The following is a 72,089-nucleotide window of genomic DNA, read 5'->3' as shown; positions in this document are numbered from 1 at the left end:
AATCATTTCTTTTTTATCTCTTGTTTCCAACAATACTGGACAACAGGGTATACACAAATATGAGTTTTTAACATAAGTTATAGCTCTTGAATCAATTATATATTAATTGATCTTCTCTTTGTTTTGATCACAATCCAAACATATACACCTAAGTGCTCACAGTAATATGAATGAAACTTTAATGAATATGTATGAAAGTTCATGCAGAAAATTTCATATTTGAAAGTGTAGAAACTTGTTGGATTATGAGGTGTGAAAGTTGTATATCAAAGAATCTCTTTTGAAATATAAGAGTTTTGTTTCTAAGAGCTTTTTATTTTGAAAACTAAAATTACAAGGATATATATACATGCAATATACCCTTTTGAAAGAATGTATATTCATGAAACATTGTCATGTTTGATGTATGAAAGTTACAAAATGTTGGAATCAGATTTTTCATGAAAAATTGAAATTAAATGTGTAACTGGTTAACCAAAATGTGTAACCGATTACACCTGATACTTTTTCAAAAATGAAGGTATTTTTATGTTTATGTAATCGGTGCAAATTGTGGCCGTTTTAAAGTGTTGTTACGGCGGCTTCAAATGTCACAATTTACCGAAAATAGAATGTTTGAAACAATTTTCTGAAAACTATTTTTACGTTTATGTAACCGGTTAACAAATAGGTGTAACCGATTACATCTGATATCAATTTGAAAAATACTTAAAAGTTAAGTTTCAAACAAATTCTACGTGATGTTAAAATGAATGCATGTACAAGATGAAATGATTAAGATAATTCTGAGCAGTTAAAATGAATGCAGGTACAAGGTGATGACATAGGAAGGATAAATTTATATTATTGAAACTTAATAGCACAAAATTAGACATTTATCTCCTTCATAAGAATCTGATGTCAAAGTTGATATCAATGTTGATACTTCTTCAAAATATCTTTTTAATCAATGAAACTTTTATAACTACCATATCATGTGGTCTTGTGTCTTGAAGGATCAATCTTGATTTGACAATGCTAGCATATGACCTTCAAGTACCTACAAAATAATTAGTTATATCTAGGTACCCAATTTTCTTTGGGTCCTTTTGGGTTATATACCTTCCTCACCTATACATAATCACAACAAGAAATACCATAATTTCTTATATAGAAAGCATTAGTAGTATGATCTTTTGCTTTACAAGAAAAACAAGTAGATATAAAAACATGATTCCTTTTATAAGGTCTTTTATGATCATTTATAATATGTTCTATCTTTTATTCTTCATTGTTGAATTTGTTAGTAGCCTTTACAAATATGGGTTGACTTGTACTAGGTTTATCAAAGTTATTAAATCCAATACCATATTTATAATTTGAAAAAAAATTGACTACTTAACACATTTTCTAAATCAATTTGACTTTTTTCAAATTTCATAATTTCTTGGTTTAATTCAACAATTTTAGACTCAAGAGATGAACAATTATTGCATGCTGAATTTTTGATTAAGTCTAACTCCACTTTAGAGTTATTAGACTTTCTTTCTAGATTTAAAATAGTTTTCTCTTGACTTGAACATTTTCTATAAAGTTTCAAAAGTTCATCACTTTGACTTGAATGTCATACACTTTGTAATTCATCATAAGATGAAATATCATTAGTTTCAGAATCATTAACATCATGTTCTTCATCACTTGAATGATGTGAGGCTATCCATGCCTTGTTTGCATGATCTTCATCTGAATATGAATTTATTTAATTATCATCCCATGCTACATATGCTCTCTTTTTCCTTTTGTGATTCTTGCTTTTGAATTTATATTTCTTTTCAAGTGTAGGACATTCACTCTTGACATGTCTCATTTTTCCATATTCAAAACATGTAACTTTCCCTGTTGGTGTTTCTTTCTGAATGATCTCCTTTTTCCTTTCTTTTCTCAAGAAATTTGCAAACTTTTTGATAATATCATCATTGTCATAAATGGACTCCTCCTCTTAATTTCTAGCATTAAATTTTACTCTTGTCTTTAAGATAATATATTTTGAATCTTTTACTTTTATTTCATGCTTCTCCAATCTTTCAAGTTCCATTTCATGCTATTGAAGTTTTCCAAACAAGGAAGTAGGCGTCATGGTAGAAAGACTCTTCTTTTCTGATATCATCGTCACCTTTGGTTGTCATTCCCTGGTTTAAGACCTAAGCACTTTAAGATTTAATTCATTGTTAGTAAAAGTTTTACCGATAGCAATCAGGTGATTAGTTAAATGATCAAATCTATTTTGTAGAGCAAGGATTGGGTGAAGGATGAGAAAAGAATCAATGAACTTGTATTCAACGTACAAAGACCTCATATGGTAAGGTTTGAGCCAAATATTTCCATTGTTCAATTTTCTTTCTTTATGAGTGTATTCGTGCATTATTCTTTTATCTGGTTTAATTTATTTCTGATTAAGTTATCAAGTTTGATCAACACACATTGAGGAAAAAAAACTTGTTAATAACTTTGAGCCTTTGTAGACCACCCTGTAGTAATAGGAATATCCTTTTGCTAAACACTTTGAGCCTAAGCATTTTGTTTGGTGATATAACCTTAAATTCTTAGTCATTTACTTGAAAGATCTTTTCTTTCCACCCTCTCTTTGGAGTTAGGTAGAAAGTTTGTTCGTAAGTACATGAAAAAGATTAACTTTGGGGTTACTCTTTGAAGTGAGCAATGTTTTAAGTTTGGGGTTGGGGTACTAGAGGATATGAGTCATAATTTCAATTTTTTTGTGTGAAAAAGAAGCGGAAAAAGACGCTTCTTAAAAAAATGAATGAATGATAAAATAAAAATAATGACATTTTTAGAAGGATTACAAATCTCTAGTACTAACAAAAAAGGTATGATGAATGGAGGATAACTAGGAACTTAACTCCAAAGTTTTAACCCTACTTTCTTAAATATATGGTACCCTAACATAAGCCAAGTTATAACCTGGAAAGCCCTCTAATGTGTGTGTTGTGATTTATTTGATGAACTTTATTAGAACATGATCAAGCTAAGTTTAATTGATTTTGCATGTTGAATGAGTGATCACAGTATCTAGTGAATGAGTTATAGTGAGTTGAGAGACAGTTTGAGTACTCGTCAATGTTGAGGATGTTTTCCGAATTCGTCGGATAGAAGTTGGAAGCTAGAACATGGTCAGGTAAAAGAAAATTTTAATTTGGTGATGTTCGATTGTTATTATGCAACTTGTTGTCTATTGAAATATGCAGTTATATACGAGTTACTTGAGGGCAATCAACGGTTCAAGTTCGGGGTTGTGATGACAATCCATCATTGCATGTATTTAGTTAAAGAATTAAATCAAAACAAGTGAAAGTCGAGCAAATATGAAAAGGAATGACCAAAGAATTAAGGAAAAATAGCTAAGTGGGCAAATTGCGGACTTAGTGAAATTTTGAGTGAAAAATGAGCAAAAGGAGTGAAGCTTCGAAAATAACCGCATCCACCATTGTGCAGCATTTCCCACACGATATGGCAATAAAAGCTTCATCGTGCGCGTGATTCAGGGTATCATGTGTGCGATAGTCACTTTTCTGGGCATTTTTTTGACGCATTCTGGTCCATTCTGACACCTTTAAAAGGGAGAATTCTTCACCCTTTCATAAGGGTTACGAAATTTGGCACTGGGAACACGATTTTAAAACATCAAAGGGTTATTTTGAAATCATTGGAATCCATTGAAGGCCAATCCTTCAAGATAATTCATATGATATTCTTCTTTATTCAATTGACATTGTAATTTTAACTATGAGTAGCTAAGCTTCTCTAGGTTAGGTTGTGTGATGTTGAATCTTATTCAATCTTGTTGGTATTATATGTTGATTTGAATTTGTATGAATCCTTTGAATTATAATTTTATTCAGTTGTTGCTTAATCTTAATTTTTTAAAATTGCGATACTCTATTAATCTGATTTTGGACGCGTATGGATTACTGATCCTTAGCCTATGTGTTGGACCTATGTAAACTATTGTACTTACGCTGGTTGAATAGGGATAGGATACCCTGAGTAGTGACATATGGAATTAAATTTATGTACATCGCCTAACCCTGCTTACGCTGACAAACTAGGGATAGAAAACTTCGAGTAGTGGTTAGTGAGTTATTTCGTGAGAGATCGACTATAACGGTTTTGTTAGTTCAACGCGAGATTATAAGGATAAGACCATTCATACAAGGAATCATACATCAATAAGAGAGGATAAGGGGATTCTAATACACAACCTAACCGTCTTAGTTACTTCTGTTATAAACTCGTAATTTGTTTTTCGTCTAAAAACCTGACCCCCCCCCCCCCCCCAATTTACTGTTTTTCCTTTACATTGCACAATTGTTGGCTTATTCGAACACCGTCCCTGTGGATTCGATCTTTTATTACTACGACACTATTGGTACACTTGTCAAGAAGTCATCACTCTCCTTTTCAATTGTCTTAGGATTAGAGATTAGTTTTCTTGTTTATGATGGGTTAAAGTATCCCTTGTTCTCTTTTGGTATATATGAAATCCTTGCTTATAAAAAAAACTTTTGTTATTTTTTTTTAGACGATCAAACTTGTTTATAAGTTATCCATGTTGCTGGATCATCAAACTCCATTGAATGAAAGACATTATATTTATTTTAAAATGAGTGTAATTTACTTTTCTTGTATACATATTAAAGAGTATAATAAAATTATATTTATAAAAGATATATATTATATTTTGAAAGTAGTGTGAAAGACTATATAATTTTTTAAGCAAATTGCAAGATCTGTCGGTTACAGTGTGATGAGAATATTTCAAGCTAACTACTTCTTTGTGTTTAGTGATTATTAGAGTTTGATCGTAATTCGTTTTGCATAACTAATTTAGCTAGGTATAGTTAATTTAATGTTTTGTGTTTGTTACGTAAACAATTGTTTGTTGTGCAAGTGACAAGTAACTATACATATATAAAGTTCTATTTGAATCAATAGTAATCACTTCTTTCTTCATTCATATAATTGTTATCCCTTAAATTAACCTCTCTCTCTCTCTCTCTCTCTCTCTCTCTCTCTCTCTCTCTCTCTCTCTCTCTCTCTCTCATAACTAGTTATCCTCAACAAAATGGTATCTTTAGCAACTCTCTCTCATAACTAGTTATCCGCAACAAAGTGGTATCTTTAGCAAGAACGATCCAAGGTATTCAAGTGATTTCAAGTGAATTCAATCATTGTGGCTCGTGTGAATATCTCAGTATATTTACCAATCTTGATGGAAAAAATTGAGATAAATAGGCGACTTATATGACAATCATCTTAGGTACACAAGATGTTTGTGATATGGTAGAAATTGGTTTAGAAGCATGGCTTGAAGATGCAAGTAAAGCATAAAGGAAAGCTTTCAAAGAAAACAATAATAGAGAATGCAATGGCTTTGTTCCTTATCCAGCAATTTGTGGATTCAAAAGTTTTTAAAAAGATCTTTGGTGAAACTAGTTCCAAGGCCGCATGGGATAACATGGAAAAATACTATGACGGTGATGACAAAGTCAAGACGGTGAATTTGAAATCTTTGAGAAGGTAACTTGAGTTGTTACAGATAAAGGATAATGAGAAAGTAGATGATTACATATCAATATTATAAACTCTTACACACCAAATGAAGCAGTATGGTAAATCTCTCAGTGAATTGAAGATCATTGAAAAATTCTTGAGAACCTTTCCTCCCTCGTTTAATAATATAATGGTGACCATATAAGAGACAAAGGATTTGGATAACATGAAGGTTGAGGACTTTTAGAGTATTCTTGAAGCTCATGAAATGATGGTAGCAGAAAGGGAAAGTAAGAAACAAGATTAGCAAGCACTATTGAAAAAATTCAAGAAACATGAAGCTAGTAAATAAAAGTGAAATAAAAACAATGACAATAATCTTCATAAAGAAAGGCACAAGGTTAAGACAATCCCGTATCATTAAGAAAGAGTGGAGGAAGGGTTATCAAGTATCAAAGAAAGCAAACTAACTTTGATAAAAAGAGGCGCAAAGATACAATTGTTATAAGATGGGACATTATGCTGATGAATGTTGGCTATGCAAAGGAAAAAAGTCTTAGAATGGTAAGATTAATCCCAAAGAGTTCAAGAATACTCAGACTCAGGCTCATGTCAAGTTATGCTCATGGCTGCATTTGATATCGAGGTCTCAAATTGTCAAATTTGGCATCTTGATACATGTTGTAGAAATCACATGACTAGAAAGAAATAATGGATAATTGATTTATGACGCAAGTAAGAAAACTAGTATTAAATTATGTGACAACAAGTACATATTAACAGAAGGCATGAGACATGTGTCCATACTAAGAAAATATGGGAAAACAACAATGATCAGAAATGTGTTGTTTGTCCCTAACATGCAATTTAACCTGATGAGTGTGGGACAATTGGTGTAAAAAGCTACTTAGTAATCATGGAGAGTGACTGTTTGAAGCTATTTGACTCCAAGAAGAGGATGATCCTAAAGTCTTGTTTACCAATAAATAGGAATTTCAAGACATGTATCCATAATGCATTTTTGAAGTGATTTGCTGCAACAACACATGAAAAAGAAGCTTGTGGAACAAGATGTATGTTCACTTAATTAACAAAAGCTCATAATATGAGTTCCTAAGATAAAGATCCATATAATTCCATGTATTTTATGCTTGGTAGGAAAATAACCTAGACTAGATTCAGTTCTAGTTTTCCTATGAGAGCCAAAGAGGGGGTTAAATGCAATTCATTCAGATATTTGTGGACCTATAGAAGTACCTAACTATAGTGATAACAAATATTTCATCACTTTTTTGGTAACAAATGTTGTGGTTATTTTTTATCAAGGCTATGACTGAAGCCTTCGAAAAATTCAATGTACTGGTATAAAATCATAGTGCAAAAATGATGAAGATTCTAAGCACCGATGGAAAAGGTGAGTACACCTCAAAGAATTTTTAATTCGTTTATGAAATCTAAGGCATCAAAATTAAATTCACAACTCCATACACTCCTCAACACAATGACCTTCCAAAGATAAGGAATAAAAGCATTCTCAACATGTCAGAAGCATGATAAAACAAAAGACATTGCCACATGAATTTTGGGAAAAAGTTGTAACAACAATATAACACATTCTAAATAGGTGTCCCATAAAGAAGTTGATGAGAAATTCTCCCGAGGAAGTTTGGTTAGGAAGAAAGCTTAGCGTTAATCATCTCAGGGTCTTTGGATCCTTATGTTACAGACATGTACATGATGTTCAGAGGAAGAAAAATTGAAGAAAAGAGTGAACCAGTGATCCATGAAGGCTACCACAATACATGTTCATATATAATAATTGATCCTAATACCAAAAAATCTTACCATCATCAATGATGTTGTTATCATGGAAGATGAATCCTAGAATTGGGAACTTAAAGGTGAAGATGCTGCAAGTGTTGGACATGTGACTCCATAAACAAAAGGGTGGAGAATTGTAGAGGTTTAAAAACCGATGATTAAAATAAAATAATTTGAGAAATCAAAGTTTAAAAACATTTTATAAAACCGTTTTCAATAAGTATGCAGTGGAAATTCAAAGTAAAGAAAAATAATTAGCGTAAAAGATATAAGAGAAGAGAAATGACATCAAACAATTATACATGTTCAGTCAAGAATACTTAATCTTGTCCCCAAGAATTAATCTAGAGAGTATCCACTAGTTTTGAGAGCTTTTAGAAGGTTATGTCCACGAACCTCCTTATACAAGAAAATGAAGTTACAGGCTAACATTTATCCAAATAATGAACACAACTTGAAGCGGTTAGTTTTCACACCAAACCGAGATTTTCAATAGGATAATCTCAAACCAATAGGGTGTTTTGAATTGAATATCCTCTAAACTGAATCATGGATTCATACTGGCTAACCATGAACCGAACCGAGATTTACATCGGGATGATCTCGAATCTACTGGGTTTTTATACTGAGTTGAACTCAAAAACCAAGTGAGGTTTTACACCAGTCTGATCTCGAACTGATAGATCTCTTAATCGGGATGAGCTGAAGAACAATTTTGGAGATTTTTACTTGATGATCATCACGAATCAAAAGAGATATTTTCTCCAATGACGGGGCTCACGAACTAAATAGAGACTAATACCAAAATCCCTAAATACAAATAAGAACTTTTTAAATGGCTCAACTCCCAACCAAAATAAAAACTTCCTAAGGAAGGATTATTTACTCAAGAGAAAAATATACTTTTGGTAAATTTACAATTATACTCTCACTCAGAGTAATACTTCTCACTAGATTCAAAAACACTCTCAAAGCACCATGGCTAAAAGTATTTGAGAAATTTAAAAATATTTAGAGAGGTGATGAGAGAAATGAAAAATGAGTTTTTTCACGTTTTTTGGATGTGAAAACTAATAGACAAACTCTATATTTATAGATCAAGACATGGTCTAAATTTGGAAATAGTCCATGGGTCAAATTAACGACATGATCGGTTAGAAAATGTAAGTAATTAATTATTATGACCCAAAATGGAAGATTTTGATACACAGTTGTCACCACTCATTAATAGATTTTCATAATAGATTATAAGCGTGATTAATGACCATCTAATCGATTAGGAAAATGATATAATCGATTAGACTATTTTGAAAAGGTTTTCTAGTTAAGAAGGCAGTTACCCAAAATAATATTCCTCATTAGACTCAAGAACACTCTGAAAGCATTACGACTAAAATATTTGAGAAATTTAGAAAGATTTAAAGATCCGATGAGAGAAATAAAAGTGAGGTTTTTCAAGTTTTTTATATGTGAAAAAGTGATAAAGAAGCTCTCTATTTATAGAAAAATATATGGTGTAAATTTGGAAACAATCCATGGGCCAACTTAATAACCTAATCGATTAGGCTAATCATTTAAGCAATGTATATAATCAATTGTCATGGTCCACAATGGGAGGTTTTGATATATAGCCATTACAACTCATCAAGAGACTCTCATAATCGATTTCATACCCGATTAGGCATCATTTAATCGATTAGAAAAATGATATAATTGATTAGGCACATTTGAAAAAGTTTTCTAATCGAGCAAACAATCCCTTAATCAACCGGCTAGACCTCAAAAAATATTTTTTGGTGATTAATTAAAAAAGAGGAAGACTTCTCAATAGTTTTAAGTATGTGTGTGATTTAGCCGTCATGTTTCCATAAATGCCCTTGTGTCTTTATAAAACACTAACCACTTAAGAAAATACGATTAGGAGACCTTTCACAGTTTATCTCTTTCACACTCTGAAGCTACAAGTCTTTGAAGCATTATCTTTGACTTTAGCATCAAACAAAAGACTTGAATATTCTTGACGAGTCTTGAGATATCTCCATGTTGATTACCATCATTTGGGAGTTTGAGAGGTTAAACCATCGATGATCATAAACCCTAAGTATTTACTTGAGAGTATTTGGACTAGTGTGTTGACTTTAAACAAAATTCTAGCTTGATTCAGGAAGATATATTAATCAACCATCTTGTGCATTTTTTATCGCTCGAGATTCTTCACCAGTTGCGTGACTTCAAGTGTCACTACTATAAAAATAATATTTTACAATGATTAGAAAAAGGATTCCATCATGGTTTGTGGCCTGTGGTAACGAAGGGTTTGGTTGTATGTGCCCACTTTACTTCCACAGGCTGGTATCCATGGTAAAAACACAGAAGCATGTAATATATCATTATGGTTGTAGAAACCAAGCATAGCAAGAGATTGAGGCCATGTGTTTGATACTCAGAGCTAACATTTTGAGATAATTTTAGAAATTTCACCATGGTTGAATGTTGCAACTCAAGTGAAAGTCTTAGTGTACAACTTTTCACCACGAGTCAACCTCCAACCGTGGTGATATGTTCACTTGATTTTATTATAAATTATTTTGAATGGTTATTTCATCAATTGCTCAATAAACATATAATCTTTTCATCTAATTTAAAAATAATAATATGAAAAAGTGAATTATATTAGAAGAACAAGTTACATTAATCAATGTTTTTTAAGCTTTCAAAAACCCATGATCCGCATATCTCTCTTTAACAGTTAGAATTTAGTTAAATGCTTATAATTCTTCAACACACAGCTCCTTCACTACTAATTCATTTTACAAAGTATTAGTAACTTTTAAAAATAAAATATTAAAAAAAGTATGTATTTATTGAAGAGTTAGAAGTATTGAACCAACTTCCAACAGTTAAAGAGCGAGATGCAGATAATGGGCTACATAAAGCTCGTAAAACATTGACCAATGTGAGCTGTTATTTTACAACATAACTTAATTTTTCAAATTATTATTTTTTAATTTAATTAAAAACATTATATATTCAATTAGGATTTTGTAAAACATTCAAACCGTATACGATATAATAAACTGATATTCTAGGACATGTTGGATGAACGAAATGAAAGTTATAATGTACAAGTAATCATTACTACAAAATAAACATTTCGTCATACTAAACTACAATGATCTGAATGTTAACATTGGTAATACCTTATTTTTTGACGTGCTTTGTTTATTTATATTTACAAAAATACATTGCACTATGGTCAAACTAATAAACCGTGATTATACATTTATGGAGTGATAGGGTTCGAATCCCAGCTCCAGCAAGTTTCTACTTTTTCGTTACAATTAATGTTGTTCTTATAATTATAATATAAAAATGAAAATGAAAATACCTATTACCATGGTTGTTAATGTGAACCATTGTGAAAGTCATTACATTTCATCACGGTTTTTGAATATAATCGTGGTGAAATTATTTACTCATATATAATACTACCTATGTTCTTTTATATAAGAGACAACTCATTTTTTAGGTTCATTGAATAATCAATGTATTTAGTCAGTTTATAGACTAGATACATTAATGATTCGTTGAATCTAAAAAGTGAATTGTCTCTTATATAAAGGAGCAAATGTAGTATAAGCGAATTAGCTCTCGTTTCTTGACAGTATCGCCGTATCTATCACAATAAAATCCTGGCACACATTTTCTCTCTTCTTCTTCTACGTCATTAGCTCTCACTTCATAGATAAATGTATTATTCTTCTTCCCTGTTCTTTCTTTTTCGTGTATGTTGTTTTATGTTTCACATGATTTTCTTCCTATTCGAGAGTTTATGAGATTTTTGTTGTATGTTGTTGTTGTTGTTTTATGTTGTTGTTTTCTTCTTACGATTTAAGATCCTTCTCTCAACATGAATAGTGGGAGCAACAAACTTATCCACAAGATTCAGGTTACAAAAGAGGTTATTAAAATGGTAGAGTTATAGTTTAATAAAGCGAAGGAAGTTGAATCTGTTAGGGATCACATTAATGTTATTGAATTGTCTGATGAAACAGGCTATAAGAATATTATTTTCAAGAATCTAACCCTGAGAAGGTGAAAATGGTAGAAGCTATTATGAATTATCTAATGAACTTAGGTGTAACTGATTCTGAATAATATGAAGAGTTTGAGAACTATGAAGACCTTGAGAACTGCATGAATTCAACTAGGCATATAAATGAATGTCTTTGTTATGTTTTACATGATTTGTTGTTGGTTGTTGTCGTTGTTACTTGTTATGTTAACAATGTACTGATGGCTGTTGTTGCTTGTTATGTTACAATGTTAATGCTAGTTATGTTGTGGTTTTTGTTGCTTGTTATGTTACAATGTACTGCTTATTTATATTACAGTCTACTACTATTCGGGTTAAAAATATAATGCTGGTTGTTGTTGCTTGTTATGTTATAATGTTATTTCTAGTTTATGTTTTCAAAATTATAAAAGTTGTTTATATTTCAAAATATGGTTCAAGAGAACCCATATGATGGGTGTGGTTCATAAATGTTTTATTTTGCTATTGAGAAACAATAAAGGAAGTATGAAGCAATTTTAGAAGCTTCGTCTACCTTGTATTTTTTCTTCATGGCAACACAAAGTAGATCAACTTCATATCATTACACGAATCTTTTCAATAAAAGGTATATTGTTGTCATTTTATTGATGTATGTTGTTGTCGAGTTTATTATAGTGTATGTATTTTGTTTGTTTCACTTACCCTTTATTGAGCATGCATTCATTTAAAGGGATTTAGAAAATAATAATTTGAAAATTAAGTTATATTTGAAATTCAACTTAGATCAAACATGTTTTTTGAATTCCATCCATCTCGTAATTCATCTATATCACTATTTAACACGTAGAACTTGGTTTATTGCTTCAGGTTCTTCAAATCAATGATTCACTATCTATTAATTTGTATTGCAAAACATCAAATTTGTTGAGAAATTGGATCATCTTCATCGTTGTCATCATAATAATCTTCATCATTGATTAAAATAATGATGATGATATCGATGATAATGATCCCGAATTAGTCAACATATTGATGCTTTCCAAAATAAAATAGGAATGAACCGTTGCTTTGAAGAATTTGGGGCATTGAATCAAATACTACGTGTTAAGAAGCAAGAGATGAATTACGATATGAATGCAATTTGAAAAATCGTGGTTCGTTTAAGTTGTTTTTCAAGAATAATTTAATTTAACAAATTATTATCTTTTACATCGATTTTAATGGTTATATATGTTTAGTGAGGTGTAAGGAAAAACAAATAATTTGCATATTTTATAATAAATTCAGGTACTTTTCACAACGATTATCTTTTGTAACCGTGGTGAAATGTTAATTATATTCCAAATAAATTATTGTTGTTGCTGAGTTTTGAACTCATGACCTACATATATATCACAATGGTTGTTTAATCTAACTGTTGTGATAGGTAGCACTCTACCTAGCTTATAACCATGGTCACATGCTCGTTGTGGAAACCACCATACATATAACCACACGCTACCTAACAACGGATGTTCAACCGTCGTTATATGTGTTTTACAACCGTCATTATATGTGTTTTCCGTAGTAGTAAATAACATTAACCACAAAATACCTATTAAAACACATAATACAATAACATAAACAACAAAATACCTATTAAAACACATAATACAATAACATAAACAACAACCATTATCAACATACCTCAACAAGAACATTATCTACATACCTCAACAAAAATATCAATATACTTTAGCAGAAACATCTAAAATAAATCAAAACAACATACATCAAAAAAATACAACAACATACAAACAACATACCTATTCAAACACATAATATAATAACACAAACAACAACATTTATAAACATACCTCAATAACAACATTATCAGCATACCATAACAAAAACATCAACATACTTCAACAAAAACATCTAAAATAAAACAAATAATATACCTCAACAAAATACACCAACATACCTCAACAAAACACAACTATATACCTTAATAAAATACAACAACATACCTTAACAAAACATAAACTTACCTTAACAAAACAACGACATACCTAAAAGAACATCTACAATAACACAAACAAAATCACCTTAACATAAACAACGACTAACTTTAACAAAATAACAATATACCTCAACAATGACTTAAACATTTTATTTATCCCAACAAAAACAACAATATAAAATCAACAAACACGTCTTAACAACAATAGACCATGTGTTGGATGAAGACAAATGTTTCACGTATATTTTGCACAAGAAAATTAAGACAAATATTTTTAAATAACAACAAAAAGAAAAACAATAAGCCCTATGTATAATTCATGAAATGTTTCATGTACATACTATTCCTTGAAAAGATTAATGGAAAATGAAGATAAAAATATGGGCTAGTTACTTGTTTCATAACACCTTTCCTTGATTCATACTAGTTGGAGATGTTATGTTGGAGTTTTGTAAAGTTATTATGGAGTTTTGAGAGAATGGGATAAGGAGAGAGAAGTTAGGGTTTTACTATAAGCGTGGTTTATTCTGAAGTGAATTAAGTTAGCTTATATAGGTAAAATATTTCACAACGGTTATTAAAAGGAATTGTGATGCATTTTCCTGATATTTCACCATCGTTGTAAATATGGACCATGGTAAAAAGTGTAATTTTAAAAAAATGAAGTTAAGGGAACATACCCTTATACCCTTTTTCTAACGAAAAAATACAAAATTATAGGTGTTGGAATTTGAAGCGTGTCACTCCTAATATACCATAATGGTTGTTTATTTTGAACACCATTATTTATGATTTAAAAATAAATAAAAATTAAAGGCGCCTAATGGACATAAATATATATATATATATATATATATATATATATATATATATATATATATATTTATTATATATATATATATATATATATATATATATATATATATATATATATATATATATTGTAGTAATATGTTATCATCATCAAAACAAACAAGCTACTGGTTGACTTGAATCCTTGCTACCCATAAGCTTTGCCATATTTGATCACTTCTTGACTATACCTACAAGCACATAGATCCACAACAAGGATATTAATGTCATTTCAAACTGATACTTGTGAAGTGGATGGGAATTACTTTAATGACATAAGAGATAATTCAGGCTCAGATGAAGAACCTACACTAGCACACGCTAGATTAAAAAAGGCAAGAAAACTTCCAAGAAGACTATTTGATTGTGTGTTAGTTCCTAACAATGAAGTAAGTGATGGTGGAGAGATTATGCATCTTGTAATTTTCATAGATGCTGAGCCAGTTGATTACCAAACAACATTGAAAGAACAAGCTTGGATTGATGCTACGATGAAAGAACTAACATTTATGGAGAAGAGTGAGACTTTGGAATAACCAAGTTACCTATTGGTAAGAAGACTATTAATGTGACACAGGTGTTCAAACTCAAGGAGAATCTTGAGGGAAAGGTAGTCAAGCACAAGGCATGATTGGTTGCTAAGGGATTATTGCATAAATAAAGGAATGATTATAATGAAGTTTTCTCATATGTTAAAAGGCATGTGACTATTAGATTAGTGATTGCTTTGATCTGCAATAGAGGATTGCATATATTCTACTTTGTTGTAAAATCAACTTTCACTAATGGTCCTCAAGAAGACGAGATGTTTATAGCATAACCTCTTGGTTTTGAATTAAATGGGTAAGAAGATAAAATGTATAGATTGAACAAGGGTTTGTATGGTTTGAAACAAGCACGAATGGCTTATAAAAAAAGAATACACGAGTTCTTCATGGAGTAAGAGCTCAAAAAGTGCAATGTTGAGCATGATGTGTATGTTAAAGGCAAAGAAGGATTGGGTTTAGTGATTATTTGTCTTTATGTACATAACTTATTAATGACAAGAAGTTGGGTAAAAGAAATTGATCAATTCTAGGCTAAGATGAAGCTTGAATTTGAAATGACTAACCTTGGCAAGTTATCGTATTTCCATGTCATTGAATTCATAATCACCTTAATGGGAATGATACGATATTTAAGCAAAGTATGCTAATGAAATTTTGACAAAATTCAAAATTTTGGAGTGCAATTATGCAATCAATCTAGCTGATACAAATATGAAAAATAAAGGACTAGGTGTAAGTGATGGGGATAAGGTAGATGCTACTACCATGTTTAGAGATCTGGAAGGATAATTGAGATACATATGTCAAATCAGTCCAAACATAAGTTTCTTAGTAGGATTAGTAAGCGGGTTTATATGTAACTCTCTTAAACATCATTTCCTTGCTGGAAAAAGGATCATGAAATATGTTAGTGGTACACTACACTATGGTATTCTATTTTAGATTGGCATGAAAAGATTAAGCTCATTGGATTCTATGATGTTGACTGGTATGGAGATAAGATTGACAGGAGAAGCACAACTGAATACTTATTCAAATTTTAGGAGCACCATTGTCATTGTGTTTAAAAAATCAACAAGTGGTAATTTTATCTAGTTGTGAGGATGAGTATGTTGTTGGTGCTGCTACAGCTTGTCCAGCAAATTGACTTTAATCATTGCTAAAAGATTTGATGATCAAGATCCAACAACCAATCAAATTGTTGATTGATAACAAATCAACCATTATTCTAGCTAAAAACTTCATTTTCCATGTGAAGAGTAAATACATAGCGACAACACTTCATTTTCAAAGAGATCAAGTCACCAAAGGTAAGTTGAAGGTTGTATACTTCCCTATAGAAAACCGAGTTGCTATTGTGTTTGCTAAAACTATAAAAAGGGTGAAACTTATGAAGTTAAGAAGGGAACTTGAAGTTATAGCCTTTGGCAACTTGAATTAAGAAGAGATGATGATAATAATTCGGGTTCACTACTCTTTTGTGTTCAATGATAATTAAATTTTATTAGTAAATAATTTTGCTTAACTAATCTAGTTAGATATATTTAGTTTTTTGTTTTATGTTTGTTATGTAAACATTTGCTCGTTGTGAAATTATCAACTAAGTATAGTTATTTAAAACTCTATTTGAATGAATAATGATTGCTTCTTACATCATTCATATAATATCCCTCTCTCTCTCTCTCACACACACACACACACAACACACACACACAACACACACAACACACACACACACACAACACACACACACACACAACACACACAGAGATATACACATACGCAAGCACACACACATACACACACATGCGCGTGCGCGCACACACACACACACACAGAGAGAGAGAGAGAGAGAGAGAGAGAGAGAGAGAGAGAGAGAGAGAGAGAGAGAGAGATTGGACCCATCCCCAATGGATATCCATAAAAATTATCCACAACAAATAGGATAAAAATCTGTAAAATGGGTACGAACATGGGCACAAATAATTATCCACTAAAATAAGCGGGTATGGGCCCGGGTATAAGTAACTTAATACCCACCACATCTCATACCCACATAATATTTATTTTTATTTTTTATTTTTATTATTATGTACATATTTTAATTTATCAATTTTATTAAATACGCGACAATTTTTAATATAAATATTTGTTTATTTATAAACTTAACTGTAATTTCTTAATATTATTAAAAACTTAAAATAATATAACTAATTATAATTAATTATTTTTTTATTAGAAATATAAGTAAACCAATATAAGTATGAGAGTATTAAATATTCGTAGATTACGAGTACGAGTATAAATATTAATATATGGTTTGACAAAATTATTATAATACTCGTTTTCATATTTTTATCGTTTGAAATAATACGGGTACGAGAATTATTTCAAACCATAAATATGAAAATGAGTATTATAATAGTTTTGTCGAAATCCCTATTCTAACATAGTGGCGATATGATTCAATCATTCATTTTTGTTTTTGAAGAAAAAAAGTTCAACCGTATATATCAATCCTATAGGCTGAATTGATATTTTTATTTAAAACATGTATTGAGAAAATTTTAGGTAATTAAACCACGTATTTGTTGTACTTTGAATCTTTTTTTAAAAATAAACATATTTTTCAATTTAAATTCTAAAATAACATATTTTTCAAAATAATTATCGAAATAATCACATTTCATTACGTATGCGCAAGTTGAACTGGGGCATCTAATTTCCAATGAACAGAGGCACCACTAGGTAGGACGCATGTATGCCTTGCAAAATTACAAATGTGCATAGGTGTCATTTTGTTAGGCGTATGCATGCCTTGAAGGCACATGTATTGGTGCATGCATACATTACATCATTGTATGCACCATTGCATGTGGCACATGCACTGCATGTTTTATTATATATTTTATATTTTATATTTTATATTTATAAATAATTAAATTAAAGAACTAAATGAAAATCAATGACCCGCACGATTGAAACGCTCATCTGTTCCACATCCAGGTGCGTTAATATCGCTTAGAGGTCTCCCACGATTTTCCTGGGATGTTTGAGGTCTCTGAGTGCTGACATGATGCAATGGTGTTGTGAAGGTCCGGTAGAAAGTCCAACGATATTTGATAAATTTGTCATCATTTCTCCCCAATAGCTGGATGGGTTGTCGCCAACGGCGCTTCCGTAATTGAGTTCGGCGTCCATGTTGTCGTAGTTGAGTCGTTTTAGTTGGATGGATTATGGACGACATGGTTTCCCGAATTTGGACATTGAATCGTTTTGGAAACAAAACAATGGTTCTTGTGGTGTACTAAAGTCAAACAATGGTTCCTGTGATTAGAATTCGAACTCTTGATCATGTTTATGTCAGTTGCAAAAGCAAAGGCAATATAGAAGTCGATCATGTATCGAAAGATAATGATTCAACTTATGAAAGTGGATTACTTAACGGTTGAGTTCAAGGCGCCACTAACAAGGCAATTTGATCTCAATTGAGAAACAATCAAAGATGCAGTGTCACATGACAAGACATAATGCTCTTGATTGAACCATTTTAACCACGCTCATAACATGTTTAGATTATGCACGCCATGAAAGTGGGTGTCGCACAAAATTATCTAAATTTCTAGAAAAATAAATTAGAGATTCTCGTAATTCAAACATAGATGATCATAAGGACGAGTCTAGATGGACGATCATAACCCCTAACACTGCTTTTAATTATTTGTTAATTTCTATTTCAGTTTGCACCAAATAAAACTCTTTTACAATCGTTTTAGATAAACAAAATTATGATAAAATTTGATAACAAAACATGTTTCTGTACGATAGATCTTTTTATTATTTGACATAACTTTGTATTTAAAATTCTCACACGTTCATGAATTAGAGCTAAGAAGATGATGCCCTCAACCTAGTATTATTATATTAACGTTGTTATTGAGTGATTATCTAATCTGATTGTATATAAATTTTTCTATATAGAAAATTCTGTTATGAGTTGGATCACAACTAATTCAATTTTGTGATCGGATTAAATTTTATTAAAAACTATATATTTTAAATAAATCGATTTGAATGGATTTTCTTAAGCGTCTAAAGGCTATGTGTTAAGTTTAATAAACTTTTAAAAAGTTTCTTTTTCCGCTTGTTTTATAAACTAATCCAACTTAAATAGACTATGTTATAAAATGTTGCAATAGAGGTTCAAGAACCTTAGGACAAGATATATAAAGATTTGGATCCCTCCATTATCCTTTTACACTTTCTATTTCATACAATTTCATTTTCTCAACTAAAAAGGTATTTTGGTTCTCAATCTGAAAATATAAATGTAGTAGAAAGGGATGGTTTTCCAGAGCAAGAAAAAGAAAAGAGAATGATAGTGTGTGAATGTGTAATTGGTAAGGTAGGGGTCCATAGAGAGATTGCACAGAGTCCAAAGAAAAAAAGTGAATGTGAGTGATAGAAGCTGAACCTAAAAAGAACAAAGGGTGGCGTGGTCTTAAAGTGAATAACTCAAACAGTGTACAATGTTGGGATTCAAGGGGACATTACCCTCTCTTAACCTTTTCATCACTTACACCAATCTATCTTCATTTTGTCTTCTCTAATTCTTACACACTCATCAATAGAATCACTAGTTTATTTTCTAGTACTAAAAACTTCACTAGTTTATTTGTCTACAGTTACATACAGTATTCATTATCTTAATTCATCATGGATTAGTTTCATAATTGGTCTACAGTAATAGAATGTTTACATTTTTCTTAGTTGAGCTTTTCAAAACACCGTCTCTACTTTTTCTGACACTTTTAACAAAATATTCTCTTCCATATTTCATTCTTATAAATAATAATTAAGTAATTATTTTTTTAATACTACTACGATACTATTTATTTAATTAAAAAGTACTATTCAATCAACTCCGTGAGAATCTCACTAGAGGAGGTCTAGTGAGAAGGTCCAGTGACCATCTATATCATTCAATTATTTTTGGGAATATATATATATATATATATATATATATATATATATATATATACTAGCTCTTAAATGCATTATGTAGCTTAACTGTATATATAACTTAAAAATTTAACCCTCTTTCAATTTGTAAATATTTGCATATTTGACCCTCTCGCATAGGTCTATAAAATATAATTTGTAATAATTTTTTCAAGTTTCAATATTTTTTAACATATATTAACCTTTAAAACATTTTGTTTTGATTCTAATATTAATTTAAATATTATCTTTTCACCAATATTTTGTATCCATTTATTTAAAACCTCTCTTTTGTTACTTTTCTTAGTCCATGTTCCATCTTGTGTGGAATCGTGTTTTTCATAACATTTAAGAACTGATCAAAATTAAAGATGATTATTATGGTTTGATTTTAATAATGTATTTTTGATAATGACAATCTGGATGACAATTTGATATCTTGTGAAAGTGTCAAGTGATAAAAAATGCATATACATGACAAATTCTATTCTAGGTTTTTCCATTGAATCATTCTCATGAATTAGGTTTTGATGATCTATATCCTCTGATGATAACTTTCGATTTGAAAATATCTCAAGTCTTATCTCCAAGAAGACTCAAACAAGTGCTTAATGATTGACTTATTTGGTAAAGGATTAAAGCTTAAAAGCGTGAAAGAGAGGAAATGTGAACATTTACTCAATCGCGTCTAAGTAGTCGGAGTTTTGTAAAAACATAAGGGCATTCTCGTAAAATAATGACTTTAAATCACACATAAGCACACGCGCACACAAACATTTTTTAAAGCCTCCATTATTAGAATAGGTTGGACAAGTTTTTTGAATTATTGAATCAATTGGGACATATTCCAAATCAATTCGATAAGTTCAAATTGTGTCCTTAATCGATTAGGAAAATGTCTTAATTATTGACAATGACTCTTTATCAAAAAAATTCAAAATGGGCATTTCTAATCGATTATTTGATTTGCACAATCGATTGACTTGATGATCCAATCGATAGGGACATTAATTTGACCCATAAATTTTTTTCTTTTTTCGTGTCGATCTCCAGCCTATAAATAAAGGTCTCTCCCTTCATATTTCAACATCTGAATTGTGAGTTCTCTATCTCACTCGTCACTCTTTCTATCTCTCTCTAAAAAATTTTTGTACTTTCTCTTACTATAATTTAGCCATTATGCTTCGAGAAAGTCTTAGTGTTTGGTGACAAATTTTGTATTATGGAAAGGGTAATGTTGTAAATTCACCTAGAAGTATTTCTCTTTTGGTTGAATAATTTTCCAATAAGGGAGTGTTTGTTTGTTTGTGTTCAAAACTAAACTCGTTAAAAGCTTTGTTTGAGAATTTAGTTTTTAAATTGTCGTTTCAGTTTGAGAGTTTAGCCTGTGTAAAAACTCCACTTGATTTGAGATTAATCTGGTGTAAAATCTCAACTCGGTTCATAAGCTCAGTTTGTGTAAAAGCTTCACATTGTTTCGAGATTAGTCTAATTTAAAATCTGAATTCGGTTCAAGGTCAGTTGGTGTAAAACTTCAATTTGGTTAAGAGGATATCCAATTAAAAGCTCCACTTTTGGTTTGAGATAAGTATGTAAACATTCTCAGTTTAGCTTGGGGATTAACTGCTTCAAGTTCGTGTTTGGAAGGAAGACTAATCGCTCTAATCCGTTGTTTACTGTTTGGTCTGAAGTGAACTTTAAACTTCATTTTCCTTTTGTAAGGGGGTTCGTAAGCTCAACCTACTAAAAGCTTATAAAGATGGTTGAATACTCTTAAGATCACGTCTTAAGGAGTGAAGTAGGTCACTACATTAGAGCGAACTTCTATAAATTCCAGCGTTTTCTCTTTTCCTTTAACTTTTTGTTTTTTGTATATTTTCTTTTTGTTAATTATTCGCTGCTATTATTCAAACAATTTCTTAAAATGTTTTTAAACTCTAATATTGAAAATATTTTTGTTTTAAACAACTATTTTTCAAACCCCCCATAATTCACTCACCCCTCTTGTGTGGAGTCACATATCTAAAATGTTATCCTGTCATTTTTGTTTCTTTTGACTGACGAAAATCTTTTTCTAAAATCTTGTGTTAGAAATATACAAAATTAGAATAAAATAAAAGCATTAAATGTAATTTTATATATTTAAGTAAGCCGTCTCATTCTTACAACTTAATACTTGACTATGGGATATTTTATATAAAATTTTGAATTCAACCTCAAATAAATATATTTTTTATTTCACGCCTATGTTTTATCAAATATGTGTTGATAAATGAATTCAATTGAAATATACTGTTAATATAAAATAATTTTACATAATCAGTTAATCATAAACGTTGGATATTAGAAATAATTTGATTTTTATTTTAACTATTTATAAAATAATGCAAACAAATAATAATAATAAATTGACAATATAAAACTTTTTATACTGATAATGCATAATAATTAATCTCTTAATAAATAGATCGATAACAAAATAAAAAATGTAGATTTAAGTAAAATAAAAAATGTAGATTTAAGTGTGTGAGTTTTGATATACGCATCAATATGTGTATGTTATTCATTAAATAATAATGTATCATTTTTAGAATAACAAGTAAAACAATATCCATTTATTCAAATTAATATAATATATTGATCATAAACAAAACAAACTCAACTAAAAGTAAAAAGGATAAAATCGCAAACAAAATTAGATCATCAAGATTAATAACATAAGATGAAAAATTACATACATACATGAGAATGTCTACAAATACGATCAATTGTAGTTTTTAAAATACTTATGTTTTTTGGTATGCAATGTTGAAGTAATAAAAAATTGAATACGCAATGAATCTAGATTAAAGATGAAACTATTAATGTGAAGCAAGTGAACACTGAAACGAAACGAGACGAGACATTGAAGAAGACAATTTTGCTCAGACACTTGGAATAATAGGAAAACACAAATAAAAACAATTTAAAAAATATATAAAAATAACTTACTTAAATGAAAAAATAAGGCAATCTAAGAGGAACGATTTAAAGTTAAAGTTGACACTAAATCACCCTTCTCTAATAAATAATGAAGAAGAAAAAATAAATGATTGGACTCATTTTTTTTAAGAGTGAGAATTGGACATATTATAAATATTTGTTACAAATTACACTTCCATCTTACTAATAATTATCCATTTAATACGTTACTTTAATATAAAAATTTAATGATATTGTACTGATAGTATAAAAAAGTTTTAATAATTTAAAATTTAATATTAAAACTTTATAATTATTTATATTATTAATATATAATTATTTGTAATATTATTAGTGTATCATCCGTTTTCTCTTAATATAATATTATAACTTTATTATAGTATATTAATTTCAATTATGGTAGTAATTTAAAATAGTACACATTTTTAAAAATAATATTTACATTATCAATTGTAGATTCAAATATATATTTTCTTTACAAATATTGCTATTTTTTGGTTTTATTTTCGGTACAAACTATGGATTTGGTCCTAACCAAGGGTGGACTGGCTCAAAGCAATAAGACCTATCATTAGCCTTGTTTTTTTATAAAGAATTTTACATTTGCACCCTCCAAATTGCTTCTACCACCCACATTATTAATGATTTTATCATTTGTAATTCATTCCAGTTTTATTCCAGTTTTATTTAGGTGTAGTTTGATTTTACATTTGAGTTTCATTTAGATTAGACTTGTGTATAAAATCTGTAACATAATTTTAAAAGTAGTAATTATTTTTCTGTTTTCATCTAAAAGTTAGTTAACATTCTTCTCTCTCTTTCATCTTCATAATCTCCATCTTCTTCATCTTCTGCACCAATAACTGGTACATAGAGCTCCGGTTCGGATTTACGGGAAACACCAAGGGAAACACGCGTGGTGAACGTGAGACGTTTTTGGTTGATTTCGTTTCTTGAATTCACGTTGAATTTACGATCGAAATCGTAACAGAATCACATTTCTTGATCCTGAGGGATTGGGAAACACGAGTGTTTGGTGAGATCTGAGTGAATTCCTGCACAAGATCAAAGATGAATGGTGGAAACGGTAGCTTGAGTACGAAGCTTCCATTATTTAATGGAAAGAACTGAAATTGATGGATGATTCAGATGCGTGTGTTGTTTAGCACTCAAGATGTTCTTGATCTCGTCAATGAAGGTTATGCATCAGTTGCAGTATATGCAACTGAAGCACAACTGAACATGTATAAAGAGTTGAGGAAGAAGGATCAGAAAGCTCTGTTCTACATCCATCAATGTGTGGATGTCAATGTGTTTGAGAAGTTTGTTGATTCGACAACGACGAAGGCTGCGTGGAACATACTTGTACGTTGCTTGGAGGTGATGAATCAGTGAAGAAGGTGAAGCTTCATTCTCTGTGTAATCAGTATGAGAATCTCAACATGAAGAACAATGAGAAGATACCATACTACATCTCTAGAGTGATTCTGATCACAAATGAGATGAAATCTTGTGAAGAGTCTCTTTCTGAACAAGTAATCATTGAGAATGTACTGAGATCACTTACTCCTCGGTTTGATTATATTGTTGTATCAATTAAAAAATTTAAGAATCTGAGCACCATGAGAATTGAAAAGTTGTAGAGTAGTCTAGAGGCACAAGAGTTGCATCTGACTGAGAGAAACTCTAAAAGAGAGGTAGAGCAAGCTCTAAAGAAGTCTTCTAGGAAGAAGAATCAGAAGCAGCCTTGGTCTGAGGCCAAGAAGAGACATGGTGGTGGTTATCAGAAGTCAGAAGTCTCTAATTCTGATGAGAAGAAACATCAGAAGGGAAATGAGAAGTTTGAGAAGAAGAAGATTCAATGTTATTCTTGTAAGAAGTTTGGTCACTTTGTTGCTGATTGTTGGCCAAACAAGGAAAAGAAATCAGAAGAAGGAAACATAGTCAAAGGAGAATCTGATGATGAACCTGTGCTATTGATGGCTTCTGAGTATGATGGTGGATATTTGAAAGACTAATGGTATATGGACACTGGCTGCTCAAATCACCTAGCTGGAAACAAATAATGGATGATTGATTTTGACTCTAGAAATAAGACAAAAATCAGATGTGTTGATGAAAAGTATCTAAATGCTGAAGGAATGGGAAATGTCAAGGTCAGAGTGAAGAATGGAAAAACTGTTATGATCAAGGATGTTTGGGATGTTCCTGGCATGAAAAGAAATTTGATGATGGTAGATCAGCTAATTGAGAAAGATTTCTCAGTTACTATGAAGGACAATTTCTTGAAGTTGTATGATTCTGATCATAAGTTAATTATGCAGTCTGAATAGGGAAGCAACATAACATTCAAGGTGAATGTGGAAATATCTGAAACTAAATGCCTTAGTGTAGATGGTGCTGAAGGTGATAGTGAGTTGTGGCACAAGAGATTGGGGCATCTAAATTTTTGAAGTTGGTACATGGCATTCCTAAGATTGTGAAGCCTAAAAAGTCATGTGACATATGTATGAAAGGAAAGCAGCTAAGACTTCCATTTGCATCAGAAATGGCTCCAAGAGAAAAACATGCTTTAGGAGTAGTGCATTCTGATGTGTGTGGACCATTTGAAGTACCTTCACTTGGAGGAAACAATTACTTTGTGTCATTTATGGATGAGTTCCCGATAATGACATGGGTAGCCCTCGTCAAGTTTAAGCATGAGGTGTTTGATGAGTTTCAAAAGTTCAGGGTGAAAGCTAAAACACAGAGTGGTCAGAAGATGAAAATTCTTAGAATTGATGGTGGATGGGAATACAACTCTACAGAGTTCAAGAGATATTGTGAGGAGAATGGAATTGAGCATGATGTCATTTCTCCATACACTCTTCAACATAATGGTCTTGTTAAAGTAAGAAACATAAGTTTGTTTGATATGACAAAGAGAATGCTGAAGGAGAAGAAGCTCCTTCACACCTTGTGGGGAGACGTTGTGGCTAATGCAACATATGTACGCAATAGGTGTACAACCAAGAAGCTGGAGGAAATTGTTCCTTTTGAATAGTGGGATGGAGATAAGAAAAGTGTGATCCATATGAAGGTGTTTGGTTCTTTTTATTATAAAAATGTCCCGGATGCTAAGAGAAGGAAGTTGGATGACAGAAGCAGGGTCATGTTGCTTGTAGGGTACCACAGTACAAGTGCTTATAAACTCTAATGTCCTGTCATTAACAAAGTTGAATTCAATAGAGATGTCATTGTGAAAGAATCAGAAGAGTGGGATTGGAACAAGTCTCAATCCAACTTTAGTGCAGTGCTAACACCTGAGTTAACTTCCAAAGACATTTCAGACTCAGAAGAAGAATCTACCTTTAAAGGAGATTATGAGTTTGAAGATGAGTCAGAGTCTGAAGGTGACTCTAATGGTGAAGAAGACTCTGAAGGTGAATCTAATTCTGATCCAGATTCTGATGATGATCCATATTCTGGTGGTAATTATGCCTCTGAAGGTAGTTTAACAACTGATATTGTTCCAGCATTTGAAGAAGATTTTGAACAAGTTCAGAAACCATAAAGAATCAGACAAATACCAAGGAGATTTGCAGAGTTTGACATGTTGCAAGATACTGAGATAAACTCTTAAGAGGGGGTCATTCAGTATGCCATGTTGGTAGACTCTAAACAAGTAAGTACAAAAGAAGCTCTCAAGAAGACAGTATGGTTGAAGGCCATGAAAGAAGAACTTGAGGATATAGAAAGAAACAAGACTTTAGAGTTGACTCAACTTCCAAAGAACAAGAAATCTATCACTGTCTGATGGGTTTACAAGGTGAAACAAAAGCCCAATGGATCAATTGGCAAACACAAAACAAGGTTAGTAGCTAGAGAATTTTTACATAAATCTGGACTAGATTACTCTGAGGTGTTTGCTCTTGTAGGTAGACATGAAACAATCAGACTGGTGATTGCTATAACTACTAACAAGAATTGGCCTATGATGCATTTAAATGTGAAATCTGCATTTCTAAATGGTCATTTACAAGAGGTATTTTGAGGGGACTCTGAAGTATGGAGTGTTGTTCCCTTCTGGTGTTAAAACTGAGTCAGAGTTGATGTACTATTCATACTCTGATTGGTGTGGAGACAGAGTTAACAAAAGAAGTACTTCTGGATATCTTTTCAAGTATCCGAGAGGTCTCATTGTTGGTGCTCCAAGAAATAACCCATGATTGCATTATCAACCTATGAAGTTGAGTACATTATAGGTGCTTTGACTACTTATCAGACTATTTGGATTTTGAACTTGCTGCAGGATATGAAGATCAAGGTGAGAAAGCCTATGAAGTTGATGATTAACAACAAATAAGCTATAAGCCTTGCGAAGAATCCAATGCTACATGGAAGAAGCAAGCACATTGATACGAAGTTTCATTTTCTGAGGAATCAAGCTCAGAATGGGGTGCTTGAAGTTGGGCACTGTAGCACTCAGAAGCAGTTGACAAATGTGCTAACCAAGGCAATCAAGACTGAACACTTTATCCAGCTGAGGGATGGGATTAGTGTTGTTAGTTTCGATTAGCTGAATATGAATCAAGGGATGGTGTTAGATTGTAATTCATTTTAGTTTCATTTAGGTGTAATTTGGTTTTGTATTTGAATTTCATTTAGATTAGACTTGTGTATAAAACCAAAGGTTGTAACAAAATTTCAAAAGCAATAGTCATTTTTCTATTTTCATCTAATAATATTCTCATAGTTAAAAAATACAACTTTCACTATTGACAATATCATTTTTTTAGTTTTTGAAAAACCTTAAATTTGTATCTATTGGAAAAAATCTCAAGTTCTGCATTGGTTAGAGATAGAGCCTTGAAATGGTTTATATCGAGTGTCACTTCTCACCTTAGAATCCGATTTTGTAAGGATGAGTTAGGTAAAACTCTAATATGGTATTAGAGTCCATTAATCAGACCTTAGACCGCCCACCGTTTAAAATCTACTTACCAAATCCAAAACGAGTGTTTGGCTTGAGGGGGTGTATTGGGAAAAATCCTAAGTTCCACATTGGTTAAAGATAAAGACTTAGAAGAGTTTATATAGAGTGACACCCCTCATCTTACAAGTCATTTTTTAAGGATGATTTAACCCAAACTCTAATACTACCTGTCATACCCCAATTTTGTCCGGGCATATTTAAATTTTCACAGAATTGATTTCATTTTTATTTTTGCATCATATGCATAACAAATCATACATTCCAAATTCATACCAAATTCCTTCATTTACAAAAATTTCATTCAACTGACAATTAGATTACATTCCGTTGTCGTTGTATAAAAAAGGTGCAAAATTTGGAAATTTTGATAAACGGTTGACTTTTGGTCAACGGTGGACCATAGCCAATCATGTGGCTAAAAAAAAACCATTCCTGGTCATTCTCATGTTCTTTTCCAAATCACCTTAAACCATACAATTTCATTATGTTGGACCTTGATCAATAAATCATTAGCCCACTGTTTTTTTTACACTACCATACATAAGACAATGTAAATCATGTTCATTCCAAAAGCCAATTTACATTACATCAACCATTGAAAACCATTACATAAACCCTGTCCATTCTCATTACAACCAAAAACCAACTCACATACAACATACACAATACAATGACCAAAGTACATAACCTAAGCATCATTACAACATATACAAAACTACACCGCAAATTCACCACAAGCAGTGAGTGTGAAACCACCATCAAGGCAGCTCTTGTCAAATCATAAATCTGCCGTAGAAACTGGTACTTTTTCCTGCGTGGCTGCTTACAGAATGCAGTAAAATCCTCCTGCATTTCGCTTTCCATTGCCAGCAGTGAGCATAACCTGTTGAGAAAAACCAAAACAATAGGATGCACCAAAATTAAGCAGTGACCTATCAGTGGAATGAACCAAAGGCATGGCGGTACCCCTGTCATGGAAGCCGTCATATCCATTTCATGGAATAAACAAATAAGCCGACATTATGCACCATGAACCAAACAACACGGGAAGGTTTGTTAAGCTACTTCACAGGCAAATGTCCAAAACCAAAAAGTAATTGTTACTATGACAAAATTTCATTCAAATGCTAACACAATAGCTAACAATATCACATGTTCATACAATACAGCATGTTCATACAAACACTTCAACATTTCAAAACCGCAAAGTGGCCAAGCAAATAGCAGAACGGTATAGTAAACCAGAACTGCTAACGGTAGTGTTCCCAGCAAAGCCGTAACATTGAGTTGGCTGCAAACGAAGACATCACAGTGACGCTGAATGGTAGCCAATGCAACTCGAAGATAAAGGAATTTGTGAATTGAATAAGAGTTTCAACGGTGTCCCCCACACGATTCCCTAAAGCTACAAAGCTGTGACCAAAACTGAAACAGAAACAACAGAAACATGAATCAGCAGCAAATCACGACATTTAAATTGATACATCATCATCTTCAGTATCATACCTGCTGCATATCAAAAGAGGAAATAAAGCAAAGCCGACATTTGAGCCATTTCCGGGTTTACAAATCATTCTCTAATCGCATTTCCAACATGTGTACAACCTGCGAGAAAAACAAGTTGTCAAAGCATTACCGACTCCCTCCTGATACTCAGCCAAAGCCATGAAAAGAAACTCAAGGCTGTTGGGATTCTTAAACAGGTCATGGAGATCACTCACTTATTAGAGGATCAAAAAACCTATTCAAGTTATTATTGAGGTCCTAAAGAAGATGAAATATAATTTGAATAAAGTCCATGAAGAAAGACTTAACGAGCCAAGGATCATATTAATCATACGTCTTCCTTAAATTGGTCTGCCGATCCCTGATGCAATCAACATTGCTGATAGTCAAAGCAGGCCGTACCAGCAGATGCGAAATAACCAGGACACAATGGAAATGATAACAAGAACTAGCAAGACAACCCTTCCGTTAAAGTCTCTGGTCTTGTTATCGAATGGTACCAAGGTCAGTGTCGAGGCTGCTAGAGGTACCGCATCATGGAAGGGTTGCCGTTAATGTTTAGGACTGGTTGATCGGATCACCTGACCAAGTGAAAATGCTAGAAAATGCACAACCTGCATAAAACCAACCCAACCAAAGTGTCATGAAAATGTCATTAAGTAGCCAATAAATATCACAAGTTAAATTGTTTATAAAGTCTCAATGGCAACATGAAGACCCTACATCAATGTGTGAATTCATGGCGATATCCTGCAGCACATCAGTGGTAACTTCTCCTCTTCGCATCAGTTAACCAAAACCTGTGAAAAACTCAGAGTTAAAGGACAGTAAAAACCGAGATTTTTACCACAAGCACGCAAGTATTCCCAGCAGTAAAATGGAGCTAATGCAGGACCACATTTTTTGGTGGATTTCACTACAGACAAAACAAAGAAATGACTCACATACCTTTGGCCCCCACGAAATCCAGCAAAACGGAATGATGTTGGATAGATATTGACAGCTAATGGTTTGAGGATCCGAGGAGAAGGCTCTATAAATAGAGGTTGAGAGTCATCTGGAGGAAAAACCCTATTGTCACTCTACAAAATTTATCCCAGACTTCACTCATAACTAAAGTCTGGGATAAATTATGTAGAGTGACAATAGGGTTTTTCCTCCAGATGACTCTCAACCTCTATTTATAGAGCCTTCTCCTCGGATCCTCGAACCATTAGCTGTCAATATCTATCCAACATCATTCCGTTTTGCTGGATTTCGTGGGGACCAAAGGTATGTGAGTCATTTCTTTGTTTTGTCTGTAGTGAAATCCACCAAAAAATGTGGTCCTGCATTAGCTCCATTTTACTGTTGGGAATACTTGCGTGCTTGTGGTAAAAATCTCGGTTTTTACTGTCCTTTAACTCTGAGTTTTTCACAGGTTTTGGTTAACTGATGCGAAGAGGAGAAGTTACCACTGATGTGCTGTAGGATATCGCCATGAATTCACACATTGATGTAGGGTCTTCATGTTGCCATTGAGACTTTATAAACAATTTAACTTGTGATATTTATTGGCTACTTAATGACATTTTCATGACACTTTGGTTGGGTTGGTTTTATGCAGGTTGTGCATTTTCTAGCATTTTCACTTGGTCAGGTGATCCGATCAACCAGTCCTAAACATTAACGGCAACCCTTCCATGATGCGGTACCTTTGGGCGATACCTCTAGCAGCCTCGACACTGACCTTGGTACCATTCGATAACAAGACCAGAGACTTTAACGGAAGGGTTGTCTTGCTAGTTCTTGTTATCATTTCCATTGTGTCCTGGTTATTTCGCATCTGCTGGTACGACCTGCTTTGACTATCAGTAATGTTGATTGCATCAGGGATCGGCAGACCAATTTAAGGAAGACGTATGATTAATATGATCCTTGGCTCGTTAAGTCTTTCTTCATGGACTTTATTCAAATTATATTTCATCTTCTTTAGGACCTCAATAATAACTTGAATAGGTTTTTTGATCCTCTAATAAGTGAGTGATCTCCATGACCTATTTAAGAATCCCAACAGCCTTGAGTTTCTTTTCATGGCTTTGGCTGAGTATCAGGAGGGAGTCGGTAATGCTTTGACAACTTGTTTTTCTCGCAGGTTGTACACATGTTGGAAATGCGATTAGAGAATGATTTGTAAACCCGGAAATGGCTCAAATGTCGGCTTTGCTTTATTTCCTCTTTTGATATGCAGCAGGTATGATACTGAAGATGATGATGTATCGATTTAAATGTCGTGATTTGCTGCTGATTCATGTTTCTGTTGTTTCTGTTTCAGTTTTGGTCACAGCTTTGTAGCTTTAGGGAATCGTGTGGGGGACACCGTTGAAACTCTTATTCAATTCACAAATGCCTTTATCTTCGAGTTGCATTGGCTACCATTCAGCGTCACTGTGATGTCTTCGTTTGCAGCCAACTCAATGTTGCGGCTTTGCTGGGAACACTACCGTTAGCAGTTCTGGTTTACTATACCGTTATGCTATTTGCTTGGCCACTTTGCGGTTTTGAAATGTTGAAGTGTTTGTATGAACATGCTGTATTGTATGAACATGTGATATTGTTAGCTATTGTGTTAGCATTTGAATGAAATTTTGTCATAGTAACAATTACTTTTTGGTTTTGGACATTTGCCTGTGAAGTAGCTTAACAAACCTTCCCGTGTTGTTTGGTTCATGGTGCATAATGTCGGCTTATTTGTTTATTCCATGAAATGGATATGACGGCTTCCATGACAGGGGTACCGCCATGCCTTTGGTTCATTCCACTGATAGGTCACTGCTTAATTTTGGTGCGTCCTACTGTTTTGGTTTTTCTCAACAGGTTATGCTCACTGCTGGCAATGGAAAGCGAAATGCAGGAGGATTTTACTGCATTCTGTTAGCAGCCACGCAGGAAAAAGTACCAGTTTCTACGGCAGATTTATGATTTGACAAGAGCTGCCTTGATGGTAGTTTCACACTCACTGCTTGTGGTGAATTTGCAGTGTAGTTTTGTATATGTTGTAATGATGCTTAGGTTATGTACTTTGGTCATTGTATTGTGTATGTTGTATGTGAGTTGGTTTTTGGTTGTAATGAGAATGGACAGGGTTTATGTAATGGTTTTCAATGGTTGATGTAATGTAAATTGGCTTTTGGAATGAACATGATTTACATTGTCTTATGTATGGTAGTGTAAAAAAAACAGTGGGCTAATGATTTATTGATCAAGGTCCAACATAATGAAATTGTATGGTTTAAGGTGATTTGGAAAAGAACATGAGAATGACCAGGAATGGTTTTTTTTTAGCCACATGATTGGCTATGGTCCACCGTTGACCAAAAGTCAACGGTTAACAAAAGTCAACAGTTTATCAAAATTTCCAAATTTTGCACCTTTTTTATACAACGACAATGGAATGTAATCTAATTGTCAGTTGAATGAAATTTTTGTAAATGAAGGAATTTGGTATGAATTTGGAATGTATGATTTGTTATGCATATGATGCAAAAATAAAAATGAAATCAATTCTGTGAAAATTTAAATATGCCCGGACAAAATTGGGGTATGACAGCTGCCCCTATTTAATTACCTTGAACCAGAAAGTATGAATGACAACAGGCCGTACATTCGTGGTGGAAGATAATTAAATACGAAAAGACCCGAATTTTGTCCTTCGAAATGCAATGGAGAAATGCAAAAAGAAAAATGCAGTGGGAAATACAGTAAGAAAGGTAAAATGAGGTAAATGAAACAGTCGAGACTATCCGGGAATCGTCAGAGCAGTATCTTGGATGTCATAATCGAGATATTCCAGTAATGGAATGATACCTCAACTGTATCTAAGACTTTCTGATAATTAGCAGAACAGTGTCTCGATTTGATCGCACGAGATTCTCTGAGGATCAATGAAGCAGTACCTTATATGATATAATTGAGATATCCCGACAAGGGAATGATACCTCAACCGTATCTAAGATTCTCCGAGGATACCTAGAGCAGTATCTCTAAAAATGAATGAGACTCTTCATATTGATGAAGCAGTATCTCAAACAGCAGAAATGAGATTCTCTGTATCGAGTCGAAGCAGCATCTTATCTGATAGAATTAAGATATTCCGAACAAGGGAATGATACCTTAATTAAATCTAAGATTCTTCGAGGATACTAGAGCAGTATTGTCGCAACCCGAAAAATACGGAAGGTGCGAAAAAACAACCGGCGAAAGAAAAAAGACAGGAGAGTCGCCACCGTGCGTTATTTATCCCAAAGGAGGGAAAGGAAACGCTCGAAGTAAACCTGAAGAGAAGGAAAGGAAAAGACAAGGTCTCGCAACCAAATCTTGGGTTCGGGAGTCGATTATGCGAAGGGAAGGTATTAGCACCCCTACGCATCCGTAGTACTCTACGGGATCCACTCTTGTTGTTTCTTGTCTAAAGGGTGTGTGTTTATCTAATGTACTATTTACTAAAAGGGTCAAGAGAAAAATGACTCGCACGGATGTCGCATCCACTGCATACGTATCTCATCTGGAATGAGAATCAGAGTCTTCGTAGCTCGGCTACCTATGGGTGAAAGGGATGTGTGCTCGCTAAGACGTCGCGTCTTATGCCTACGTATCTCATCGGGAATGAGAATCAGAGCAAAACGTAGTTCAGCTAACTACGGGAACAAAGGTCTCGATTGCAACTAAGGGCAAGAGAAAGGGAAGGTCTCGATCGCAACGAGGGCGAGAGAAAGGATCGCAACGAGGGCGAAGGCAAACAAGGATTAGTTGTTAGTCGTTAGTCAAACTCGACAAGACGTCGCATCTTGTGCCTACGTATCTCATCTGAACATGAGAATCAGAGTTGCCGTAGTTCGGCTCACGCACGCCAAACAAAAAAACACACAAGCAGGCAAACATGGAGCCTGAATGCCAATCACTGGACTTACATCAGCATCCGAACCAAAACACACACAAAAGGGCAAACGTGGAGCCCGACTGTCAATCACTGGACTTACATCAGCATCCGAACCCAACAAACCCACACTGGAACCCGAATGCCACTTGATGGACTTATACCGGACTCCAAGCACTCAACAATAGGATACGGAATGCCAATCGCTGGGCTTACATCCATATCCTAACACACACAAGAAGAAACAAGCAACAAGTTACTAAGGAGTCGGGAACTCGAGCCTAGCAACTGTCAAGCAAACACACACAAAAAAGGGGAAAGTGCCCGGAGAGGTCTCGCACGACCTCCTGCCTACATACCTTGTCTGGAACAAGGATCAGGGCGATGTAGTTCCCCTACATAGGGGTTGCCATCTGAATGTGGGCTTACAAAAGGAGGACACCAGTTGTGTCAAAGGAGAGTGGGCGATGTGTTCGCGTCCTAGCAGTAGGTGTCGCAGCTCGCTGAATCGAGTCTTAGGCAGTTACCTCTTTGCAATAGAACGGACTACATGCCACAGGATCGGAGACGCTCGGAAAGGTCTAGAAGTGGGGGAAGCTCTGCCCTAGTGTTGTCATGCAATATGTACTTAAGTGTTAGGATTTACAAATGGGAATATCTACCTAAGGTTAGCATGTAAAGAATATGGGAATTCTACCTATGTTATCATACAAAGGGTTCTATCTAATGGGTGCTACCTAATCGGAACAAGAATCGACGAAAGGAGCGAGGAGAAGTGTTAGGGATAAGGGTAGATGGCGATGCATGAAGCAATCGACTTACAAGGTTGATGGCGATGCATAAAGCAATCGACTTACAAGGTTGATGGCGATGCATAAAGCAATCGACTTACAAAAGGGTGGATGAATACGTGCTGGTTCTGTTAGGTTTTGAGAAAAGTGATTACTCGACGTTGGATCGAGGTTTTGATCTTGCTTTGAAATGGTTATCGAATGTTCATTTTAATTCTTGTATTAACAGATGAATAAAGAATGAAAGAATAAATATTATACACTTCATGGGAGAGGGATACATTTGTTATGAATGGGGGTTGACATGGCAATCAAACAATATAAATATATGCCTCAAACACCATACAAGTAGGCCACAGTTAATCAAACAAGTAAGATATAAACAAGTATATAATTGAATCAAATAATCAAAGAATGAAATAATAAAGCATTAAACAATGTATGAGTGTAAGTGCAAAGGAACCGGCTCATTGTAAGAAAGCCCAAGAGTAAGCTATGTGAGGTCGATGGCGATGCTTAAAAAGCAATCGACTTACAAGGGTGTAAAAAATGGGCACGATATTAAATCGAGAAAAACATGATTTTTATAGTTTTGAAATGGTTTTTGAATTAAAATACCACAACTTTACATTATTAACAAAATGAAACATATGGGTGTAATAAAGGCATAAACATAAAAAGAAATGAAAATGCTAAAAGAAAAATAATATAGCTAAAAGAAATAAAATGCCAAAAACAACCACACATGAGTATTGAACCCTCCCCACCTAATATTATACAACTACCATCTCTCCACTAGAACACTCAACACTATATGCTATTGAGATACTACCATAAATATATGAACTGGGCTAACAGATTTAAAATAAATAAAAAAAAACGAAACAAACATTTTTATGGGTTTTTATTATCTTTGTTAAAAACAAAATAAGCTAAATAAAAATAATAATAATAATAATAATAATAATAACAGAAAATAAGAACATATACATTTCTGACTTTTTTTGTATTAAAAAAAACAAAGTAAATTAAATTGTAAAAAGAAATAATTAAAAATTAAAAAAAAAAGAAAAGAAAAAAAAGGAAATGGAAACAGCAAGCTCGTCTCCATCGTCTTCCTCCCTCGCTCTCTCTCAAACTCTCTCAGGCGAACCTCTCCTTTCCCAGCTTACTCCCCCCAAACCCTACTCACAGTAACCGAACCTAAGTACTACGAAGAAGACAAAGTGCAAACGACAAAAACACAAACCTAAACCCAGTCCAAACTAGAATCATCAATGTGAAAGAAACACCAATCACGCAGAGATACATCAGGCTTGGAAAGTAGTAAACATGCATCTGAATACGGAACAACAAAAAGGTAAGAATTCTACCAGATTGGGATGTCTCGGAAGTGAACGAACAGGTACGTGATCCTCCTTCCGCTTTCTCCTTCGTTGCGCCTTTCTTAGGGTTCGTCCTCTCTTTGATTTTCGTTTCCTTGTTTCTCTGTGAGCAGTGGCCGCCTCCAACCTTTAGAAATTAGGGTTTTTTCTCTTTTGATTTTTTTTGCCTCTCAGTTTCTGTTGTGCTCCTCCCTTTTTCTTACTGACTTGCTTCCTCTTATTTGTGTTCTGTGCAGCTAGGGTTTCAAATTGGTGCTCTTGTGTTCAAAAGAGTAACTCTGTGAAGTCCCTTCGGTGTCCAGAAATTGGATTGACCTCTTTGGTGCTATGTTCGAAAATGGTAACCTGAACCCACTCTTTCTTCTTCATTTCTGTCTTAACTCTGAATTGGGAATTTTCCTGAGATTTTACTGCTTTACTGAGTGTTAATTAATCCTACTTACCTTTTTTACTGCAGTGCAAATGGTGAGCTTCGTTTGATGCATCCTTGTTCATGTTTGGTAGGTTAATGGTTATGCTTCAGCATGACAAGTCTTGTTGTATTGACTCTTATGATTCCTTTAACCTTGCCAATTCCATGCCTGATTTCACTGTACTCTGGCTTTGCAGGTTTTGTATGGTGATTTGTGATGCAGTTATGCTGTCTTGGGTTTATTATGTAAAATTCCAGTTCATGTATCATGATTGATTTAAATGAATGGCTCCCTGCAAGCTGTTTTGGTCTAAGTGTTTATTGATGATGGCAAGATTAGTGGATTTGCAACAGGTATGAGGATCATGATGTCCCAAGTCCCACTTGGCCAGTACTGCAGTAGCAGGTGAGGTACTCCTTGATGCATAATGGTTTTCACACTACAGCTCATGAGAGTGGTGGTTATGTATGACTTGGTCTTTATTATTTGTGCTGCTCACAATCTGTTTTGTTGATGCAAGGATTGAGAATTTATCATCAAACAAGTTCATTGCTCTGTCAAATGCATTCATGAACTTGTATCTCAAGTGATTTGTATCCACCAGATTCATCTATCACCTCAACAACGGCAGCAGTGTGCCAAACACCACATGAAAACCTGATTGTTCTCCACCCTTACAAAGTTTCTACTTCCCGAGGAATATTTGAACTGCTATGATCTCCATGGCCTAAGGCGGCAAAAGTTCCATCACCAAATATAAACAACCGCCCAACTGATGTAACAATAGCTGTGTGCCAGGGACCACAGGACACATATGATACACGTAATCCTTCCAATGCACCACCTACTTCCTTAGGAATCCAGTGACATAACAAGTAATCGGCCCTCTTGTGCGAGTTCTTGGTCCTGGCATACAAGTATTGCAGCAGAGAGCTTTAAAGGCCCTTGTCAGTATTGCAATTGTATGGCCAAATGAAATTGCAAAAGAGGGTGAAGTTATCGAAATTTCTAAAGTGATATTGCAAGCTGACCCTTCCATTCCTCATACTTTATGGGAGTCTGCTGCCTCTGTTTTGGCAAGTATTCTGCAATTCAGTTCTGAATTCTACTTGGAAATTCCCGTTGCTATTTTGGTAAGATTGCCTCAATCTGGATCAGAGACCACAGTTAGTAGTGGATTACGTGCTCTTCTTGTATTGGAAAGTAATGAATATTTTTCTGGTATTTGCAGCTTGCTCTTTCATAGGAGAGGGTGATATTCCAGGAGTTTCAATGGCAAGTGATTGAGCAGGTGCTGCTGCAGATGGAACGTCGAGGGTTAATGCCGTTGTCCGCGTCGACGGTTGAGCCGCTGCAGAATGGTTTGTTGCAGTTTTGTCCAGTAGGTTTTGCCTTGTGCATCATGGCTTCAACTTGCTTCACCATTTGGCTAGTTTTAGTTGTGAGTCTTCTTTTCTGCTGGATTTTGAGCTAGCAGGAAAACTGCCCATGTAAGAACTGCAGCCGTCGTCTCATGACCAGCAATAAGCATTGTCATTAAATCATCCCTCAACTGACGATCATCAACATCGACTCCCTACATATCAACTAGGAAACGCAGAAGACTTGCATCCTTCAAATTTGAGTAATCCCTTTGCTGCAGTTTCTCAACATCTGTTTCCTGCCTGCTCTCTTTTGCATTTCTGATAAGTCCATCAAGACAAGTATTAATGACTTTAAGGTCATCCTGAAACTTCCTTTGCCTGGGCACAATCCACCTTGCTAATGGAAATTTCCAATATGGAATATAGAAAGTGGATCTATGTTCGGCTTCAAAAAGAGTGCCATAGACAGCCTTAATAACGGGAGATTCATTGGTGACAGAACCAAAGTCATAGTTGAACACATCTAGCCCAATAATATCAAGAGCCAAATTTGAAAATTCTGCCTCAAGGTTCAATTCAACTGACTTCTGTCCATCACGCCCCTCTCCTTCAAGAAGCTCATTGACCTTTAACACAGTTCCTTCTGAACATGAAGTGAATAGTTGTACCATAGCTTCCAAGTATGAGGTATGGAAACCCGGAGCCAACACTCTTCTCCTTTGCTTCCATGTCTCAAGGTCTGCAGGTATGAGTCCTTTTCCCATAATTGGTTCTAGGATAACAGCAAGTACTCCTTTGTCATAAGAAAATGTATTTTCTCGCAGAATACGTCTTGCAACAATGGGATCTGATACAACAACAAATGCTTTCGGTCCAAACGCCAGTTTATACACAGAACCATGCTCTAAGAACCAATCATATAGCGAGAAAAAAAACAGCGGCCGGTCAAACAGATTTGTGACGGCACCCTCAGCTATGGGCATGGACCCTAAATTTGCACCACTTACCAAGCTTGTAAGGAGGTTGCTAGCATTGTCAAGCACATTTCTACTACTCTGTTTTCGCTTTTCACCATTAACCGATTGACATCTGATAGAAGAAAAGCGTTTGGAGTTAGAAGAAAAGTGAAAATGAAGAGAGAGTGGAAGACTGAGGGTGTGTTTATGCAGTTCCGCAGCAGGCCAGCTCCATTTGGTTCATGGCTTGCCAACAATACTTCATGGCTTGGTTTGTGCATTAAGCATTCATGTGACCACGCTTGGTTTTGACTCAAAACTTATTAGCGACATGTTGGTTCAAGACCTGTTGGCAATGTGTTGGTTGAGACTTGGCAAATGCAGCAGGGCAAAGTAAGAAAACCCAAAGTTCAAACATGACCAAGTTAGCATTAAAGTGAAGAAAACAAAACCCACATGAAAAAAACAAGGTCAACATGGACATGGAGCATGGAATAGTGGTTAGGGTCAGTCCTTTGGTGATTAGGGTTGACAAAGGATTTAGGGTTGACTTTGGTCAAAGTTGACCAAAAAGTCAACTGTTGACCAAAGTCAACAATTTGTCAAAGAGGTGTTTTTTTTTATGACTTCTTTGTAAATGGATATTCAATGGAAAATCAAGGGTGAATTTAGGGTTTAATGAATTTGGGTTGACTTTGGTCAAAGTTGACCAAAAAGTCAACTGTTGGCCAAAATCAACAGTTGGTCAAAAATGCCAAATTTTGTATTTTTTGTATGGAATCAAATGTAATGGTTTACAATGACATGAAATAAATTGAAATGGATTAACAAAATGGTTTGAAGTTGGTTTTCACAATTGGTTTAATCATGGCTTGAATATTTGACCCCCTTTTTTTTTTGAAACGAAGATAATTTGACTGATAATGTGTATGAACAAAAAAAAACATGAAATAAGACCATAAGGTTAGGGTTTTGGCATAGTATCCATGAACCAATAACATGATTGGCAAGTGGCTAGAAACACAAGAAACTTGGTTGTTCAGATGACCCAGACCATAGATGTATCCACAATCACAACACCATGACTTTGAATCAAAAATAATCCTCATATAAAACCAAAGCAAGGTCAGGCCAAGCATGCCAAACAAACATAAAAAATTCAGGAGCAAAATCGGGGTATGACAAGTATCTCTAAAAACTGAATGAGACTCTTCATATTGATGAAGCAGCATCTCAAACAGACAACTGAGATTCTCCATATAAATGAAGCAGTATCTCAGATGTTTATCTGTTGGGGGAAATTTTTAGACAAAACTCCTTTTGGAGGAGATTTACTATAAATGATTTGCAGTGGAAAAGCTCATAAGAGACTTTTTAGGGTAACCTCTGCTTGGGGGGCAATGATAGCAAAGATGTTGGGAAATATCATTATTAATCACAAAGTTGAAGAATGACTGGCTGAGAAATAATTCCACGAGCACATGCAGGGTAATAACTTCATTGAATTAAATAAGAAATGTCCGGGATACATATGGTTGACCCTGGATCCTGATATTTTATGTTTGATGTTTGTATGATGTTCCACTTTGGGTGGAAATACCATGCATGGGATGATGCATGAGATGTATGCGAGTATGCAATTGATGGGGATATTTATGATGCGTATGAGAATGCAACTGATTTTGTTCATTTTTTGATGAAATTCCCACTTTGTGGGAGTGCTATGCATGGGTATGTTGATGATCGATATGATTGTGTTTAATGAAATTCCTGTTTAGGCAGGAAAATTATGCATGAGTTGATGCATGCGATGCACGTGGGAATGCAACTAAGTACTGAAATTTTTTGTAGGGTTTTATTTTTTGAGATTATTGGGGAATATCATCATCAAAGAGTTGATGAAAAGGTAACTGTCATCGTCAATGGGTTGACGGAAAGGTAAATGTCATCACCAGAAGGCTGATGGAAAAGAGACTTCACTATGGAGTGGCATCACCAAAGGGTTGGTGGAAAAATTTGGTCATCGTCAAAGGGTTGACGGAAAAGAGAGTTGTCATCGTCAATGGGTTGACGGAAAGATAACTGTCATCATCAGAGGGCTGATGGAAAATAATTTGTCATCGTCAAAGGGTTGACGGAAGTAATTAAAGGATGTCATCACCAAAGGATTGGTGGGAAATGATTTGTCATTGTCAAAGGGTTTGACGGAAAGATACTTCACTATGGAGTGGCATCACCAAAGGGTTGGTGGAAAAGTATTATCATCATCAGAGGGCTGATGGAAAAGAGACTTCACTATGGAGTGGCATCACCAAAGGGTTGGTGGAAAGGATGATCATCATCAGAGGGCTGATGGAAAAGAGGCTTCACTATGGAGTGGCATCACCAAAGGGTTGGTGGAAAGGATGATCCTCATCAGAGGGCTGATGAAAAAAAAAAAAGATCAGGTTATGTCCATCAAAGGGTTGATGGGAAAGAATTATGATGTTGTGTATGCATATGATGCATGTTAATGAAAATTTCTCATTTTTGTGTAGGAGATTTTTGATATGCAACTTCCTTATTTGGAAGGAAAGTCATGTGTGTTTATTGTATGTAATGCATGTGGTAATGCAAGATGAATATTGGTTATTTCTGGATTGATCTCCCTTTTGCAGGTGAGACTTTCTGGGTACCAATGTTGATTGGATTTGAGTTTATGAAGACGCCAGCAAAGTGGACTTTTTGTTGTGGCCAATATGGATTGGACTTTGGTTTTGGAGATGCCAATAGGGATTGGACTTTGATATTATGAGGATGCCAACAAAGTGGACTTTTATTTTTGGTAGCTGCCAATATGGATTGGACTTTATTTTTTGGTAATTGCCAATTTGGATTGGGCTTTGGTTCGTGAAAGGTTTTGACTTCCCGACATTCTGTATTTTGATGATGCGATGATCAGAAGATAGATGTGGATGCTTTTGGTGCCCCAAGTTTGATCATTTGCTGATAGACTGTGTATTTGTTCTTGAGAGAATCTTAACTTCTTCGCCTGATATGCCTTGTAAATGATTAAAAAATAATTTTGTGAGCGTAGCGACGTAATCAATGCATGATGATTGTGCTTTTGCTCTGCCCCAAGGCTCTTTGGAACTTGTCTGCCCCAGTGTGCAGGGTTTAAACTTTGAAAGGAAATCCTGGGAACGATTATACCATGACTTAAACCAATTTGCCCCAGTGTACGAGTCTTTCTGTAATTTTCCCTTGATTTAGATTTTGAAAGGCTTGCCTCAGATTGACTGAGTATGTTGTAATAATTTGCCTCCTTGATCAACTGATGCTTGGAGTTTGTCTTTTGACTGGCCAATTCATATCCATTGGATACCATGCCCCTAATCCATAGGGTTAGGAAGTAGTTTTGATTTGGGTCAGTATTGACGAATGATCAAGTTCTTCACTGATTGCTTTTCGAAGCTCCTTGATGTCAAGTACTTACTTGTAGTTTAAAATTGTTTATTCAATCAATGGTAATTTTAATGCGACATTCATGCAGGTTTAAAAAATCATTTATTGAGGTGATGTGATAGTGTGTGACGAATGAACCATTAGTTCAAACGTATTGCTGATTTAGCTAGTGTGTGAAAGATATAGTGAGAATATGATGCCAATACAGGTGATTAGCAAATATTTAGGAGTCAGTTTACGCAACCTTGTTGTAGTATGCTTTCAGAATAAACCCTACCTTAATTAGATCTTTTAAGGGTTGTGATCTTACCTGATCAGGAGGGCCTTCCAAGGTCTTGGTGAATGGGCCGGAGAATGAAATGAGAGGGGGGTGTACCTGCAAGGTGCTCCAATGCTTAAGTCAGAAAAGGTACAGAATGAGGTTATCAGAGTGTGAGTTAGAATACCTGCCCCTTTGCCATGAAAGGGGTATTTATATTGAGCCCCCAGCGCTGGGCCAAGGCTCCTAATGGGCTGGATTAGCTAGGCCCAAGGAGGAGCTGCCAGGGGACGCGTAAGAAGCGTTAAGACCTAGACCAAGGTCTGCCCCCTGGTCCAACTGCCCCTATCCCTAAGGAGACAATATAGGGGAGTTGGGTGACGTGGTGAGTGAGATGCCGTTATGGCTCTGCCCGACACAACTTAGGTGTCCGCGACGTGGGTTGACGATGAGTGGATGGAGATCATATGAGGAGGACCCGCTCGTTGTCCGACACGTATTTAAGGGGCCGGGGAGACGTTCTTCGGGCGGACGGTCGTTCACCTGACGTGTCCTCGTGGTCGTTTGGACACGGTCGTTTGGACGTGGGCTTGGCGAGCATTGGGCCGTGCCGTGCCTAGTGTCATGGCCCAGTCCAGAACAGGAGCCCCCCAAGTCGAGTCTCTGAGCCAGAGAGATGACTTATGTTTCAACTAAGGGTTCCCCGAGACGATGGGGAAGCTTGGTCGTTAGACAGGTGAGGTTGTAACAGACCTGTTCATGATTGACATTTTCTCCGGGAATGTCGGGGATGGAGGTGATCGGTTGGTCTGCACCTTCCTTGTGGTAAACGTGGGTATGACGCGGGGAGGTGGCGTCTTGGTGAGTCGAGGAGACGGATAGGTGCTCGGGTCGTTTCAGTTTCTTATCTTTGATAGACGTGTCTCAGAATTAGTGGTGTCGCTTCGTTTCGTGCGCAAAGACGGCGTAGGCAGGCTAGGCAATGATGACCTAGCGTGTTGGTCTACGTGCCAAGCCCTATAAAAAGGGGTTGAGTAACTTCATTTCCACTTTTTTTTTCGCTCACACGTTCACCGGAGTTCTCCACATTCTCTCTCGTTTGCTCGCTCAACCGTCTGGACCGCCGTCTCCGCCCGTCCTCCTATCTGAACCACCGTCTTCTGCTCGGGCACCACCGTACCCCTTTCAACTTAACTATGTCAGGTATGGTTTTCCACTGTGACCCACTGTTTTTCCTTGTTGTTTTCTGTCAAACGCATGCTATTTTTGTAGAAATGTGGTTAGGTTTAACTTAGGAACAGTGTAGTGGACTGTAGGTGTATATTAGATGGTAGAAAATAGGGTTGGGATCATACTGTACCGGGCATAAACTTCATATGCCGGGCAATACTTGCATAGGCTGTATGAAGTTTATGCCCGGTCTCCATAGAATGCGCGCGCCACCGAGTTGAGCACGGTTAGTGTCCGTCGCCGCTACGCCCTTTCACTTGACCTGCGGTGGAAGGGTGGATTTGATATGACGTCGAATTCACTCTTTCTGTCTGCGTTTCAGGTGCTACCGGGCGCTTACGACCGAGGAAGGAAGATTCTGGGTCCTCCACCGAAGACGCGACAATCGCTCGCCTCCCTATCGGGGATGGGAGTGTCCGAGATGGTACCGAACACGCCTCCTCTTCCGGGCAGGTCGACTTCTGTGACGAGGCCATCATTGCTTACGCTATGGTCGAGACCATAAGCCGGGAGGATCCACCAAACTGGTATTGTTGCGCCCCCAAGGAAGAAGACCGCATTTGTCATCATTTCCCGGGGAAGCAGTTCACCATGTATGAATTTGCTTTCCGTGAGGCGGGGATTAGACTGCCCTTCAACTCCTTCCAGATGTCGGTCTTCAAGTGGCTCCGGCTGGCGCCGTCCCAACTGCATCCTAATGCTCTCGCATTTATGCGGGCATTCGAGTTAGTTTGCCAGTTCCTCGGCATTGGTTGCACCCGGGCTCTCTTCTTCCACGTTTTCCATCTCCAGAGGTCCGGTTCCCGTGGTCGCCACAGTTGGGTTTCTTTCAAGCAGCCCGTGCGTCTGTTCAAGACGTACGAGGATTCTGTTCGCCATTTCAAAAACCGGTGGTACGTGGTGATGCCGATTACCCGGGCTGCCCTTCACTCTCTATACTACTATCAACGGAAACCCAACGGGGAGGAGACGCTGATGTCGAAGATACCGCTGAGGTGGCAGCGTGATCATTTCGATCTCTCCACGGCGCATTACCGAGTCAAGTATGCGATGCTCGGCGAGGAGGATAGGCTCGCGTACAAGAAGCTGGTCGATTATGTGCAGAGCTTCAGCTTGGGGTTCTGGGCGAATCGACAGGGCGTGCCTTACCTGGATGAGGCCGGGGAACTAATCACCGAGGCGCGTTATATCAATACGAAGGCTCTGCTCGAGTGTGATACCGAGGAGGAAGCTCTGGCGTTATTGAGTAGGCAGACTTTGTTTGGCTTTTTATTTCTGTTTATGACTTCGCTCGCTAATGTTGGTGTGTAATTTATTTGCAGGTGCCATGCCCAATGCTCGTGATCGGGTGCTGAAGCTAGCGAATCAGGTCGGCGCTCCTGACCGGGTGCCCAAGAAGAAGAAGAAAACTGTGGCCCGTACCTTGGAGACTGCTGGCGATGCCGGGGCTAGTCCCTCGCAGGCGGCGGGCGTGATTCCTTCCTCTCCTCCTCGATCTAACCCGATCAACATTCCTGATAGCAGTCCGTCGCCAGCGGCTTCTCCCCTCCATAAACGGAAGCGTCCGGCTGGGGCCCTTACCAGGTCGTCTCCAGGAAGTCCGAATGGACCGGGCAGCTATCTTCTACCTCCCTGCTATGTGGAACGGTCGTTCTTCAAGGCCGAGGAGTCGATTGTTGTGCCTGCGCCTGAGGCCAAGGCTATTCTGGACCAGGATGTTGCTGCCCGGAGGAAAGATCTGGCCAGGGATATTGCTGCTGTCATCCGGGTGATGGAGACGGCCATGGTTTTGACCGACACTTCGGTCTCCACCGCCTCGCTGGAGGATGCCCTTTTGCAGGTTCGGGCGGAGAAGGAAAGACTATCGAAAGATCTGTCGGACTACAAAGAAGAGCATCAGCTGCAGGAAGGGCTGAGCCAGAAGCTGGAGGAGGTGGAAAAGGAGAGGGACCAGTTGAAGGCTGCTAAGGCGAGGTTGGAAGAGCAGGTGGTCGACCATCAGAAGCTGACCGAGGACAACGCTGGCCTACGGGCTCAGGTTGAGTCTCTCGAGGGAAAGGTCCGTCCTCTGGCAGATGAGACCGAGGAGGAACGCGCCCTTGGTTCGCGCGGTGAGCTGCTAGGGCATATTCGGACTCTCAACCAAGATCTCGTGGCCTGCTTCAAAGAGGGTTTCGACAATGCTGTCGAGCAGCTCGGGCTTCTGAACCCTGAGTTGGTGACAGTAGGGTCGGCCTATAACTGCTGCGTCCGGGATGGTGAGATTATCTGCCCGTTTGAAGCGGAGGAGGAGCTGGGGGGAGAAGAAGAAGAAGAGGATGAAGAGGTGCTCCGAGCGGAGTCTTAGTTTATTTGTTTTTCTTTGATTTTAGTTATCATGGCCTGCGTGCCTTATGTATTTGGCCTTCGGGCGTTGTAATATGGCCTTCGGGCGTACTTGGCTTCGGCCGCTCTTATCGTTTTTAATGTATGAATATTTACGTTATCATTCATTGTGCTCGTTTGTGTTTGGTACTTGTTTGTATGAGTTCGTACTCTGCTCGACTTTGTTAATCTCCTCGGTTTAGGGAACCGACGAAGTGTCGGGCTTTGTGCCCGTGGGTATCGAAGCCCGGGTCCGTTGTTCGAACCCTGGTCCCGAGGCTTGGGCCCTCCCATCGCGAGCTGGGTGCCCTGCCAGTCCTGGTACTTCGACGTTGAGTCTTGGTCAAGATCCCAACCGTCGGGGAGGGTTGTGTTTGTTATGTGACCCCGGATCGTTCCCGGGTCTCGTGGTTCCTCCCTGGGGTTTTGGGGACGAAGAGCGTGGTCGTACCTGCCACGTCTCCCCGTGGTGTATTTAGCTGTAATATTGTCTAAGTTTTTCTGCGTTCCATGGTCGAGCGAGTTGTTCTCCTTGTAGGTTTTCTAGGTAATAGGCCCCGTTGCTCGTTTTGTCGCGGACGCGGTAAGGGCCTTCCCAGTTGGCCGCCAGTTTGCCCTCTCTCGGGTTTTTCTGGTTTCTTCTGAGGACCAGGGTGCCGACCTGGAACTCTCTTTTTATGACTTTCGCGTCATGGCGTAGTGCTATTTTTTGTTTGAGGGTTGTTTCCCTGAGAGCTGCTTCGGAACGTATCTCCTCGACTAGGTCGAGCTCGGCTCTAAGGGTTTCATCGTTCATTTCCTCGTCTAGGGGCTCCTCCGTCCTCCTCGTTGGCGCCCGTATCTCCACCGGGATGACTGCCTCGGTGCCGTAAGTTAGTCGGAACGGGGTTTCCCCGTGGTAGAATGTGGTGTCGTGCGGTAGGCCCATAGCACGCTATGTAGCTCCTCGACCCATGCCCTCTTTGCCTCACCGAGTCTGCGTTTGAGGCCACGTAAGATTACCCTGTTGGCCGCCTCTGCTTGCCCGTTCGTCTGCGGATGCTCGACAGACGTGAAATGCTGTGTGGTGCCCAGGCTGGCGACGAAGTCCTGGAATCCTCCGTCCGTGAATTGTGTCCCGTTGTCTGTGACAAGTGCCTGGGGTATACCGAACCGAGCGAGGATATTGCGTTTGAAGAACCGGAGAATGTTCTGCGCGGTTATTTTAGCCAGTGCCTCCGCCTCGATCCATTTGGTGAAGTAATCCACCCCGACGATGAGGTATTTATTCTGATATGATCCGGTGACGAAGGGTCCGAGGATGTCCATGCCCCACCACGCGAAGGGCCATGGGGAAGACAGTGATTTGAGGTCGTTCGGGGGTGCGAGGTGCATGTCGGCATGTCGTTGGCATTTGTCACATCTTTTGACGTGCTCTTTCGAATCGTTTTGCATAGTCGGCCAGTAGTAGCCTGCTCGAAGGGCTTTTCGTGCGAGCGATCGTCCGCCGAGGTGTTGAGCGTTAATTCCCCGGTGTATCTCTCCAAGTATGTCGGGGACTTTCTCTTCCTCGACGCATTTGAGTAGTGGGATGGAGAATCCTCTCCGGTAGAGTTTGCCTTCGAGGAGTACGTACGAGCATGCGCGTCGTTTGACAGTGGTCGCCTCTTTCGGGTCAGCCGGGAGTTCGTCTCGTGTGAGGTAATTGTAGATGGGTGTCATCCAACAGTGGGCATCTCCAATAGCGTTGACCTCGAGTGGAGGCGGTAGTTTGTCGATGCTGGGCCGAGGGAGAATTTCTTGGATTACTGATTTATTCCCACCCTTTTTCCTCGTGCTGGCTAGTTTCGAGAGAACGTCTGCCCGTGTGTTGTGCTCGCGGGGTATGTGTTGAACTTCCCATTTTTCAAATCTATCAAGTTTTTCTTTGACGAGGGACAAGTACTCGAGGAGGTTGTCGTTCTTGGTTTGGTATTCTCCTCGCACTTGTGAGGCCACGAGCTGGGAGTCGGTGGATATTTTTACCTCTTTTGCTCCCAGGTCCTCGGCTAACCTCAGGCCTGCGAGGAAGGCTTCGTATTCGGCTTGGTTGTTTGATGTTGGGAACGCTAGCGCTAATGATACCTCTATCAGGATCCCTTCTTCATTTTCGAGGATGATCCCGGCCCCGCTGCCTGATGTGCTAGAGGCGCCATCGACGAAGATCGTCCATTTGTGGGCGCTTTCTGCTGGAGTCGGGCAGTGGGTCATCTCCGCGACGAAGTCGGCCAGTGCCTGAGCTTTCAAGGCTTTCCTACTTTCGTATTGTATGTCGAATTCGGAGAGTTCTAGTGACCACTTGAGCATCCTCCCGGCCATATCCGGGCGCCCGAGCAGCTGTTTGATGGGCTGGTCGGTCCTCACCTTTATCGTGTGTGCGAGGAAGTAATATCGTAGTCTCCTCGCTGTGTTGATGAGGGCCAGGGCGACCTTTTCGATTTGCTGATATCGGAGCTCGGGACCTTGGAGTGCTTTACTCGTAAAATAGATGGGCTTTTGCCCTTCGTCGGTTTCTCTTATTAGAACGGCGCTGACGGCCTCGGTTGCCACGGATAGGTATAAGTATAGGGTTTCCTTTTCTGATGGCCGTGATAAGACCGGGGGTTGGGACAGAACCTTCTTTAGATGGAGTAGCGCTTGCTCGCATTCATCGGTCCAGTCGAAGGTAGCCTCTTTGCGAAGGAGTCTGAAGAATGGCAATGCGTGCTGGGCGGACTTGGCGATGAAACGGGAGAGTGAGGCGAGCACTCCATTGAGTGACTGGATCGATTTTTTGGTTTTCGGGGTCGGAAACTCCGAGAATGCCCGGCATTTGTCGGGGTTGGCCTCGATCCCTCTTTCGGTGAGATAGAAGCCGAGGAACTTGCCTGCCCGGACTCCGAACGTGCATTTTTCGGGGTTGAACCTCATTTTACACTGTCTCGCCTGCTCGAATACCTTCGCAAGGTGTCGAGCATGGGTTATCTCCTCGTGTGATTTGACGATCATGTCGTCCATGTACACTTCGAGCATGTCCCCTATTTCGTCCTGGAAGACTTTGTTCATCATGCGTTGGTATGTAGCGCCAGCGTTCTTGAGCCCGAACGGCATCACGTTGTAATAGTAATTGCCCGTTGGGGTCATGAACGCTGTGTGTTTCTTGTCTGCGGGCGACATAGGGATCTGGTTGTATCCACTATATGCGTCCATGAAGGACAAGAGTTTAAAACCTGCAGAGTTGTCAACGAGCAAGTCTATATTAGGGAGGGGGAAAGCATCTTTCGGGCAAGCCCTATTAAGATCAGTATAATCAACACACATACGCCATTTTCCATTATTTTTCTTAACGAGGACTACATTGGAGAGCCAGGTTGTGTACTGGGCTTCAGAAATAAAATTTGCCTCTAAGAGGTCTTTTACAGCTCGCTCGGCAGCCTCTGCCTTTTCGGGCGATTGCTTGCGTCTACGCTGTGCTATGGGCTTGGCTGCCCGGTCTAAAGCTAGCTTATGACACGCGATCTCGGGGTCCAGCCCGGGCATTTCTGCGGCATTCCACGCGAAGAGGTCGGAGTTCTCTTTGAGGCATGCTACTAGCTCTTCTCTTGTTTCCTCGGGTAGTCCCTTACCTATCTTCACCGTCCTTTCCGGATCGTCCCCAAGAGGAAGGAGTTCGAACTCCCCGTCGGGGATTGGTCGGACCGGGTGTTCGAGAGAGCGTTCCTTGGGGAACCTCCCCTCTTCGGTCTCGTCCAGCCCGATGCGACAGTCGAGGTCGATGGCGTTGACTCCTCGGGCAGGATCCTCGGTCTTGAGTTTTTTGTTGTTGCAGTTGCTCTTCGTGCTGACTACGGCCTGTCCTTTTACTGCGGCGTCGTAGCATCGCCGGGCCGCTTCGATGTCACCATGGATGGTGACCACACGTCCCAATTTGGTGTAGTATTTCATCTTCAGGTGGACGGTGGATGGGACCGCGGTGAGTTCGGCCAGTGTCGGGCGTCCAAAGATGCAATTGTAGAGAGACGGACAGTCTACGACCAGGAATTGGATTTTGACTTCCCTGGCCGTTTCTTGTTCGCCGAAGGTGACGAGGAGCTCAACATATCCCCACGGTCTGGTTGTTGCTCCGTTGAATCCTTGGAGATCTGATCCGACGTAGGGGGCTAAGTTGGTCTTGTCTAGCTTCAGAGTCTCGAAGAGGTGGACGTACATGATATCCACTGAGCTGCCTTGGTCGACCAGGATGCGTCGTACGTCGAATTGGGCCATCTTTGCCCTTATCAATAGTGGGATGCCCGAGTTCGGGGATCCGCCCGGGAGTTCCTCCAGGAAGAAGGATATTGGGTTGGATTTTCCCCGGTATTTTGTCAATGTCGCTTTCTGCTCGGGGGCAGTCAGTAGGAGTTCGTCGAACTTACGTTTGACGGAGAGGGCCGCGGATTCCCCGTTAGTTCCTCCTCCTGATATCACCAGTGTGGTAGGGAAGTTTTCCCAGGGGCTGAGTGCAGTGATCTTGCCCTCGGGCAATGGTTCGGGGAGGAAGAAATCTTCCGGTCGTGACACGCAGAGGGCCACTTGATAGGGAGAGTTGTCAGGGGGTGTGTCTTCCCGGGGTCTCTTCTTCTCTGGCTCGTCGTGTCTGGGAGCTTCGTTCTTCCTCGTATACTGCTTCAGGTGCCCCTCTTGGATTAAAATTTCTATCGCATCCTTCAGGTGGACGCAGTCTTCGGTCACGTGCCCGTGACTTCTGTGGAACCGGCAGTACTTTGATTTGTCGGTGTGGGGCTTTGGTGCAGACGGTTTTGGGAACCTGACCCTGCCCTGCTTAAATTCAGAGTTGATACATTCTGCGAGGATGCGCTCTCGAGGAGCTGTCAGTAAGGTGTACTCGCTATATCTGCCCGCGGGGCCTCTTCCTTCCCGGGGCTCGCGAGGTCTTTCTTCTCTTCGTTTGTCTCCGTTGCGACGGGAAATGCTCGTGTCCTCGCGTTTTGAGTGCTCGGTCTCCCCAGCGTTACGTCCGCTGCGGGCATTGTGTGCCACCTGCTTTTCCTCGTATCTGATGTAGGCCTGGGCTTTATGCAGGAGCTCGTTTAAGGTGCGGGGAGGCTCGATCCCTACGGCTCTGCTAAGTTCGCTGCCGGGCAAGAGACCTCTCTCGAGGAGATACTTCTTCATGTGCTCGGTGGTATCTACCTCGACAGCTTCCTGGTTGAATCGCTCGATGTATGAGCGCAGTGTTTCATTCTTCTTCTGCACTATGGCTTCCAGGGTCGCCTCAGTCTTGGGGTGACGACGGGAAGCTGTAAAGTGCCTGGTGAACATGGACCTCATGACTCTCCATGACGTAATGGACTCAGGGGCCAAGCTTTTGTACCAAGCCATGGCCCCTTTCCTGAGGGTCGTTGAGAACAGTCGGCATTTGAGGTGTCCGGTTATATCATTGCGGTAGTCGAGCATCGCGTTGACGTTGTCGACGTGATCGTCGGGATCTGTAGTCCCGTCGTACACAGCTAGATTTGGTGGTTTCTCCATGCCTTTGGGGAGCGGGGCTTCCATTATTGCCCGAGATAGGGGGCAATGCAAATCTTCCTCGTCGCTCCTTAAGGGAGACAGTTCGTTGTTGTCGGGGCTGTGTCCGCGCCTTGGTGATGTTCCCGCTCGACCACCGTCACGACGGGCGCGTGCCCTGCTGACGTGGGGTTCTGGAGAGCGACGTCCTCGCTTCTTCGTTGGCTCCGAACGTTGTTGTATCCTACTCACCGGCTGGGGCCGGGCCTCTTGTCGTTCGGCTTCGAGGGCCATGATTCGTTCGTGCTGCTGGTGGAGCATAGAACCGGCCTGATTGAGGGCATTCACCATGGCAATCATTACGGCGTCTCCTTCAACGGGAACGGGAATGGGATGAAATGTCTCTGCCCCCAAATTGTGGGCGTGAGAGGCATCCCCGTTGTTTTGGGGCTCTGGAGACGGGGTGGATGGATGACCGTCCCGAGCGTCCGTTTCATGGGATGGCGGGCCGTCGTCCATATTGTAGTTGACGAGGGGACGGCTGTGATCGCTATGTTGTTCTCCGGCCATGTTGGAAGGACAGAAATAAATGAGCTTTTGATCCTCGTTTGATGAAGATGGGGATAGCTAGTTCCCACAGACGGCGCCACTGATCTTACCTGATCAGGAGGGCCTTCCAAGGTCTTGGTGAATGGGCCGGAGAATGAAATGAGAGGGGGGTGTACCTGCAAGGTGCTCCAATGCTTAAGTCAGAAAAGGTACAGAATGAGGTTATCAGAGTGTGAGTTAGAATACCTGCCCCTTTGCCATGAAAGGGGTATTTATATTGAGCCCCCAGCGCTGGGCCAAGGCTCCTAATGGGCTGGATTAGCTAGGCCCAAGGAGGAGCTGCCAGGGGACGCGTAAGAAGCGTTAAGACCTAGACCAAGGTCTGCCCCCTGGTCCAACTGCCCCTATCCCTAAGGAGACAATATAGGGGAGTTGGGTGACGTGGTGAGTGAGATGCCGTTATGGCTCTGCCCGACACAACTTAGGTGTCCGCGACGTGGGTTGACGATGAGTGGATGGAGATCATATGAGGAGGACCCGCTCGTTGTCCGACACGTATTTAAGGGGCCGGGGAGACGTTCTTCGGGCGGACGGTCGTTCACCTGACGTGTCCTCGTGGTCGTTTGGACACGGTCGTTTGGACGTGGGCTTGGCGAGCATTGGGCCGTGCCGTGCCTAGTGTCATGGCCCAGTCCAGAACAGGTTGTAACGTGGCCTGGTTCATGGTTATCGAAACAAAGGATGTAAGGCTCAATTTTTTTTTAACCCACCCCTTCTTCATGATGATCTCCAATCCTACGTTCAGTTAAGTGAACACACACATTCAACTTTCAAGAGAGTTTGGCAGTGTAAAGATGAGGGTTCAAGATTCGATTGAAATGGCAGTCACCTTATTTTGCTCTTCATGAATGTTGGTGACCCTTTGATTCTTGACATGGTGGTCACTGAATCTTGTTTTATTTTGTTGAGGTTTTTCATGACCTCTTTTGATTTTTGCTTTGATCCCTAACTTTTGCCTAGACCGCTTTTTGAAGCTTTTTAGTCCACCGGGATCGCCCTAATTTTTGCCTAAGTCTCCTTTTTGGATGTTCGACTTAGCGGGCTCTTTCTTTGATTCTTTTTGGAAGATTATGACTGCCAAGTCATTGGTCATTGAAGAACAATCGACATAACTTTGGTATTTTTCAAGGTTCCTTCGACAGTTCAAGATGTGTGCGAAGAAGGGCACGTGGTTGATCCTCATACGGGATGTCTCATCTTGTAATTTGAATGCGTAGTCAAATTAACTGAACACTACCTTGCCCCCGGTTAAATGTAAGGGTTTGTAAATCCGAAAGAAACTCCTACTTCTGGGCTCAAAGTGGTTGACTAGGGATTAACTCCTTATCTCTCCAGTGTTTGGGGATTTGAAACAATGCCTGTACATCATCAGCAAGGTTTTATCCGAAAGCATACAATCAGCAATTATGGGTATTTCAATTTCGTCATTCTCCCTTCAATCTTTGCTAAAACAACAGTTTGATAAGTGAATGGGAGAAATATTTTTTATATCAATGGAAAAAATGAGTGAATACGAAAGGATTCGTTCAAAACATGCATAATCATTTCATTATAATTACCATTAAAGGAAATCAACAATACTTGAAAGCAGATGAGTACTTAACATGCCAAGAAAAATACAAATGAAATGCGAGGAATAACCAAATGGTTGCCAGTGCAGAGGAATCTCTCTCGTGCCTGGTTCACTACTGGGCTAGCCTTCTTCAGAGTAGTGGTATTTCTCCTCATCGAGACTAGTACGATAATCATCTTCAGACATATTCTCGGAAATCTCTTCCACGGTTTGAACCGATGGACCCGCATAGCTAGGCGAAGAAGTATTATTGATTTTCAAGCTTCGAGGCGTAAATGAGAACATCTTGGAATCAAGCAGGGTTTGTACCTTACTCTTGAGCACCTTGCAGTCTTCAGTTGAATGCCTTTGTGCCCCAGCATGGAAGTCACATCGAGCATTGGCGTCAAAGCCTGGTGGATATGGAGGACTGACTGGTTTTAGCTCCTTTGGCACTATCAATCCCCTCTTAATCAAATATGCAAGTGCTTGACTGTATGGCATTGGAAGCGGATCAATATGTCTCTCTGGCTTCCTTGGCCTTTGTTGAGCATGTTGGGGCTGCTGATGTGGAGTGTTATGTCGTTTGTGTGGCTGCTGAGGTGGAATCTGTTGTTGATATTGAAGAGGTCCTTGAGTTGTAGGATACTGACCATGAGGAGAGGATGGTCTCTGATATGGAGCTTGTGGGATTTCCCATACTGCATTAACTTCAACCTCTTCTTCCTTTTGGGAATTGATAATAGATTCATCCTCAATACTCTGGATACTCAAAGCGCATTGGATTCTTCCACTTTTGAGGCTGCACTCGATACGTTCTCCGATTGACACCAAGTGAGCGAAGTCTGATGCTGCACTGCTAATCATCCTTTCGAAGTAAGGACTTTGCAAGGTATCCCTGAATAATTCCATCACTTCTTTGTCTAAGAGTGGTGGTTCAACACGAGCTGCAAACTCTTTCCATCTTTGGGCATACCCTCTGAAGGATTCGTTGCTTTCCTGGGACAAGGCTCTCAACTGCATGCGATCGGGAGCCATGTCCAAATTGTATTTGTACTGCTTCAAAAAGGCATTAGCTAGGTCTATCCATGACTGAACATGGTTCCTTTCTAACTTCATATACCAACTCAATGATGCCCCAGTCAAACTGTCCTGAAAACAGTGAATCATTAGCTTATCATCGTGGGCATGAGAGGTCATTTTTCGACAAAACATCACCAAATGGTGCTTTGGACAGCTATCCCCTTTGTACTTCTCAAATTCTGGTACTTTAAATTTTGGGGGTATAACTAGGCCAGGTACCAAACACATGTCTAAGGCACTCTGTTCAACAGTATCTTGTCCTTCTATGGCCTTGAGCTTTTTCTCTAGCACGCGGCATCTTTTAGAAATCTCATCATCTTATGGTTGTTCAATATTAACCAATAGGCTTGTTCCATGTGAATTTGGCACGGAGAATGCAAAGCTGTGATATTCAACATCATCATGGTAAGAGGAATCTCGAATGATATGACGTTCCTGTACAACAGAGTTATCAACTGGGGTTCTCGCAAGCTGAGGTTGGATAAGGTCATTTACTGGAGCTAGAATAACATTTTCGGTAACTGCAGTTTGTTGAATTTTGTCCTCCCTCTTTGCTAAATCTATCATAGCCTCCACAAGTTGGTCTATCTGGTTTTTCATTAAGTCCACATCTCCTCTCAAAGCAATGTGTTTTTGCTCCAATGGATCCATAATCTTTCCAGAGCTACTTCAAGTCTGATACGAATGTCGGGAATTCAACTGCGGGTTATGGACAAAGGATGGGATGAGTTTTTTTGTTTATGGAAATGATATGCAATTCATGCTGATGAGATGGGAATGCATGAATTTTTGTGTTTAGGTATGCAAAGGAAATGTAACTCAGGTATAGTTAGGATCCAGGATAACACGAGTAATATATGGTACACCCTATATGGAGGTTCTATGTTCTCTACCCCACACACAAAGGATGACTAATAAGGTTGTTCCTTTCCAAGACAGAACTTAGAGTCATGGATTGTGTTCAGCATCCCATCGCAATCATGGGCTAGCCACATCGTGATGAGAGTTCTGAATCAATCTATTCTAAGTGGGATCCTCGTATTGTTCGAACAGGGTGTAGACCCTTCGGTTCAATACTACACGATCGCCAATCATGAAGACGGACTTCAGTTTAAGACGAGGTTCCCAGAGTCATGGACCATGTTCAACGTTTCCTCGTAATAATGGGCTAGCCATATTATGATGGAAATTCTGAACAGATCTACTCTAGGTGGAGTTCTCGTATTGTCCCAATGAGGTGTACACCCCCCGGTTCAATACTACACAACTTCGGGTTCTAAGTTCTTCCAAAGCTCGGGTACGGAGCTTATCTCACAACATGTGTCAGAAACCATAGATCACCCAACATAATAGCAGAATAAATCACATAGCATAAATAATGCAACAAGATATAAAGAAGTAAAAAGGAAGAAAACAATATTTTAACATTCATAGCAATTTGAACTAAATTAGGCCTGACTCTCTCTAGCATGGAGCTATAGTCCCCAGCAGAGTCGCCATCTGTCGCATCTCGAAAAATGAGATTCCTCGCGATGGTCGCGGAAAAATTATGTTCGAACAGAGTCGCCACCGAACTTTATTTATTCCAATGAAGGAACAGGAAAATATCGATAAAACCTTTGAAAAATAGAATAATGGTCGTCGTAACCATATTCGGGTTCGGGAGTCGATTACACAAGGGGAAGGTATTAGCACCCCTCACGTCCGTTGTACTCAACGGGAACCTTTTAGTCCAATTTTCTATTTGAATGTTAATTTAATATTATTCGCTTTCTTCGAGTAATTAAATATTGAATAGAGATGGATGAAGACCTCAAAAGGATAACAGAGAGGTTTTTTATTAGTGTGCTCGCCAAGATCTCGCAATCTCGTGCCTACGTATCCTTATGGTGCAATAAGGAAATCAGAGCATTCGTAGTTCGGGGAACTACGGTTTTTGTTGGTGTCTTTTAAGGAACGACTGTATAGGTCTGCGTTCTAACGGCTAAACGCTGGCTTGTCTACTCTCGGCGGAGGCTTAAGCATTGGTTTGTTGTGCGCATTAGAAAGGATTGATAGTGTTCTTTTTGAAAAGGGTTTCGGTCACACGGGGGTGACAAGTTGAATTGATGTGTTTGGGTGTTTTGTTTGGTTTGTGAAAATAGTTTGAATTTATTCGATTGTGTTTTAATTTGATGACGAAGATTCGAGCAATGTGGCGTTCGCCAATTATTCGAATAATCGAGAGATAATGGAGCGGATGCTCATTAATCTCCTTTTCATTTAAAGATTAATTATTAAAATAGAGACTTCTAGGATAATTAATTAATTGAGGGAGTAACTTTAATTTTAAGAGTTTTTAGGGTTTTAATTAAATAACGAAAATTCGAGCAATAATTGGCGTACGCCATATTGCTCGAATTTTCGTCATTTAATTAAAACCTTAAAAACTCTATAAAATTAAAATTATTTTCTCAAATTAATTACAAATCCTAAAAGCATTTTTTTAAATTAATCTTTAAATGAAAAGGAGATTAGTAAGCTTCCGCTTTATTATCTCTCGATTATTCGAATAATTGGCGTACGCCATATTGCTCGAATTTTCGTTATTTAATTAAAACCCTAAAAACTCTTAAAGTTAAAGTTACTCCCCCAATTAATTAATTATCCTAGAAGTCTCTATTTTAATAATTAATCTTTAAATGAAAAGGAGATTAATGAGCATCCGCTCCATTATCTCTCGATTATTCGAATAATTGGCGAACGCCACATTGCTCGAATCTTCGTCATCAAATTAAAACACAATCGAATAAATTCAAACTATTTTCACAAACCAAACAAAACACCCAAACACATCAATTCAACTTGTCACCCCCGTGTGACCGAAACCCTTTTCAAAAAGAACACTGTCAATCCTTTCTAATGCGCACAACAAACCAATGCTTAAGCCTCCGCCGAGAGTAGACAAGCCAACGTTTAGCCGTTAGAACGCCGACCTATACAGTCGTTCCTTAAAAGACACCAACAAAAACCGTAGTTCCCCGAACTACGAATGCTCTGATTTCCTTATTGCACCATAAGGATACGTAGGCACGAGATTGCGAGATCTTGGCGAGCACACTAATCAAAAACCTCTCTGTTCTCCTTTTGAGGTCTTCATCCATCTCTATTCAATATTTAATTACTCGAAGAAAGCGAATAACATTAAATTAACATTCAAATAGCAAATTGGACTAAAAGGTTCCCGTTGAGTACAACGGACGTGAAGGGTGCTAATACCTTCCCCTTGCGTAATCGACTCCCGAACCCGAATATGGTTACGACGACCATTATTCTATTTTTCAAAGGTTTTATCGATATTTTCCTGTTCCTTCATTGGAATAAATAAAGTTCGGTGGCGACTCTGTTCGAACATAATTTTTCCGCGACCATCGCGAGGAATCGCATTTTTCGAGATGCGACACTACCACTTTTATTTTTGCAGCTTATATCGAATACTTACAAGTAAATATTGTTTTTCATTAAACTTATGCATTTTTATAGACAATCTTGCAGTTATACGAAATATTTCGTGAAGACCATACTTTTTGTTACCGAATTTTTGAAATCGCCGATAAAAAAAATTAAGGTTTTTTATCAGAAATTTTGTAATGTGCGGTAATATTCAAAAATTGCATTTTATCGACAATTTAGAAATATCCGGTAAAATCCAAAATTTAACTTCCTTTTTTATTGACAATTTAGAAAAATGTGGTATGCCTATATGTGTTTTTTATGACATTTTTTTCATGTTTCCGATATAAATGCATACATGCATATTGGATAAAAATGTCAATAAAAACATATATAAGCGTACCTTATTTTTAGAATTGTTGGTAGATGCATGGTATGACCGAATATTTTTAAGAATTCGATAGATCCATTTTTTATATATTTTTTGTTTTGTTTGTAGTTAGGACGAGAGGAAGAGGTGACAAAATTATTCCTAAATTGACCGACAAAGTAGAGAGAACAACTCTAGAGAGCTCTGGTGAGGGCGATAGATATGACAAAGGGCAATTTCATACCAGGGCTTGTAGAGTAGTCCCCACCGACTCTCATCATAGGAGAATTAAGCAGCCTCACGCACCCCATGCTCTCCAGCGTAGATGAGGTAGAGCTGGACAAAACAAAGATCATGATATCGAGCCAGATGTTGCCGTTGTTGATGATGTTGAGTTAACAACTAAAGATGATATGGAAGTTCCTCCCAAGGCTGATATGAAGGTGCCGACTTAGGATGATACGGAGCTATTTGTTTACACAGATGAAGGGTTCCCTAAAGAACCCAGTGACCCTAACTTTCACATTAGGCATTGTCGATCACGTGTCATTTGGATTATAATAGGGATAAATATACATATTTCATTTTAAGTTATTTTTATTTATTACTGGTTAATTTAATGTATTTGATTATTCATGATTTATTTGTTACAAGACCATGATACTTTGAAGGTGTCCACCCATGGGTCAAAGTTGAAGAAATTATTTTGTAGTATAAATGCCATATGAGGTCAAGAAGATTTTCTTTGATTCCGACTTGCGTCATTAGTGGACTTTTTGCTCACCAAGCTCGATGCTTCACTATTGTCCATATTTTTTAGCGATGTTATAAGAAGACATCCTCATTTTATCTTCCATTTAAGTGAGATGACAATAACCCTCAATGATGTATTTAGCCTCATCCATCACCTCTTATAGGTAACTTCTTCATCGCTCCACCGATGAACTAGGAAATTGGGTGTATGACTACTGAGACATACCTACGTGTTTCACCAAGGTTGGTCTTGGATGAGTCTATGGATAACAAGGGTGCTCGCTCCCATCTCTCTTGACTTTGAGTTATGTATTAGCATTTGGTGGAACACTATATGTATGAGGCAGCTGCTAGGGTATATATGTTGCCTATTGTAGGATGTAATATCTTAGCAGATAAGTCTCATGTATTAATCGATGCTAGATACATATCCCTATTTGTTGACTTTGCGCGTCATGACTGGCCATGAGGTGGTGCTGCTTTGACGATATTATATACATCCCTTTGTTAGGTAATTATCTTTGAGACCAGACAAATTGTCGGTTATATGAGTCTACTTAGGTATGAATATTTATCATGTTTTATTTATTTCATTCTTATTAGTCAAAGACATTTCATATAAGTAGTTTATGTTTATTGTGTAATGGTGGATAAAAAAGAATTTCCCGTCCATTTGTGACATGTGTGATTGTGGTTCTATCAGTGATGGCTCCTCAAGGGCCACCAGATGGAGGTTCATGCATTCTCATTCAGGAGGTCTCATTGAGTACATACAAAGGACCTATGCTCTGATAGTTGACAATGTGATATGGACACCCTATGCAGACCATATAGTGCATTAGGATTTCAATGACACTATATTTTTTGAGTTATTTGCGACGAGAGAGTTATGTAGTTAGATATTTATCTCAGAGGTGTATGTGCCAGTTTGGCTATGTTCAGAGCATTCCTAGACCAATACCTATTATTCCATATGGGGGAATTGATAGATGCTTTAGGTATAAAATTGTCAGTAGTGCTATTGTTATTATTAGGGATGGGAAAATGGGCCCGGCCCGTTGGGCATGCCCGTTTTTCCCGCACTTTAGTGCAGGGTGGGTCAGGGATTTAGGCCCTTACTCTTTAATGTGTCTGTCTCGCCCTGCCCGGTGTTTTGCGGCCTTTTGTGGGCATGTGTATTAACATGATTTTATGCATTTTTAGGCATAAAAGGTTCAGTGCCCAAAGGCAAGCCCCTCCCTGGCCTCACTTTTGTGCGAGGCAGACTAAGATTTTAGACCCACACTCTACACTATGCCTGCCCAGCCCCACTCCATTTTTTGTGGGGCGAGCATGGCCGTTTTCCACCCCTAGCTATTATAGAGGATACAATGGAGGTGATTTTATTTGGACAGTATTAGGATGATTATTTAGAGTGGTACTTTAGAGTATCTCACCTTGTCATCACATCAAATGTTCATCATGTGTCACCGCCTCCACATGGTATGACTGATTAACATTGGCTGTAGAAGGTAACACTTGTTTTAGATAACCTCATGGGTATGATAAACCCAGGTGGTGAGATCTATGCAGGGTTATATGAGATAACACACATTTCTCGTGGTGGACCGACATAAAATTTATTAGTTTATTCATTATTTATTGTCGTTGACATTATTTTGGGTTTGTAATAAATTGTTTGAATATTATTGACATTTTATCTTAACATTGCATTAGATGAAAATTAAAAATACATTATTGCGGGATGAACATAACTTAACATGAACATTTCTTAACATACCTTAATAGGAAAGTACATGAACAAAACTTAAACACTACAAGATGGTTCATGACATTTCAACATCTTGATAATATCACGACAGAAATTGCAACTGTTGTATCCACCTCGACCATACCCTTTGTTTCGTATCAGTGTTATGTGATCCAGATAAATCTTAAATCTTCATTCTACTTAAACTCAAAGTTGCTAAACTTCACATTTCCTTTGTTATTAATCGATGGTGAGCGATACTCGATCTTATTCACCCTTCTGATGTCTGGATATAACACAAGAGATTATCCAATTTAGATTTTAGAACATCATGAGGGATGTCATTTGTGAGCCTAAAATTAATAGGAGGTTTCACATATGCGAGATACCAAAATTGAAACACTGTGAGGTGTTTTTACTAACAACATATGATGCATATTTATATGAGTTTTAAATCATTATGGTCACACAAAACGGTAGGTGCAATCACAACTCTACAAACGTGTCGGTAGAATCACATATGTTCAAAAATAATAATATCATATTTTTAAGGGGCATGGAGAAATATCCGATGTATCATATTTTTTGAAACATCCGATAAATCTTTGTATACGTACCGAATATTTCAAATAATTTGGTAAAAACTAATATCAGATTTTTTGCATGAACAATCAGATTTTTTGCAATAGAGAATTTTTTGCAATATGTAATTAATGAAAAAATTAAAGAAAATATTTTTAATATTATAAAAACATATGGGGTGTCAAGTAGAAAATCTCTTTGTCCTGCACCATATGGATCCACATAAGTACCGACCAAGGTTTTATAGGGAGAATTTATCTTGTCACCCCCCACATGTTATGCTAATACCATATATTAACCTTGCCAAATATAAAAATCTCTTTAATTATTCTATTGTAACAATTCAAGTTTTTTGAAAACCTCTCAAACATATCGGATATTTCATTCAAACTACCACATTTATGACCAGTAAATATACAATTTTATCGAATTTTGAAAAAAAAAACACTCTTACCATTTTTTATTTATAGAAACGACCGATAAAAACTCATGTTTTTCATGCAGTTTTACCAAATATTCCAAACAATCTGACACTTTCTATCAGATATTTAGGTAAATCTGGTAAAAATGCATGAAGACTATTATATTAGTAGATTGATGACTGTGTCTCACAGGTCATGGATATGAGATATCAAGTCTTCACGTAGATATAAATATTATGAGTAATATTTAAATTGGATTGACCCCCCATGAGAATACTACATAATATATTATGTAAGTGTCATAAGTTGTTCTCATAGTGATATTGGTGTATACCACCCTTTGGTCTGAAACCATTATGGACCATATATGTGAAGTCAAGTACTTTATTATCAATGAAACATTGTCCGTAACAAGATGACCATAAAGATGATTAATGGTTGTTCTACAAATCATGCTGATGGACATGAGTGACCTAGATATGATTTTCCCCTCCTACATATACACTGGTAATATCTATGGACCCTTGATCGAGTATGACTGTAAAATGTATGGTCAAGCTTGTAACACCTCAAAATTTGCCCTCCTCTCTTGGGACTAGCATTAACATATTGCATACATTTTTAGGTCATTAGGCATAGCATATTGCATATCATGTGGTTACATTGTGCAAGCCATCCATCCAAGTCTTGATCAGAAGATGAGGAAGTCAAAGTGTGAGCCTAGGGTTTACTGATTGATCATGGACCATCTGAGGATTGGGCTGTGAATTAGGGTTTCATGATTCTCAATGGATGTTGGTCTTCATCTTGATTGAATTGATACATCATCATCATCATGTTTGGATGTCATCAGAAGATTGAAGAAGATTCATGGAGATTAGGGTTTTGACCTCTAGTCAACCCTGATCAGTTGCATTGGGCCAATCAGGGCACAATCAGGAGATGGGGTTTATGGTGGTTATGAGGATCATTATGTGATTATATTGTGATTATTGAGGCTAGGGTTTCACCCTTGTGCCATTTCAGTTGGAGATTGGGGCTTAACTTGATCAATGCATTGCCAAATTCATCTATCAGATGAAAAGTCAACTGTGGTCAACCGTACATGATCTGATGGATGTGGAGGTGGAAATGAGTTGGAGACACTTCATACATGTTGGAACAAGTGTTACATGACATTGCAAAGCCTAAGAATGAAGGAAATCAAGTCAGGACAAGAACTGCCAAAAATAGAAAGTGACTTGTAATTGAAGTTTCCAAAAATGGAAAGTTTTGGACCTCAAAGTCACGTGTCCAAGGAAGCTTCAAATGAAAATTTGTTCAACATGAAAGTTGTAGATCTTGTTCTCACCTTTCCAAAAAGTCCAAGAACTTGAAAATCCAATGTATGGTTTGGAAATTAGGGGTCAGTGAAATTCAAAAATGACCCGTAATCAGGAGGCCATAATTTCCACATACTTTGTCCAAATTGCAAGTTCTTTATATGCACAAACTCCATTTGATATGTACTACAAGGGTGCATCATTGGATTTGTCCAAAAGTGGCCAAGGCAAAAAGTCACTTTTCAACTGGACAGCTGAATTGGACCAGGGGCAAAATTGTCCAACTCTCAAAATAATTGGAATTTGGAGATGGGACTTTTTTCTACACCTCATAAATGGAATTTAGAGTGTGTTGGAATCATCATTTCTTGCATAGGCCTTGTAAATTGAGATTTGGCTTGAAAAGTGGAATGGTTAAAAATGGACAAATGCATCCACATGGTGATTTTGAGATTTACACAACCAATGAGCATGAGGCAAGTTTCTACAGCTCACATGTGATAATTGAAAGGTGTATGTGCTGTCAAAACAGGTGGCACTAGCTGGCATAGTGAAATTCCATTTTTACCCCTCATTTGGAAATTACACTTTCATTAACAAATCCATTTTTGCTAATTAACTTGATTAGAGTTGGATTAAGCTATCATATATAAACATAAACACTCTCTAATCATAACAGAAAAACACATTTCCCCAAATTGGATCTCAAAACCTCTCACATTCATCAAAATCTCAAGAACACTCCAAATGCAAAATCTCATCAAACTTCATCAAATCTTAACCAATTCTCGAATTTCTTCTTGATTTGAACTCCTCTCATCATCATCTCAAACTGTTTTTGGTCATTGGAGCACAAGGAGTGGTAATTCATAGCTGTCCAAAAGTGCATCATTCATGGTGAATCTTGAATTCGAGCATTAGAAGCCATTACATTCGAATCCAACTCTTCTACTCACCTTCCACGAGCATATACTACACCTGTTTGGAGCTAAAACGCACGAAGAACGCTCGATACTACACTGTTATTGCCAGGTACTCATTTTTTCGAATGTCACGGTTTGCTCTATTGTTATATGCGTTACGTAGTGTATTGCGCGTAGGTCATCGTGATGTAATCGGTTTTGCGAATGGATAACTGTAGCTCATGTAATCTGAACTCGAAGCTTTGAATGCGAAACTTTAATCGACCGATCCGGTTAGCACGATTAGATTTAGGTTGATTAGGTTACATATTCGGATTCTACGTTAGGAGACCTTTCCAATGGTTATTAATTTGTTAAATTTGGTTGTGAAATGAGCAATGTCGAAGCTGCCGTTGATGAACGTGTTAATGCCGCGCGGCGAAGAAGATGAAGTCTGGGAATTCTTCCTGTTGATTCACGTTTCTCACCTTTTCCAAATTCAAAATGAGTTTACCGCGCCACTGTTCATAGGAATTACAAATCTGCCATTGGTTAAATTATTTAATTAATATTAATTCTAAAAAATTCTAAAAGAATTCATAACATGTTAAAAAAATCATAAAAAATTATAGAAAATTCATAAAAATGTGAGAATTTTTTCTTTGACCTTGTTGTTGACTCTAGAATTTGTTTGACCTATTGGTCAAAGTTGTGCATGGTAGAATTATCATTGGACCTAAGGTTCTTTCACATGTATGACATTTCGACACACTTTACCATTTTAATTGTGAAATGCACATGCTTTCAAATAAATTCTTGAAAATTTTTGTGATGATTGTGGACTCATTGATGCTCATTTACATGTAAATTTCATGCATTTTTGATACCTGGTCATTGAGCAGCAAATTCTGGAACTTAGGTGTGACAATTTGTGTCACACCTCATTATGTCAACTTGCTGGATTTTTTTGAGTGACCTATACTTGTTGGATTAATGTGAAATTTTGCATGATGGTTGATTAACATGTCAAGATGCTATGTGAATTTTTGTGGAATTTTATGTGGCATTTTCAAATTGATTGCTATTTTTCATCTCTGGTGATCATTTATGCAAGCTCATGTGACATAGGTTGGTAGATTGAATGGGAAATGCTCATGTGGTACTGGATAATCATGAAATTTTACATGCTTGTAATAGACACATGATAGGACACCCCTGTTCTGGTCTCATCCATTTATTTTTTGTTTTCATTGAGTTATGAATTTTTGAAGTGGAAGCATGTGTTGATGTTGTGATTTGGAGCCTATAATTGTGTCTGTTTTTGTTGATTTTCATTGACATGGTTCCATTTGCCCAAATGGGCTCAAATTTGACATGGTAGACCTTGAATATCCCCTGTTTAGGTGTAATTTATTTGAGAATTTTTGGAATTGTTTTAATGTGAATTTGAATGCAATAGTTCTGTTTGTATGCTTGGTGCTTCATTTGAACCAGTTTACCTTATTTTGTGCATAACATGAGTATGATGAATGATATAAACATGAGACCAAGGATGTTTGCTCTTGTTTGACATTAATTTGAGATTGGTTGGTGAATGCCTTGCTGTTTGGGAATTTTTGTCACTTTTGGACCCTAGGCTTAGCCTAGTGGTCTAGTTGCTAATGTTTGCTTGATTTTTCAGGATCAAAGGCATAATGCACATGGAGAATGATCCAAATCAATTTTAATTGGTGTTGTTGATGTTTGTACACTAACATAACTTGGTTTTGTAGGTTGTGAAGCTTGGGCTTAAGCTTTGAGCTTGCCTTGTGTTGTGTATTGAGTTGTATAGATTAATTGGTTGAACACTTGCTGTTTATGGTTTGTCTGTCTGATTACTAACTGTGTTTGATTGTTTCCAGGTACTTTAGTTGCTCAGTTCCTTGTGAACTTTTGCTTTGCTTTGCTTAAGCAACTTGCATAGAGGTATAATTTTCTAACTTCATGTAGTCTGGAGACCCGGCTGTTACCGGGCCGGGCAAATTGTCTGAAGTCCTCCTTAAGAGGCAATGATTGTGGTTGTTTATTTTTCGTGCCAAGCAGGTGAAAGTCCTTTAAATAAGGCAATTGGTGGAAGGTAGGGGTATGCAGTCTACCCCCCACTATTCAGTTGAGTCTTCTCCTTGCTCCCATTACATGGTTGTAGCATTGAGATCCTAGCCCAAGATCTTGTGCAGTGCACATTGTGTCAGAGTCTCTGAGTATAGAAGGGTTCCCCCATTCTGGACCCATGCTCATTTGTCAGCTCTCCCTGGTTAGGGATAAGAGCTGTGAGGTCTGATCCTCACTTCACCCTCTTCATCTGCTTCACCTTAGCCTCGTAATGGCAAGGTTAAGAGCAAATCAAAACCATATACAGACGACTCGCTTAGGCAGTCAAACCCGATTGATTGAGCCTCTTATTTGGTTATAGCGTGTGCTCTGTGGATATCTGATTGACATGCTTGTTTGAGATGCTTGTTCTCATTTGATATGCTTGTGTGCTTTCTTCTTTCCTGGATAGGATTAGATTGCACTGATGCAAGTAGGTTAGAAACCTGAACTTAGGGTGACTTTGCATGACAACATTAGGCTCGAGTCTCAGCTCCCTAGTGTCGTGTTTTCCCCTCCGTTTCTGGTTAGGAGAGAGTTTCTCCCCTGTTAAGGGGAACTACATCGCCCTGATCCTTGTTCCAGACAAGGTATGTAGGCAGGTGGTCGTGCGAGACCACTCCGGGCGCCTTTTTATTTATTTGTGTGTGTTGTTTGACACTTGCTAGGCTCGAGTCCCTGACTCCTTAGCAAGTTGTTGTTTGTTTGTTTGCTGTGTGCTGTTTGTCTTGTTTTGGGTTCGGATGCCGACGTAAGTCCATTAAGTGGTTGTCGGGCTCCACGTTTGCCCTTTTGAGTGCTTTTTGGGTTCGGATGCCGACGTAATTCCAGTAAGTGGTTGTCGGGCTCCACGTTTGCCCTTTTGAGTGTGTTTTGGTTCGGATGCCGACATAATTCCATTAAGTGGTTGTCGGGCTCCATGTTTGCCATCTTGTTTGATTGTTTTGTGTGGTTTGGGCGTGCGTAAGCCGAACTACAGTGGCTCTGATTCTTGTTCCAGACAAGATATGTAGGCATAAGGTGCGACGCCTTATCGAGCTCTTTCCTCTTAACCCCACCTGCGTTCCCCGTGTGTGTGTGTGATGTTTAGCAACCTATTCTTTATTTTAGAACGTGGATCCCTAGGAGTACCTAGGACGTGAGGGGTGCTAATACCTTCCCCTTGCGTAACCGACTCCCTTACCCTTTCTCTTTGGTCGCAAGACCATTTCCTTTCCAGGTTTCTCTGAGCGTTTCCTTTCCCTATCTTGGGATAAATAACGTTTAGTGGCGGCTCTGTGTGTTTTCTTTTTGAGTCTCGCCGGTTGATTTTTCGCAGGATGCGACAAAGCTCAAATAAGTCGATGTGAGATATTGAACTTATTAGTTATAATTAAGTATATCCGGGGATCAAGGAACATAATATTGGACTATACAATGGTGACATATTCTATGCATTGTGTTCAATTTAGATATAAGGGCAAAATGATAATTGTACACATGATCATTTTCAAAGAAAGGTCATGTCAACATTCTAGTCATTTGGGTAGCAGCGATGCGTTGCTAGATACCATCAATTGCTTATAATATTAAATAAGTGATTTAATATTATTGCTCACTATTTATAATATTAAATAGATGATTCAATATTATTCGTAGATACAGCTCACTATTTATAATATTAAATATGTGATTTTATATTATTTCCAACATTACGAGAACCTATAAGAAAAACCTAGACACAACTAGATGATTTTGTATGTTTCAACTATTGATTATGTCGTTGACAAATCTAGAAATTGTTATATCAAACTCAATTGGTCCCTTTATTAGCCTACAGTGATAAGTTCTTCACACGACCTTCAAATCTTTACAAGTCTTCAGTTTAATAGGGTCGTATTTCACCTTTCCATCGGTATCAATCTTTGGTGCACAACACTCGATCTTACTCACATTTTTCTTAATGTCAAGCAAAATATTATTCAATTTGGATCTCAGAAGAGTGAGACATGTGGTGTCTTCCGAAAGCCCAAACTCAACTGGAGGTTTCACTTCGTTGAAATATATACATGCCATAAACAAATAGCAAGGAATTTTAAAATGTTCTTATCAATAACACATGATTCCTATTTATACAAGTTTAGACTCATTTTGAACCACACACAACTGTCGGTACAATCACAACCATACGAAAACCTCGACAAAATCTCAACCGTTGAAATTATTCTACCGAATTTTTTGTAGTTCTTCTAAAAGTCCGATAAAAGCAGATGATTTTTTTAAAAAACCGATGATTTTACCCTATCAAATTTTTCAATGTTATGCAAAATATTCCGGTAGAACATGGTGTTTTTAAAAAACCGATAAATTTCTCCACATATTGGTTTTTAAAAAAATGGTAAAAATATATAGCTTACACTATTGAATTTTTTATTTGTACCCAAAATTTCAATTATTCTACTAGATATTTCGTTTAAATTTTTTAACTAAAATTTTATCTAGAATAAAATTGATATTAGCGAAAATTGAGGAGGTGTCATATCAAATTTGGGGTGGTAGGATAAATTCTCTTTTTTGAGCCATCTAGTTCTCTTGATTTTTAATTGGGCCAACACTTAATCAAAGAAAGCCCATTTGACATTCTGACCAAAAATAGAAGAAAGCGGAAATATTGTCATTCCATTCAGTTAAGAATTTTAATAAGTATACCCTACACTTCATGGTTATACCTCACTTTTTTTTTAAAAAGTTCGATATACTATTATATTTTAACGTAAATTGATCAAGTTTATAATAGAAAAAATAGGATGACTCGCATACCATAAATAAATAATGAATATGAGCATTTTATATATATAGTTTTTAAAATTTGTATTTTATTGAGTATTTACTAATATATATATATATATATATATATATATATATATATATATATATATATATATATATATAATATATATATATATATATATATATTATATATATATATATATATATATATATATATATATATATATATATATTAATGAAAGAGAAAGAAAGACTAGATATTTGGATATATATATATTTTTTAATGAAAGAATAAGAAAGATTAGATATTTGGATAAAGTGAAGTGTATTAAAGATAAATGGAGTTTTATCATTTATATTATTCTATCTAATTTAAAAATTATAATATCTCATTTATACTAAACAAATATACTACATTTGGTTTTAAAATTAAGAAAAATAAATAAATGTATTTGTTCTATCTTTGGACTAAATATATTTGATTTTTTTATTATGTTTAAGATATGATAAATAACATTAAATTGTTATCAAACTATCTTCTTCATTAATTTATCAATTAATACAATAACATTGAATAATACATTTATAAACACATATTTACACATAATAAACTTAAGGTCTTATTAAATTATTTTCTGCATTAATTTATCAATTACTACAATAACTTTGAATAATATATTCATAGACATGTCTTTATATATTATTTCGCAAACAACTTTTAAATTTTGTTAAAATGTATGTACCTTCAAATTTATGACTTAAAATGTTAAATTTGTTGTTGCAAATATCGATCATGAGCAAAATTAAATTTAAGTTTAATCTGTGAAAAATTACGTCACTATCATATATGAGATCGAAAGACTTTACCTAAATCGTACATTAATTTTAAGTCTTGTCATCAACATGATAAGCTATTAATCTTAACAAAATCCAATATAAATTTATAAGTTGGAAAAACTTTAATCTTGAAGTTAATTCAATCAATATTGATGAATAAGAATCAATCTTTTTTATTAATCACGCATCTTGTTCTTCACCCTTTACTTAGATGAAACAATCACTCCTTAATTGCAAGATGATTCTACACCACATAGAGAATTGAAAGAAAAAACAATGCAAATTGAAAGTGAGAAAAAAGAGAAATTTTGGAGGAAGAAGATTAATGTAATGTTGTTGTGCAAACTGCATTCTAAGTGTTTGATAACGTGTGTTAATCACAACAGTGATTTCAGAAACTACACAATGCTTACATACACTTGATTACAAATGAAATAAATGTCTTATCTATTTTGAAGAGATTATTTCCACTCCAAGTAATCACTAAATAACTAACTCAACTAAAACTAAGCTAAGTTAATATTTCGACTCTGTCGACTATTTCGATAGCTACATGCTTTGACAGACTATATTTGACTTTCTGTCAAATATAGCAAATACAAACTATGTTCGACAAAGACCAATTTCGACACCCGTCGATTACAAACACACTATTTTGACTTCGACGCAAAGAATTACATTTTTAACACACCACATAATTCAGTGTGTTTAACCTATCTACATTCATCATTGTTCTTAATCTCTTGAACAATTCGACATGCACATCCTTCGTTAGTATATCTGCAATCTGATTCTCTAATCTACAATGCTTTAGGCTCAACTTTCCATTCTCTACCTGCTCTCTCAGGTAATGGAACCTCATTTCAATTTATTCTTCCGTGTGCTATTAGATTCTTCACTAGGTTTATACCCGCCTGTAATTTCTTTGACTAGATTCATCATCCATGTTTCTTGGCATGCACATAGCGAAATTGTTATGTATCCAGCCTCACATGATGATAAAGCTACCACCAGTTCCTTTCTTGATCTCCATGCGACTGGCGCACCACCTAACATGAATACATATCCTACTGTCGATTTTCTATCTTCAGCATCACCACACCAACTAGAGTCAGTATAGCCCACAAGCTTGCATTCTTTTCCTTCATCGACTAAAGGAAAAAAATGCTATAGTCGAATATTCCTTTAAGATACCTTAGTATCCTCTTGGTAGCTGCAAGATGAGATACCTTTGGCTTCTGCATGAATCTGCTGACCATGCCTACACAATAAGCTAAATTTGGCCTTGTGTGACAGAGGTATGAAAGTGATCCAATTAGTCTTTTATACTGCGTTGGATCAACATCATCTTCATCTGAGTCTTTTGACAGTTGCAATCTGGGCTCAGTTGGAGTCGAAGTTGGGCTACAATCCTGCATCTCAAACCTCTTGAGTATTTCACATGCATATGTCCTTCGATGCAAAGGAAGTATGAGAGACTTTCCAAGTATGACATTTCAAACTCCTTACTTAAGTCGTGTTTGAAGTCTTCGATCTTCTTCTTGCAACTGCCTGTTAACAACATGTCGTTGACATAAGAGACATAATATAATCATTTCATTCCTCCTTCTCCTAACACACACATCATGCTCTGTCGAACACTTCTCAAACACTTTATCT

The 72,089-nt window shown here is 37.5% G+C and overlaps 1 long non-coding RNA gene and 1 pseudogene across 1 annotated transcript; one reads left to right on the top strand and one right to left on the bottom strand.

The window, feature by feature from the left end:
* Positions 1 to 36,066: 36,066 nt before the first annotated feature.
* On the top strand, positions 36,067 to 38,000 carry LOC127096945 (uncharacterized). The gene is made up of 5 exons (XR_007792877.1): positions 36,067 to 36,402; positions 36,619 to 36,722; positions 36,840 to 36,882; positions 36,992 to 37,200; positions 37,316 to 38,000. It is a non-coding gene; the product is annotated as an uncharacterized LOC127096945 (long non-coding RNA).
* Positions 38,001 to 38,230: 230 nt separating this feature from the next.
* Positions 38,231 to 43,579, bottom strand: LOC127091621 (cytochrome P450 97B1, chloroplastic-like; annotated as a pseudogene).
* Between the last annotated feature and the right edge of the window lie 28,510 nt (positions 43,580 to 72,089).

This window comes from Lathyrus oleraceus, chromosome 6, assembly GCF_024323335.1.
Source record: "Lathyrus oleraceus cultivar Zhongwan6 chromosome 6, CAAS_Psat_ZW6_1.0, whole genome shotgun sequence".
NCBI classification, from domain to species: Eukaryota; Viridiplantae; Streptophyta; class Magnoliopsida; order Fabales; family Fabaceae; genus Lathyrus; species Lathyrus oleraceus.
Note: the sequence above shows the minus strand (reverse complement) of the source record. Positions and strands in the feature narration are given on the sequence as shown.